General features: G+C 44.4%; 4 protein-coding genes across 9 annotated transcripts in view; 1 reads left to right on the top strand and 3 right to left on the bottom strand.

Moving 5' to 3' along the window:
* Positions 1 to 14,065, bottom strand: part of ncbp2 (nuclear cap binding protein subunit 2) — a 15,495-nt gene extending 1,430 nt beyond the window's left edge. The window contains exons 1-3 of one of the 4 annotated variants that reach the window (XM_085990024.1): positions 13,990 to 14,065; positions 6,168 to 6,349; positions 3,923 to 4,061 (exon numbers count right to left, since the gene is read on the bottom strand). In XM_085990024.1, the coding sequence (XP_085846150.1) occupies positions 3,923 to 4,061; positions 6,168 to 6,349; positions 13,990 to 14,028 (360 nt within the window). In that variant the 5' untranslated portion in view covers positions 14,029 to 14,065. Of the gene's footprint in view, positions 1 to 3,922; positions 4,062 to 6,167; positions 6,350 to 8,802; positions 8,954 to 13,588; positions 13,864 to 13,989 lie in introns of those variants that run through there. The other 3 variants (XM_085990023.1, XM_085990025.1, XM_085990026.1) reach the window with 3 other exon arrangements.
* Positions 13,929 to 14,953, top strand: LOC147115611 (protein NCBP2AS2-like). Its single transcript, XM_085990027.1, has one exon. It carries the CDS (start codon positions 13,929 to 13,931, stop codon positions 14,394 to 14,396), a length of 468 nt encoding a protein of 155 aa, XP_085846153.1. The 3' UTR covers positions 14,397 to 14,953.
* An 11,479-nt stretch (positions 14,954 to 26,432) lies between these two features.
* Positions 26,433 to 29,941, bottom strand: LOC147115610 (GPI alpha-1,2-mannosyltransferase 4-like). Its single transcript, XM_085990021.1, has 2 exons — positions 29,816 to 29,941; positions 26,433 to 28,448 (listed from the first exon to the last, which is right to left on the bottom strand). The coding sequence occupies exons 1-2, from the start codon at positions 29,931 to 29,933 to the stop codon at positions 26,818 to 26,820; spliced, it is 1,749 nt and encodes a 582-aa protein (XP_085846147.1). The 5' UTR covers positions 29,934 to 29,941; the 3' UTR covers positions 26,433 to 26,817.
* Positions 29,942 to 41,156: 11,215 nt separating this feature from the next.
* Positions 41,157 to 59,423, bottom strand: LOC147115609 (GPI alpha-1,2-mannosyltransferase 4-like). Of its 3 annotated transcripts, none has more exons than XM_085990018.1 (3): positions 49,665 to 49,752; positions 47,069 to 47,597; positions 41,157 to 46,964 (listed from the first exon to the last, which is right to left on the bottom strand). In XM_085990018.1, exons 2-3 carry the CDS (start codon positions 47,199 to 47,201, stop codon positions 45,331 to 45,333), a joined length of 1,767 nt encoding a protein of 588 aa, XP_085846144.1. In that variant the 5' UTR covers positions 47,202 to 47,597; positions 49,665 to 49,752; the 3' UTR covers positions 41,157 to 45,330. The 3 variants fall into 3 exon arrangements, with proteins under 3 accessions (XP_085846144.1, XP_085846145.1, XP_085846146.1); XM_085990019.1 differs by lacking the exon at positions 47,069 to 47,597 and adding an exon at positions 59,174 to 59,423 and having other exon boundaries at positions 41,158 to 46,964; positions 49,665 to 49,820; XM_085990020.1 differs by lacking the exon at positions 47,069 to 47,597 and adding an exon at positions 58,973 to 59,167 and having other exon boundaries at positions 41,158 to 46,964; positions 49,665 to 49,820.
* Positions 59,424 to 71,683: the final 12,260 nt, after the last annotated feature.

Raw genomic sequence — 71,683 nt, 5'->3', positions numbered from 1 at the left:
CAATTCTCCAGTCCTCTGGCACCAGCCCCGTATCCAAGGAGGATTGGAAGATTATGGCCAGTACCTCCACCTTTACTTCCCTCAGCATCCTAGGATGCATCCCATCCAGTCCTGGTGACTTATCTACTTTAAGTACAGCCAGCCTTTCTAGTAACTCATCATCAATTTTTATCCCATCCAGTATCTCAACTACCTCCTCTTTCACTATGATTTTGGCAACATCATCTTCCTTGGTACAGACAGATGCAAAGTATGTATTTAGTGTCCCAACTATGCCCTCTGCCTCCATGTGTAGGTCTCCATTTTGGTCCCTAATCAGCCCCACCCCTCCTCTTACTACCCATTTACTATTTATATGCCTATAGAAGTCTTTTGGATTTCCTTCTGTTAGCTGCCAATCTATTCTCATATACTCTCTCTTTGCCCCTCTTATTTCCTTTTTCACTTTCCCTCTGAACTTTCCATATTCAGCCTGGTTCTCACTTGTATTCTCAACCTGACATTTGTCATACACCCCCTTTTTCTGCTTCATCTCTTTCGTCATCCAGTAAGCTCTGGCTTTGGTTGCCCTACCTTTCCCCCCACGTGGGAATGTACCTCGACTGTACCCGAACCATCTCCTCTTTAAAAGGCAGCCCATTGTTTGGTTATAGTTTTGCCTGCCAATCTTTGATTTCAATTTACCCGGGCCAGATCCATTCTCAACCCACTGAAATTGGTTTTCCTCCAATTAAGTATTTTTACTCTAGATTGCTCCCTGTCCTTTTCTACAGCTATTCTAAACCTTAATGATACTATGATCACTGTTCCCTAAATGTTCCCCTACTGACACTTGCTCTACTTGACCCAACTCATTCCCCAGAACCAGATCCAGCAATGCCTCCTTCCTCGTTGGGCCGGAAACATACTGATCAAGAAAGTTCTCCTGATCACACTTCAGAAATTCTTCCCCCTCTCTGCCCTTTACAATATTACTATCCCAGTCTATATTAGGATCGTTGAGGTCCCCCATTCTCATTACTCTATAGTTCTTGCACCTCTCTGTAATTTCCCTGTAAATTTGCTCCTCTATATCCTTCCCACTAATAGGTGGCCTATAGAATACACCTAGTAGTGTAATGGCACCTCCATTGTTTCTCAACTCTAACCAAATAGATTCTGTCCTTGACCCCTCCAGGACATCCTCCCTCTCCAGCACTGTAATATTCTCCTTAATCAATACTGCCACCCACCTTCTTTCTTTACTTCCCTATCTTTCCTGAACACCTTATATCCAGGAATATTTAGTACCCAATCCTGCCCTTTTTTGAGCCAGGTCTCCGTTATCGCCACAACATCACAATCCCATGTATCTATTTGCGCCTGCAGCTCACCAACCTTATTTACCACACTTCGTGCATTCACACACATGCACTCTAAACCTATCTTAAACCTTCTTGTATTCTCTCTTAGTCTGACCCCACCTAATACCAATACTATTTCTTACTCTAGTGCTATCTGTCTCTTCCAATCCTTTGTGCACCTTGTTTCTCCTTTCTAATGCCAAATCATGGTGCCCATCCCCCAGCCAAATTAGTTTAAACCCTCCTCAACAGCACTAGCAAACCCCCCCACGAGGACATTGGTCCCAGCTCTGTTGAGGTTCTACCTGTCCGGCCTGTACAGGTCCCAACTTCCCCAGAACCGGTCCCAATGTCCCAGGAATCTAAAGCCCTCCCTCCTGCACCATCTCTCCAGCCACGCATTCATCTGCTCTATCCTCCTATTTCTATACTCACTAGTTCGTGGCACCGGGGGTAATCCGGAGATTACTACCTTTGAGGTCCTGCTTTTTCATCTCTTTCCTAGCTCCCTAAAATCTGCCTGCAGGACCTCATCCCTCTTTCTACCTATGACCTACAATAAAATACAGATTAGGACAGCACCAACATTATCCAGCACTTTCATCATTCACTGAGAACTGGTGCAATTGGACTCATTTTTGGTTAGGACACTGGTTGTACAGTTTTGTTTTTAAAAGTATACTATATGCATTTATGTCATGAGACCGATTGCAGAGAATGCCAAAAGCTGCAGATGCCTATGGGTAGCCATGTTTTTACAATTCAGCTATTCAGAGACACACTAGGGTCAACAGGATTAACCTGTTCAATAATTAAAACACAAACTGAATACACAACGCTATATACACTGGAACACTGAAGACTTCACCACCAAATCTCTCATTGTAACAGAAGCTAACTTGAATGAGTAATGTTTACAGAAACAGCTAATACTTGGATGAAAGCAAACGGTTGAAGTTCAGCAAACTTGGAATCAAAATCTTTTCACCATCCACTTCAGGGCAGGCTATCAATGTAACACTAACAGTTCATCAAAATGTAACAATTCAGAAACCAACTAAACAGGATTTGAAATTAACACCAGGCCATTAGACACAGGCCAATGCGTTAGTGCACCCCTTAACAGACCAGGCCTGGTTAAAAGTGTTACTGCCCCAGTGATCAATGAAATGAATTATGTCACCAATACATGCTCACTGCACTGTACTTCCCCACACAATAAACTTCTCATGCACTTTCTAAAACTATAAAATGGTCTCCAAATAGCCAATCACACATGGATTAGCAGTTAAGATTTTGAGTTCCTATTATGCTGGTGGGCTGGCATGTGAGTGCATTATTTAGATTTTTTCTTTTAAAAACTAGAGACCAATGACTTCCATTTGTCTCCATTATCTAGGGGTTCCATATCCCTCAAATCAAGGCCTGTGAAAAAGTCATATACCAGAGTAAGAATGAATAGCAATTGCCATTAAGAATCTCTCCTTAGGCATAGAGAGCAGTTTATATTTTTTGTACTCTTCCCTACTCAGTATCTATAGAGAGAGATAGCGGGAGCAAGCCAGAAGCCAAGCGCAGGCAGTGCAAGGAGCGCATGTCAACCCAAGCACCCCACCCACCCGCCCCTTCAACCACCGTCTGCCCCACCTGTGACAGAGGCTGTAGGTCCCGCATTGGACTCATCAGTCACCTGAGAACTCATTTTTAGTGTGGAAGCAAGTCATCCTCGGTTCCGAGGGACTGCCTAAGAAGAAGATCTATACAGACAAGACTCTGCAGCCAACCTGTTCAGAGTTATCTGTGTCACTTTGAAGTCAGCTACTAGGAAGTGCGCAAGAGCAGTGTGGGGGGGACTCAATTCCTCTGTGGGGAAGTATTTGGTCTCCGAATCAAACCCCTCCATGACAGCAGTTTAGAGATCACAAACTCAAGAAATAGTGGAAATATCAGGGACAAACCAAACTCCCACAAATCTGGTCTCAAGGCGTTATCCCCAGAGAGAGTTTTAGCTTTACAATTCAGTAATCTAGGAGATACTTCCACTGCTCTGTGTGTGCTAAACAAAGGACAATTAAAATTCACTTCAAATTAACGTTATGTATATAATAATTCCCTGTAATATATAGTTTGATCGCACTGCAGCTCAATTCTTACAGGATAACAGACAAGTTGAAATCATGATTCTGTTACAGGAACTTGCTACTGTATTTTTTTGAAACAATGGCAGTCAGTCTATAATGTCAGCGATACAGCACTTGTTATAAACACAAGTAAAACCGTGTTCTTGGGATTCACACAATGATGATGAACTTTGCTTTAGTGCATCACATACATCCGCAACATGTTACTGCCTTTTAACACATTCCTTTTATGACAGGACAGTTATTCCAGTTACATTGTAAGGAAACAGGAACACTGAAATTCTTTCACTATGGAAAAAAAGAGTTCAATTAAATAAAAAGTTTATGATTACATTTTCACTCCACTATTAAGAAAAGGTTGTGTTTGGATCTTTTGAGTTTTTATTTCGATTTCATTTTACAAGATTGTATGCACAATATCATATAGAAACCACGTACCTGGCCACCAGATTTTCCGCGACCAAACTGCCTGCCTTCTTTGAATCCAGTATCCCAATCTGTTCTGATGATGCGATCGTCCAAGCGTGTTCCGTTAATAAACCTCATGCATTGTTCAGCTTCTAAACGTGTGTAATATCTAATTAAATCATTAAGGGTAAGTCACCACTCAAACAAGTACTCATGCATAAAGTTAGGGATTCATCAGCAATTAACTTTTCCCCATGTTATTGGGTGAACTGTTCCATGTATCTAGATGATGCACATCAATACAGGAATGGAATAATTTCCTGCTTTTTGCACAAATCCCAGTATTACATACATAGGTCTGGGATAGTGCAGGCACACATGCACGGTAAAGATCCTTTTTTAGGTCCCTCCGATAAAGGGAAAACAGGCAACCTGCTTCCAGACTCATGCCAATGCTACTCTAAATACCCTCCGAGATGCTCAAGTGTGGGCGGGGCAGTATCCCCAGAAAATGTAGTCAAATATAGAAAACTGATTGGCACTCCCTAAAGTTAACTTAAGCAAGAAAACAGTATTAGAAAAAATAATGGCACTAAAGACTGACAAATCCCAGGACCTGATGGTTTCTACGCCAGGGTTTTAAAGGACGTAGGTGAGGAAATTGCAGAGGATTTAGCCATAATCTTCCAAAGCTCCCTCAATTCAGGAATTGTCCCTTTAAGATTGGAAATTACAAATGTAACTCCATTATTTAAGATAGGTGAGAGAGGGAAACCAGGAATAGTAGACCTGTTAGTCTAACATCTGTTGTGGGAAAGTTATTGGAATCTATAATTAATCACAGAGTGACTGAGCACTTAAAGAAATTTGAGCTGATTAGAGAGAGCCAACATGAATTGGTAATGGATAGGTCATGTCTAACAAACTTAATTGAATTTTTTGAGGAAATAACTAAAGTAGTAGACAGGGGGATGTTGATGGATGCAGTTTATATGGACTTCCAGAAGGCATTCAATAAGGTTCCACACAAGAGGCGGTTAGCTAAAATTAAAGCTCATGGAATTGAAGGGAAATTATTGACCTGGTTAAGAGATTGGTTAGGCGGTAGTAGAGAGAGTAGGGATAATGGGTATGTACTCTAATTGGAAGGAAGTGACTAGTGGTGTCCCACAAGGATCTGTGCTGGGGCCTCAACTAGTCACTATATTTATTAATGACTTAGATAACACAATAGAGAGCCATATATCCAAGTTTGCCAATGACACAAAGACTGGTGGCATAATAAGTAGCGTAGACAGAAGCATAAAATGACAAAGAGACATTGAAAGATTAAGTGAGTGGGCAAAACTGTGACAGATGGATTTCAACACAGGCAAGTGTGAGGTCACCCATTTTAGACCAAAAAAGGATAGATCTGTGTTTTTTAAAATGTTGATAAGCTAGCAACAGTGGAGGTCCAAAGAAATTTAGGGGTCCATGTGCACAGATCACTAAAATGTAGTGGTCAGGTACAAAAAAAAACAAAAAGGCTAATGGAATGCTAGCCTTTATAACAAGGCGGCTAGAATATAAAGGGGAGGAAATTTTGCTACAGCTATGCAAAGCCCTGGTTAGAACACATCTGGAGTACTGTGTACAATTCTGTGCACCACAACTTAGAAAGGATATAATGGTCTTGGATGGAGTGCTGCGCAGATTCACCAGAATGTCACCAGGGCTCCAAGAGTTAGATTATGAGGAGAGATTACATAAACTAGGCTTGCATTCCCTGGAATGTAGAAAGTTAAGGGGTGATTTGATTGCGGTTTTTATGATTTTGAAAGGAATTGATAGGGTAGATGGAGAGAAACTTTTTCCGCTAGTGGGGAAGTCTAGGACAAGGGGACACAACCTTAAAATCAGAGCCAGGCCATTCCGGAGAGAAGTTTGAAAACACTTCTTCACGCACAGGGTGGTAGAAGTGTGGAACTCTCTCCCACAAAAAGCAGTAGATGCGAGCTCAATTAATAATTTTATAAATCTGAGATCGATAGATTTTTGTTAGCCATGGGTATTAAGGAATATGGAGCCAGAGCAGGTGGATTGAGTTAGGATACAGAACAGCCACTGCCTCATTGAATGGCAGAACAGGCTTGAGGGGCTGAATGGCCTACCCTGTTCCTGTGCCAACAATACTTTATACCATTATGTACAACTGAACCAAATGCTATTTAAAAAACTCAATCTTAGCAGGGGAGGATATAAAAACTAGAACTTAGTCACACATAAAAGATACTCCACAAAACAGAATCCACATGAAGTTTTCTTGATTTTGTCCAAGCCCATGATAATTCTCTTAACATCTCCGCTTTTTGAGAAGAGTTCATAGATCTGTTCCTCGGTTGTGTAGAACGACAGATTCCCAACATAGAGTGTGTAGCTATATCTCAGCAGTTTGTCCTGCTCATATCGGCTTCCCTGACAAACAAACATTTAAATTTAAGTCAGCACATAAGGAACAAAATACATTCTGCACAGTAGCGTTACCCTACAATCTAATGAACGACACTGGGGGGAGAAATTCAACATTGCACCTATTTTTTTGGAGCGTTAAATCAACATGGGGGGCCGAATTTCAGGTCACAAACTCCCAAGCTCAATCTCCCCCGGAAGTGTGCCAGCTGCTAAGGTGGAAGCTGGTGGCTTCGAGGTGCGCAGGGTGTCCTCCTGAAACAGGAGTTAGGCACCTTGCATTCACAAGTTGAGGTCTAAATAAAGCCGACGTCTTCAAGCTCATGTTCAGGTCGCACTGCACATTTCGTGCCGGAAACCGGCATGCGTTGAATTTCTCTTCCATTACCTGCAAAGTGTGGGCAAAAAAAAAAACCCAATTTAAAATAAAATGTTCAAAAGAATACCAGGAATCCAATTCATGGCTGGTAACATGCAGTGGAGTGTAACAGCTAAGCTTAATGGTAGCAGTCTCACTTCCGAGTCTGACATTTGTGTGTTCAAGCTCCATACGAGGGATTTGAGCACATAATAGAAGCTGACTCTTTAGCCAGTAATGAGGGAGTGCTGCATTGTTGGAAGTGCTATCTTTCAGACGAGACATTAAACTGAGGCCCCACCTGTTCAGACGAACGTTAAAGCACTATTTGAAGAGGAAAAGCGGAGTTATCCTTCAATCAACATCTTCAAAAAAAAAAACTAGTCATTTATCTCATTGCTGTTTGTGGTACCTTGCTATGTATGTTTCTCTACAATAGCACACTTTCAAAAGTAATTCATTATCTGTGAAGCACTTTGGGACATAGTTTCAGAAGTAGGCCATTCAGCCCTTTGTGTCTGTTCCACCATTCTATTAGATCATGGCTGATCTGTTTCTCAACTCCATTCAGCTGCCTTTGATCCATATCCCTAGATACCCTTACATAATAAAAATCGGTCGCTTTCAGTCTTGAAAATTTCAACTGTTCCAACATTCACAGCCTTTTGGGGAGAGTTTTCCAGATTTCTCCCACCCTTTGTGAAAAAGTGCTTCCCGATTTCAGTCCTGAATGGCCGAGTTCTAACTAAGATTTTGCCCCTTGTTCTGGAGGGAATCGTTTCTCTCGCTCTACCCCATCCAATTGCTTTATCATTTTAAACACCCAAATTCAATCACCCCTCAACCTTCTGAATTCAAACGTAATACAAGCCAAGTTTATGCAACCTCGCCTCATAATTTAACCCTTTTAGTCCCAGTATCATTCTGGTGAATCTACACTATACCCCCTCCAAGGCCAATATATCCTTCCTGAGGTGCGGTAGCAAAAGCTAAATACAGTCTTCTTAGGCAGTCCCTCGGAACCGAGGATGACTTGCTTCCACATTAAAAATGAGTTCGCAGGTGACTGATGAGTCCAATGTGGGACCTACAGTCCCTGTCACAGGTGGGGCAGACGGTGGTTGAACGGGCGGGTGGGTGGGGTGCTTGAGTTGACGTGCGCTCCTTGCGCTGCCTGCCACTTGCTCCCGGCGAAGAGACTCGTGGTGTTCGGTGCCTTCCCGGATGCTTCTCCTCCACTTTGTGCGGTCTTGGGCCAGGGATTCCCAGGTGTCGATGGGGATGTTACACTTTTTCCAAGGAGGCTTTGAGGGTGTCCTTGAAGCGTTTCCTCTGCCCACCTGGGGCTCACTTGCCGTGCTGGAGCTCCGAATAGAGCACTTGTTTTGGGAGTCTCGTATTGGGCATGCGGACAATGTGACCCGTCCATCGGAGCTGATTGAGCGTGGTCAAAGCTTCGATGCTGGGGATGTTGGCCTGAGCAAGAACACTGACGTTGGTGCGCCTATCCTGCCAATGTATTTGCAGGATCTTGCGGAGGCAGCGTTGGTGGTACCTCTCCAGTGCTTTGAGGTGCCTGCTGTACATGGTCCATGTCTCTGAGGCATACAGCAGGGCGGGTATCACTGCTGCTCTGTAGACCATGAGCTTAGTGCCGGGTTTGAGGTCCTGGTCTTCAAACACTCTCTTCCTCAGGCGACCGAAGGCTGCACTGGCACACTGGAGATGGGGCCTGATGAAGGCTCTGTGCAACAGAAGCATAACTTCCACTCCTTCCAGCCCCGTTGAGATAAAGACCAACATTTCATTAGCCATTTTGATTACTTTTTGTATTTATGCACTAGCTTTTACAGTCATAGTCATAACGGCACAGAAGGAGGCCATTCAGCCCATGCCGGCTCCCTATAGAGCAATTCAGTCAGTCCCATTCCCCCGCTCTATCCCCGTAGCCCTGCAAGTTTGTTTCCCTCAAGTGCCTATCCAGTCTCCCCTTTAAAACATGGAGTGTCTCCACTTCCGTCAGCAGCGAGTTCCAGGTCCTCACCACTCGCTGCGTATAAAAGTTTTTCCTCACATCCCCCCTGTATCTCTTGCCCAAAACCTTAAATCTGTGTCCCCTAGTCCTTGTACCATCAACTAGTGGGAACAGCCTTTCCTCGTCTAGCCTATTCAAACCCGTCATAATCTTGTACACCTCTATCAAAATCACCCCTCAACCTCCTTTGCGCTAATGAAAACAAATCCAGCTTCTCCAACCTGTCCTTGTAGCTAAGATCCCCCATCCCCAGAACCATTCTGGTAAATCTCCTCTGCACCCTCTCAAGGGCCTTCACATCCTTCCTAAAGTGTGGTGACCAGAACTGGACACAATACTCCAGTTGTGGCCTAACCAGCGCTTTATAAAGGTTCAGCATAACTTCTCTACTTATGTACTCACTGCCTCTATTTATGAAGCCCAAGATCCCATATGCTTTGCTAACCACTCTCTCAATATGTCCTGCCACCTTCAGGGGCCTATGCACATTAGCTCCCAGGTCCCTCGGTCCCTGCACACTCTTTAAAACTGTGCCATTAAGTGTATATTGCCTCTCCCTGTTCCTTCTGCCAAAATGCATCAACTCACACTTCTCTGAATTAAATTCCATCTGCCACTTGTCTGCCCAGTGACTTGTGTACATGGCTACCCAAATCTCTTTGCTCTTCCACAGTTCCTAATCACTTGTCATTAAGAAAATATTCTGATTTGTCTTTCTCAGATCCAAAATGGATGACATCACATTTCCCCAGATTGAACTCCTTCCTCCAGTTTTGCCCACTCACTTAATCTGTCTGTGTCTCTTTGTAACTTCCTGCTCCCTCTTGCACAACTAACTGTGCCTCATAACGCAGCAGAATTGTCTCCCACCACAATCTGTAACCTCATGACCCGGCATATCCCTCACTCTATCATTACCATCAAGACAGGGGACCAACCCTGGTTCAATACGGAGTGTAGAAGTGCATGCCAGAAGCAGCATCAGGCGTACCTAAAAATGAGGTGCCAATCTGGGGAAGCAACAACAACACAGGACTACATGCATGCTAAAAATCAGAAGCAGCATGCTATAGACAGGGCTAAGCGATCCCACCATCAACGGATCAGATCAAAGCTCAGCAGTCCTGCCACATCCAGTCGTGAAGGGTGGTAGACCATTAAACAACTAACGGGAGGAGGAGGCTCCATCAATATTCCCATCCTCAATGACAGTGGAGCCCAGCACGTGAGTGCAAAAGACAAGGCTGAAGCGATTGCAACCATCTTCAGCCAGAAGTGCCGAGTGGACGATCCATATCGGCTGAAAGGGTTAAAAAGAGCTAAAATGAGGGGATTGAGGAACAGAGCATATCTCCAACCATATAAGGAATGGTTATGAACAATGTCCAGAAGGGAAGTCTGGTGTAACGTGGCCAAAGTGCACAAACCGTGAATCACTAACTGAGGAATGTATTGAGAGATAACGTATGGGGTCACAAGACCAATGCACACAGGTCACAAGAATTTGCACCCGAAGCCAACTGTACGATGAAAGAAATGTATACGTGTAATGCACCTAATTGCAAAACAGTAGCCACGACTCAGAACAAAACCTGTATACAAGGCAGGAGATTTTCAGTGATCGGGGAGCATTCGTCCCAGGATGAGTGCCTCCCGTGTCGACTTGTATAAAGTTGCTTTACTGAACGAACCTCCGGACTCCGAGTGATTGATTGGGAATAAGGCGGACGTTGACCCTTTATATCAGAGGGTCCGTCTCGGGGAGAAGCAGCTCCCCCGGTTTACCCTTACATCGGCCTACCCCTGAGGTCCCCACCATCACAAAAGCCAGTCTTCAGCCAATTCGATTCGCTCCATGTGATATCAAGAAATGGTTGAGCGCACTGGATACAGCAAAGGCTATGGGCCCCGACAACATCCTGGTTGTCGTGCTGAAGACTTGTGCTCCAGAACTAGCCGTGCCTCTAGCCAAGCTGTTTCAGTACAGCTACAACGCTGGCATCTATCCGACAATGTGGAAAACTGCCTAGGTATGTCCTGTCCACAAAAAGCAGGACAAATCTAATCTGGCCAATTACCACCCCATCAGTCTACTCTCAATCATCAGCAAAGTGATGGAAGGCGTCATCGACAGTGCTATCAAGCGGCACTTACTCACCAATAACCTGCTCACTGATGCCCAGTTTGGGTTCCGCCAAGACCACTCGGCTCCTGACCTCATTACAGCCTTCGTCCAAACATGGACAAAGGAGCTGAATTCCAGAGGTGAGGTGAGGTGAGGTGAGAGTGACTGCCCTAGACATCAAGGCAGCATTTGACCAAGTGTGGCATCAAGGGGCCCTAGTAAAACTGAAGTCAATGGGAATCGGAGGGGAAACTCTCCACTGGTTGGAGTCATACCTAGCAAAAAGGAAGATGGTTGTGGTGGTTGAAGGACAATCATCACAGCCCCAGGACATCGCTGCAGGAGTTCCTCAGGGCAGTGTCCTAGGCCCAACCTTCTTCAGCTGCTTCATCAATGACCTTCCCTCCAACATAAGGTCAGAAATGGTGATGTTCGCTGATGACTCAGTGTTCAGTGCCATTCACAACTCCTCAGACAATGAAGCAGTCCATGCCCACATGCAACAAGACCTGGATGACGTTCAGGCTTGGGCTGATAAAGTGGCAGATAACATTTGCACCACAGAAGTGCCAGGCAATGACCATCTCCAACAAGCAAGAGTCTAACCACCACCCCTTGATATTCAACTGCATTACCATCGCCGAATCCCCCACCATCAACATCATGGGGGTCATCATTGACCAGAAACTTAAATGGGCCAGCCACATAAATACTGTGGCAACAAGAGCAGGTCAGAGGCTAGGTATTCTGCGGTGAGTGTTTCACCTCCGGACTCCCCAAAGCCTTTCCATCATCTACAAGCCAGAAGTAAGGAATGTGATGGAATACTCTCCACTAGCCTGGATGAGTGCAGCTCCAACAACACTCAAGAAACTCGACACCATCCAGGACAAAGCAGCTCGTTTTGCACCCCATCCACCACCTTAAACATTTACTCCCTCCACTACCTGCGTACCGTGGCTGCAGCGTGTACCATCTACAAGATGCACTGCAGCAACTCGCCATGGCATCTTCGGCAGCACCTCCCAAAACCGCGACCTCTTCCACCTAGAAGGACAAGGGCAGCAGGCACATGGGAACACCACCACGTCCAAGTTCCCCTCAAAGTCACACACCATCCTGACTTAGATGTATATCGCCGATCCTTCATCGTCGCTTGGTAAAAATCTTGGAACTCTCTCCCTAACAGCACTGTGGGAGTACCTTCACCACACGGACTGCAGCGGTTCAAGCAGGCGGCTCACCACCACCTGCTCAAGGGCAATTAGGGATGGGCAATAAATGCTGGCCTTGCCAGCGACGCCCACATCCCATAAAACAAATTTTAAAAAAGTGTTAACTACAAACTTCAATATACTTGTACAACTCTCTATTCCTGCATCCAAATTATCTTGAGGATGTAAAAGACACTATATAAATGCCAGTTCTTTCTTAGTATAAGGGTTTAATTACATTTTTACACCACTCTTTGGTTTTGTGATTTATGCCATCATCTGAATTCCTTGAATACATTAATATTTTGTAATTGTCCCATAAAAACAGTATGTCATATAATCATTATAAGATGGAGGATGAAACATCAAACTTCAAGGATTGCAGAATCATTACTGCAACAAAAATCAAAATTATTGCAGTTTGCACAACAAAAAATGACACCACCAAGATCACATCGGATCCTCCAGGTGATAAAATCCACTCATCTCATCAGACAAAAGCGATGACCATAGACAGTTCTTCACGAAGGAGGAGAAACACTATGGAGGCCAAGTAGAATATATCAATGACAGCTAAAAGCTGTCTCTCCTCTCAGCACGAGGAGTGGGAAAGATTAAAATGAGATTAAAAACCATATTTTTATGGCATATAAATACAGCCAACAATCCACATATAGGTTTAATAGGAGAACACGAATACGATAGCAAAATACTGCGGATGCTGGAAATCTGAAATAACAACAGAAAACACTGGAAAAACTCAGCAGGCCAGGCAACATCCGTGGCGAGAAACAGAGTTAAAGTTTCAGGTCGAAGACCCTTCGTCAGAACTGAGAAAAAAGCAGGAAATGAAACGGATGAAAAAGCAAGTTTGGGGGCTGGGAAATGGGGGGAGGGGATGAAAGAACAAAAGGGAAAGTCTGTGAGAGGTGAAGAGACATTAAGAGATATTCAAGGCGAGACGAGATGGTAACAGGACAGGTTAAGAAACAAAGGATGGCTGTAGATGAAGTGTGAAATGCACTGGCAGAATAAAAGACAGCTGCCATGTGGGGGAAAAAAAAGGAAAAGGCACAAACCAAAAGTGTGGATAAAAATATATAAAAATGATAGGGGCCGGGGGTTATGATCTGAAATTGTTGAACTCGATATTGAGTCTGAAAGGCTGTAAAGTGCCTAATCGGAAGATGAGGTGCTGTTCCTCGAGCTTAAGCTGAGCTTCCGTGGAACAATGTAAGAGGCTGAGGATGGTGAGGTCCGAGTGGGAATGGAATGGTGAATTGAAATGAAGGGAGTCTGTGTTTGGTCTCCCCAAGAAACATTTGAGATTTCCAGCATCCGCAGTATTTTGCTTTTGTACAAGAATTATGATCTGCCTGATTGGACGGTTACCGCCCGATGGGACGGTTACTGGCCGGCTACCGCCCGGTGGGGCGGTTACTGGCGAATCACTGGTTTGCCATCGGTTACCGGTTATTTGATGGGGGAGGGGAGAACATCGTGGACACGTTACCCGAAAGTGTTGGTCTCGGTACTGGCTCAGCTCCACATGAGAGTCGCTGTTGAGGGCATTCAGCAGCGCCGACATGACTTCGGAGAGAAGGGAAACGGCGCGGCTGCCGAACGAGCTGAAAGGAATAAAATTGGAGCAGAAAAATAAAACAGCGAGTTCTGGCAGCTTACCGGAAGCCGGCCCCCAGACCGAAGCATCCGTGCGGCCAGCGGCTCCGTGCTGATAGTTCCGGACTTAGACCGGCTGGATGGGGAGAAATATGACCGACACAGAATCATAGATCATGTGTTTTGTATTCCTTTATACAGTTTTGTTGCAATAATAAAAATAGGGTCTCAAAATGACAGATATAATTTTTAAAAGTGATCTCTTCTCCCCGCGGGATTATAAAAGTGACGGACCGGTGCTGCCGATTGGCGAAGTGATCGAGCCGTTGCCATGGAGTTCTGGGGATCGAGCGCCGAGTCACTGTGTGAGCCGGCCGATGATGATCGCCGACATGGTTCTACGGAGGCTGCTGTTGACGCTGTTGAACAACGCGCAGCTGGTGGAGAAGCTGTCGGAGACGCGGCTCATTCGCAGGGCGGCTCAGCTCACCGCTTACGCCATCGCCCGGCTCCAGCTGGGCGGCCATGACGCGGCCGAGCGGCTGAGCCGCTCCGACACCCTCCGGCAGATCCGCCAGCAGGCCAAGATGCCCCGTAACCTCGGGGAGCTGAGCAAGAGAGCGGCCCGCCTGAAGGACACCTTCGTGAAGGAGGTGAAGGAAGGGATGAAGGAGGCTTCGGGGCCGAAGAAACCGAAATAAAGATCGCGCCGGGACACGGTCCGGAGCCTCCCAACGCGGTGCCCTTCTGAGATCTTCGTTAACATTAGAGCAGGCACAATGAGGAGGCATTGGAATTTTGGAAGGTTATCCCATTTAGGAAGCACAGGAGTAAAACTCTGTCCTGGGGAGACCCAAGCTGAGACTTGGATGAATTCCGTTCAAACGTCTTGGTGTTCGGCTTTGAATGCAGCGGCTCACTGAGTTTGGAATTCTTTTGAGAGATTTATGTTAATTTATTGACATGGGGACAGGATCAGGAGCGTGACTGCAATTGGGCAGATGCCAGGACAATCCACATCCACAACCTGACAGTTTTCCTATGGGATAATACGTTGGCCTCATAGCTGTTTTGCTGTAATTGTTCGAGATTCAATTTACAATGACAATTTAAGGCGATAATGGTGCGCACAGCTTGTCAACTAAGTCATATGGGTAAAATGGTTAAAGGAAAATTTGTGTCAATCGTTTCTTGCCTTATTCCATGGATGAATTGTTATTATGGCAAATACCTTTTCCTTTATAAAATGTAAGACATGCATGGTGCTTCTATTTGTGTTTAAATATATTTTGAAGTAAAAAAAGTAATACAATTCACCGGAAAGTAGCCTCCGAATAAGGTGCCACTGAACTGGTAAAGCCTTGAGTGATTTTTTTTTGGACCCATGACCCCCCCATAGGGCTATTTTTGACCTATGACCCGCTAATACAAGAGCACTCTTTTTAGTGAGAAATTGCGGTGAAGGAACAAGATCCATAGTTTTTGTTTTAACAACTTGCATTTATATACAGGAAACTCTCGTTTAAACGGCACCTCTATTAACCGGCAAAATTCATACTCCGAAAACAACACCTCAATAACCAGCAATGTTGCTGAGTCAGAGTCTCCCGCGGTGGCCGAGTTAGTCAGCGGGGGTAGTTCTCCAAACTGCCACTACTCAGCTTCTTGGCGTTGTTGGAAGTCCGAACACCTCAATAACAGGAGTCTGACTCTCCTGCGCTGCCGGTAGTCTCTTCCAATCGCCATTTTTCTGTGTGTCTCTCACGGTGCCGGTAGTGTTTCCCCGTGCATTTGTTGAAGTGCATGATCCTGATGACCCAGCTGGCATGGATATTCCTGATGAACCAGCTGACTTGGAATAAGTGTACAGTTAACTACAGTACTGTATACAGTCGTTTACAGTATAAGTTTTGTTTTACTGTTACGTAATTAGAGTTATGGATTACCCTCAACTGGCAGTACTGTACTTAATCACGCATCTTCCACCATCTATTTAACACAACATTCTGCAGGTGAGTACCCAATTACTCTATACAGCACATTTCTTGATTTTTAAAAAATGTTTGTTAAAAATAGCCTCGGTAGATAACCCTCTGTCATCCAGAATTTTTAATCAACTGGCACCATACCGGTCCCGTTGGTGCCGGATACCAAAGTTTCCTGTAGCACCTTTAACATAGTAAAAACGTTCCTAGACGTGACACAGGAGTGTTATTTGAGACCGAGCCATCTAAAGAGATATTAGAACAGGTGACCAAAAGCTTGGTTAGAGGTAGGTTTTGAAGAGTGACTTAAAGGTAGAGAGGTTTAGGGAGGGAATTCTAGGTTAGGGCCTAGGCAGCTGAAGGCACAGGCGACAATAGTGGAGCAGTAAAAATCAGGGATGTGCAAAACGCCAGAATTGGAGGAGTGCAGATATCGGGGGGGAGCGGTAGAGCTGGAGGAAATTTGGATGAGTTATCTATCTAGTGGTAGCCAGAGAATCACCTACAATGACTTCTCTTCCCCCTCCTGCACTGTTACCTCTAGGTAATAATAAGGACCCAACCTTTTATAAGGTAAATGACATTTGTAATAGTCATGTCATGTGATCATGCATCGCATGGTCGGATGATATGTGGTCTAGAGCGGGCCTGTGTGGGAACACAGCATCGGCGGCAGTTACACTGGCGGCAGTGAATCAGGAGCAGCATACCTGTTCAACAGCAGGGGAGAGAGGTAAAAAGTAATCAAAGTGTAACGTCACCAGGAAGCAGGTAAGTGATTGGTTGGTGAGTATTTGGTTGGTGAGTATTTCTCTTTTTTTAAACTTTAACTCTGGTTTATAGTTTCTAAGGCCTCTCTGGTGTAGCAGGGACTGTTGGTAAACCAGTTAACTGTAGTGTAATTAGTGGGATTGATTGATTTAATTTAAATTCAATTAATTAAAGGGTAAGTCATGGCAGGACAGCTGGGCCCTGTGATCTGCTCCTCCTGCGATATGTGGGAACTCAGGGACACTTCCTGTGTCCCTGACAACTACATGTGCAGGAAGTGCGTCCAGCTGCAGCTACTGACAGACTGCATTGCGGCGCTGGAGCTGCGATTGGACACATACTGGAGCGTTCACGATGCTCAGGACAACGTGAATAGCACATTTACGGAGTTGGACACACCGCAGGTAGAGGTTGGACAGGAAGAAAGGGAATGGGTGACCAACAGGCAGAGTACTAGGCGCAGGCAGGTAGTGCAGGGGTCCCCTGTGGCCATCCCCCTCTCCAACAGATACACCACTTTGAGTACTGTTGGGGGGGATGGCTTATCAGAGGAAGGCAGCAGCAGCCAACTTCCTGGCACCAGGGGTGGCTCTGCTGCACAGAATGGGAGGAAAAAGAGGGGTAGAGCTATAATAATAGGGGATTCAATTGTAAGGGGAATAGATAGGCGTTTCTGCGGCCGCAAATGAGATTCCAGGATGGTGTGTTGCCTCCCTGGTGCAAGGGTCAAGGATGTCTCCGAGCGACTCCAGAACATCTTGGAAGGGGAGGGTGAACAGCCAGTTGTCGTGGTGCATATAGGCACCAACGATATAGGTAAAAAGCGGGATGAGGTCCTAAAAGCGGAATATAGGGAGTTAGGAGATAAATTAAAAAAACAGGACCTCAAAGGTAGTAATCTCAGGATTGCTACCAGTGCCACGTGCTAGTCAGAGTAGAAATAGAAGGATACTTCAGATGAATACGTGGCTAGAGGAATGGTGCCAGGGGGAGGGATTCAAGTTCCTGGGACATTGGAACCGGTTCTGGGGGAGGTGGGACCAGTTCAAACCGGACGGTTTGCACCTGGGCAGGGCTGGAACCAATGTCCTAGGGGGAGTGTTTGCTAGTGCTGTGGGGGAGGGTTTAAACTAAAATGGCAGGGGGTTGGGAACCTGAGCAGGGAGACAGAGGAAAGGGAAACAAGGATAAAAGCAAAAGATAGGAAGGAGAAAAACAAAAGTGGCAGTCAGAGAAATCAACGGTTTAAATCAAACATGGCCACAGTAAATAATTCTAATAGGTCTAAGAGCATTAAAAAAACAAGCCTGTAGGCTTTGTGTCTTAATGCGAGGAGCATTTGTAATAAGGTGGATGAATTGGCTGTGCAAATAGAAGTAAACAAATACGATTTGGTTGGGATTACGGAAACGTGGCTCAAGGAAGGCCAGGACTGGGAACTCAACATCCAGGGGTATTTGATATTCAGGAAAGATAGGCAAAAAGGAAAGGGAGGTGGGGTAGCATTACTGGTTAAAGAAGGGATTAACACAATTGTAATGAAGGATATTGGCTCTGATGAGGTGGAATCTGTATGGGTAGAATTGAGAAATACTAAGGGGAAAAAAACGTTAGTGGGAGTGGTTTATAGATCTCCAAACAGTAAGGCGGAGGTTGGGGATGGCATTAAAAGAGAAATTAAAGAAGCGTGCAATAAGGGCACAGCAGTCATCATGGGTGACTTTAATCTACATATAGATTGGGCCAACCAAATGAGTAACAATACTGTGGAGGAGGAATTCCTGGAGTGTTTATGGGATGGTTTCCTGGACCAATATGTCGAGGAACCAACCAGAGATCAGGCCATCTTAGACTGGGTATTATGTAACGAGAAAGGATTAATTAGCAATCTTGTTGTAAGAGGCCCCTTGGGTCGGAGCGATCATAATATGATCGAATTCTTCATTAAGATGGAGAATGAAGTAGTTGACTCGGAGACTAGGGTCCTCAATTTAAATAAAGGAAACTATGATGGTCTGAGGAGCGAGTTGGGTAGGATTTGGGGAATGGCACTCAAAGGGTTGACGGTGGATAGGCAATGGCAAACATTCAAAGACCGAATGGATGAACTACAGAATTTGTTCATCCCAGTTTGGCATAAAAATAAAACAAAAAAGGTGACCCAACCGTGGCTAACAAGGGAAATTAGGGATAGCATAAGGTCCAAGGAGAGGGCATATAAATTGGCCAGAAAAAGCAATAATCCTGAGGATTGGGAGCAGTTTAGGATTCAACAAAGGAAGACAAAGGGATTAATTAAGAAAGGGAAAATAGAATATGAGAGTAAGCTTGCAGAGAACATAAAAACTGACTGTAAAAGCTTTTATAGATATGTGAAGAGAAAAAGATTGGTGAAGTCAAGCATAGGTCCCTTGCAGTCAGAATCAGGGGAATTTATAATGGAGAACAAAGAAATGGCAGACCAACTAAATACATATTTTGGTTCTGTCTTCACAAAGGAGGACACAAATAACCTCCCAGAGATGCCGGGGAACATAGGGTCTGATGAAAGGGTGGAACTGAAAGAAATCAGTATTTGTAGGGAAATGGTGTTAGGAAAATTGATGGGACTGAAGGCCGATAAATCCCCAGGGCCTGATAATCTACATCCTAGGGTACTTAAGGAAGTGGCCCTAGAAATAGTAGATGCATTGCTGGTCATCCTCCAGAACTCGATAGACTCTGGAACGGTGCCCATGTATTGGCGGGTAGCTAATGTTACCCCACTATTCAAAAAAGGTGGTAGACAAAAGGCGGGGAATTATAGACCGGTAAGCTTGACATCGGTAGTGGGGAAAATGCTAGAGTCCATTATAAAAGATGTAATAGCAGAGCACTTGGAAAGCAGTGACTGGATCGGACAAAGTCAACGTGGATTTACAAAAGGTAAATCATGCTTGACTAATCTACTGGAATTTTTTGAGGATGTAACTGGTAAAATAGATAAGGGAGAACCAGTGGATGTGGTGTATTTGGACTTTCAGAAGGCTTTCGATAAGGTCCCGCATAAGAGACTAGCATGCAAAATTAAGGCACATGGGATTGGGGGCAAGGTATTGACTTGGATAGAGAACTGGTTGGCGGACAGAAAGCAAAGAGTTGGAATAAACGGGTCATTTTCCGAGTGGCAGGCAGTGACTAGTGGGGTACCGCAAGGATCGGTCCTAGGACCCCAGCTGTTCACAATATATATTAATGATCTGGACAAGGGAATTGGATGTAATATCTCCAAATTTGCAGACGACACAAAGCTGGGGGGGAGGGTATGCTGTGAGGAGGATGTCGTGAAACTCCAGCACGATTTGGACAGGTTGGGTGATTGGGCAGAAACATGGCAAATGCACTATAATGTGGATGAATGTGAGGTTATCCACTTTGGTGGCAAAAACAGGAAGGCAGATTATTATTTGAATGGTAATAGATTGGGAGAAGGGGAAGTGCAAAGAGACCTGGGTGTTCTTGTACACCAGTCGCTGAAGGTAAGCATGCAGGTGCAGCAGGCGGTTAAGAAGGCAAATGGTATGTTGGCCTTCGTAGCAAGAGGGTTCGAGTACAAGAACAAGGCTGTCTTGCTGCAGTTGTACAGGGCCTTGGTGAGACCACACCTTGAGTATGGTGTGCAGTTTCGGTCGCCTTACCTGAGGAAGGACGTTCTTACCATGGAAGGAGTGCAGCGAAGATTCACCAGGCTGATACCTGGGATGGCAGGAATGACGTATGAGGAGAGATTGTGTCAATTGGGCTTATACTCACTGGAGTTTAGAAGATTGAGAGGGGATCTCATTGAAACCTATAAAATTCTGTCAGGCCTGGACAGACTAGATGCAGGAAGGATGTTTCTGATGGCCGGGGAGTCCAGAACCAGGGGTCATAGTCTAAGGATAAGGGGTAGGCCATTTAGGACTGAAATGAGGAGGAATTTCTTCACCCAGAGAGTGGTGAACCTGTGGAATTCTCTGCCACAGAGGGTGGTGGAGGCCAGTTCATTAAGTATATTCAAGAAAGAGTTGGATATATTTCTTAAGGCTAAAGGGATCAAGGGATATGGGGAGAAGGCAGGGACCGGGTACTGAATTTGGATGATCAGCCATGATCTCATTGAATGGCGGAGCAGGCTCGAAGGGCCGAATGGCCTACTCCTGCTCCTATCTTCTATGTTTCTATGGTCAAACGTCCAGGAGTGCCATCCGACTTCAGGTGGTGGAGTCCTTTTTTTTTTCCATTCCTGTCAGGTATTTCTAATTTAAAAAGGGATTCAGTGCAGAGCAGAGGAGCACGGGTGGAGAGTATGAAAGTGGCCGTGCAAGAGGAAAGTTCTGGTCAGACTGCAAGCAACGTGCAAGCTCAGTACTCCAAACCCAACCAAATGCGTACGAGCAGTTGAAGAGAGCGGGAAAAATTAAAGCTGCAATTGGAGGAACACGTCTCACACCACCAGTACGTCAGGCACCAATGAGCTGCTAAAAGCCCCCTGCCCAACCCACCAGCACTTCAAACATTAGCAGCTGCAGCATACGGAGGGAGGGGGGTCCCGGACAGGAGTCTGCAGGACATTAACCCCACCCCCCCAATTTGGCTGAGTTCTGCCAGGCACTCTGGCCCTACAGCGGCCACCTCTCCCTGTGCAAGCTACCAATGGAGCAGGTCCCAGGATCAGGACATCCCTCCCTCAATGGCAAAGGACCCCAGATGGTAATGAACTGGGAAACCCAACAAACAGATTTTTTTTCCCAGTTCTTACAAAAGGTCACCGACCTGAAACGTTAACTCTGTTTCTCGCTCCAGATGCTGCCTGACCTGCTGTGTATGTCCAGCATTTTCTGTTTTTATAAACAGAAAATAGCTCCAGAATTAGGCATAATTCCAGGTGAAAGTGAAAAAAAGGAATTCTGCAGAAGATACAGCCAATCCCAGGATATTTGGCTCATCTGGTTTACTGTACATATAATGATCATTTTGAAAATAATGACACCTGATGCAAGTCCCTTAGGTGTCCCTAATTTACAAGTTTCACTACTAACTTTTTTATTTCCAGAAAAAAAAAGTTTTTATTCATTCATGGGATGTGGGCGTCGCTGGCACGGTCAGCATTTATTTCCCATCCCTAATTGCCCTTGAAGGTGGTGGTGAGCCATCACCTTGAACCACTGCAGTCTGTGTGGTGAAGGTACTCCCACAGTGCTGTTAAGGCGGGAGTGCCAGGATTTCGACACATTCAAATTCTCAAACTGCCGTGGTGGGATTTGAATTCACGTTCTCCGGATTATTAGGCCAGTAACATTATGGGGTATGGTAGTGCAGTGTTAATTACCAGAGGAGAAAGACTTATATAACAGGCTGCAGACTTATATAACAGGCTGCAGTGTATCAAAGATGTCAAGACATCAATAATAGTACTAGAATTTTATGTAGCACCTTATAAGAACTCTGCAATGAATTACCTTTGCAGTACAGTGACTGTTGTTATGTAGGTAACAATGGCCAGTTTTTTTTATATTTGAGTACCAATGAATTGTAAGAACTTGCTACTCTTCTTTGAAAAGTGCCATGGGATCTTTAGCATCCATCTGAACAGGCAGATAGGACCATTAACATCTCCTCTGAAGGATGGTATCTTTGCCAATGCAGAAACCAGTCACCCTGGTATGCAGCAACACTGATGGTAGTTTGGGGTTGGCTGCTTGACCAGGGCCAGTGTGGGCTGACACTTAAGAGGAATAAAATAAGCTAGAAGACTGAAGGGGAAAAAATTGCAGAAATTTGACTTGTGCTCTTTGACCGCTGAACTAAGCCTAAAATGATAGCATAGTGAGAGCATGTAACCACATTAGTTGGATGAGTAGATCCCTGAACCCACAGCTAAATTTAGTATACATAGATTAATAAAGGTTGGGTAAAATAGAAGCAACTCTAACTTTGGCTTTATCAAATCAATAATGTATTTTTCATGACAGTAAATTAAGAGTTTTTCTGTACAATAAAATGTTGATCAGCTGCTGCCCTATGTTGAGGTGGAATACTAAGCCTGCTCCAATATTGCATCTTATACACACATGACCCAAGAGCTTTGGAAGTGACAAAACAGACAACTGCGGTGTCAATATACACGGAACACTAAATATTTCTTGCATTACCACCAAACATCCTACTGGATGCCCACTGTGTGAAATTCAAACTCAACTTCAACTAATTGAAGTAGCTTCCCAATCAGCAAGACCCTTGTTAGCTGCAAGTAAGTCTGATACAACTTGTGTCAGTTTCTTTGATGCAGGTGCACCCAGGAAATCTCCCCAAACTATTTAAATCCAGAGCATAAGACATACCCCAACCTGTAATGGTCACAAGCAAAACACAGATGTTTTCTTTCCATCCACTTCAGTTTTCTTTAGGTTCTCATCCTTCCTGTGCCACAAAATAGCTGAAAAAGTAGATCGAAAATTATTTGCTAGTCGTCTTTTCTGCCAGTGTCACTTTAACTGCTCACTGGTTAGTGGGATCTTCCTAGCTTCTTGCTTAGCACTTATCCCTGATGGCAAAGCCTAGATCAGGAATTTGAGATAGTAACTGGAAATCAGCATTCTTCTATTCCTGCCTGCCTCTCTTCCGTGGTCTTGCCTTGCCTTGGTGGCTCTGGAGAGGGAACGTGTGGTGTCCACCGATACGCTTGGGGTCTTCCTTGACCAGACAGGGTATAGAGTGTCTAAATGATGTGGGAAATAATATTTGCATTTAGCATTTATTAGTTACTTTTAGTTTGATTAGACCTTACAGTTAGAAAGTTGGTAAGTCACCTGGTCCAGATGAAATGCATCCTAGGTTGCTGAAAGAAGCAAAGGTAGAAATAGCCGAGGCATTGGTCACAATCTTTTGATCCTCATTGGATACAGGAGTAGTGCCAGAGGGTTGCTAATGTTATACCACTATTCAAGAAATGGGAGAGGGATAAGCCAGGAAACTACAGGCCAGTCAGCCTAACATTGGTGGTGGGGAAGTTATTGGAAACCATTACTGGGGACAAAATAAACATTCATTTGGAAAGGCATGGGTTAATCAAGGAGAGCCGACAATGATTTGATAAAGGTAAATCGCGTCTGACTAACTTGATTGAATTCTTTAAGGCAACAGAGAAGGTTGATCAAGGTAGTGCTGTAGATGTTGCGTATATATGGACTTTTGGAAGGCATTTGACAAAGTGTCACAAAGGAAGCTTTAGAAGAAGATCGAAGCCCATGGCATTAAGGGGAAAGTGGTGGTATGGATACAAAATTGACTCAGCGACAGGAAGCAAAGGATGGTGGTGGATGGATGTTATTTCAGACTGGGAGGTGGGTTGCAGTGGTGTTCTGCAAGGGTCAGTTTTGGGTCCATTACTCTTTTCAGTTTTTATAAACAACCTAGGCTTGGGTGTAGGGAGCAGCTATAATGTTTGCAGATTTGATACGAAACTTGGGTATAGTAGATGATCATAATGAGGATCGTTATAGGCTTTAGGGTGACAAAGTGAAATAGGCAGAAGCATGGCAGATGGAGTTCAATGGGGAGATGTGTGGAGTGATGCACTTTGGGAGGATTAATATGGAAAGACAGTATGGCCGGAATTTTCCCATCAAGAAACGGGTGGGTTTGGAACGTGGGGACAGTTGAATTGCTAAAAATGTAAATCCCGACCTGATCCCGCCTCCAACCTGCCCACTTCCGGTTTTGGTGGAGGTGGGACGGGGGCGAGCAGCCAACCCGCTGCCAGGGGAGTTACAACAATTTAAATATTGCAATAAGGCTGGAAGCCTTTATTCTCCCCTCCATTTTGTTTTTAAATGCCTGTGGATAGGTTTCACACAATTCATGAAACCCAGCAGTTAAACAGAGGTGGATTTATACCTACCTCCTGGATCCAGGGTCGCTAGAATAACCCCCCCCCCCCCCACGATTGGAGACCTCCCCATGAGGCATCCGATCACCTTCCCAGGCCTCCCACCCCACCCAATGATGATGGAGGAGGCTGGCCCCGATCCACCAGCCCCCCCTGTTGTTCCTTCGAACCACCCCCCCCCCCGCAATCCCTGATCACCCCCCATCGCTTGCCGCTCCTTCACCACCCCCCCAATCCTCTCTTTCCCCCCCCCTCCTGATTGCTCTCCCCTGCTTCAACCCCTTGCAACTGAGGCCTACTCGCCCGCAGCCAGCCGGCCTTTCAAGCTGGCTGGCTGCGGGCGGGAATCCAAGGCCTTGCATTCAAATTAGGCCCTGCCAGTAAAATCGCAGGGCCTGCGGGAAACCCGGCCTCCCCGAATAAAATTCCGGCCTATATTATAAATTGCACAATTTTGAAAAGTGTAGATGAGCAGAGGAACCTTGGTGTCCACATACATAAATCCTTACGGGTGGCAGGGCAAGTTGATAACGTGGTTAAAAAAGCTTATGGGTTACTTGGGTTTATAAAGAGAGGAATAGAATATAAAAGCAAAGAGATCATGCTAGAACTTTATAAACCAGTGGTTAGGCCTCAGCTGGAGTATTGTGGACAATTCTGGGCACCACATTTCAGGAAAGATGTAAAGGCCTTAGAAAGGGTACAGAGGAGGTTTACCAGGATGTTACCAGGGATGAGGGATTCAGTTATGAGGAGAGATTGGAAAAGTTAGGACTGTTCTCCTTGGAACAGAGAAGGTTAAGAGGTCACCTGATTGTGGTTTTCAAGATGATGAGAGGTTTTGATAGAGTAAATAGGGAAAAAAAATTCCCTCTGGTGAGTGGGTCAATAACTAGAGGTCATTGATTGAAAATCATTGGGAAAAAGATCTAGAGGGGAAAGGAAAATGTTTTTCTCTGAGTTGTCAGGATCTGGAACTCTCTACCTGAAAAGGTGGTGGAAGCCGATTCCATAAGTAATTTTAAAAGGGAGTTGAACAGGTACTTGAGAATTAGGAACTTATAGGGTTACCGACAAAAAGCAGGGATGTGGGACTGAGCACGACTGCTCTTTCAAAGAGCCAGCACAGGCACGACGGGCCGAATAGCCGCCTCCTGTGCTGTAAGTTTCTATGATTATTATGTTAGTGGCAATCCAGCGTCACCCTTATTGGTCTATCAAAAATAGGCATTCTGCCATTCCCTACATGACACTTGGGAATGCTGTTTGAGTTCCAGATGCGAGCAGTACTGTTAATTGTCTACTTATCCAGACGGTCCGACCTAATCCAGACAATTAGTTTGGTTACTGTTATCCTTATGATGATTTGATCCAAACTGACATGTATCATACCACAAGTTAGTGAGGCAGTCCAACAGAAACTGTGACACAAGCTATATCAAGATTACATTACAACTAACAGGGGTCTTATCTACAGTACGGGTACAATGTAAAGAAAAGCAGCACTTGGTTATTTAAAGTCTTGGGAGTTTGTTACACTTGGATAAACAGACATTAGAAAGGTGGAACACAGATGTAAGGTAAATGCATAAGGATAAGGGGCAACACTGCTACTAGATGTTTTACTAAATGCTCTACATTACAATAATAGTGTACCTTTCTGCTAGAGGTCTAATAGAGGTCTTCTCCACAAAGAGACATAGCTCAAAATTCTTAATAGGAACATAGTAGTATAGAAATCTAGACTCTTTTTGGGCTCGCTTTTTTCTCAGGATCTGCTAAAATTAACAGGGACCTGTGAAGGAGAAGTAAACTCTTTCGTATCCGGCACCAACAGGACTGGGATGGTGCCGGTTGATTAAAAATTCCGGCGGATAACAGAGAGGTAGGCAATTTTTAACACTTTTTTTAAACCAGTGACTAACTCAGCCACCGCGGGAAACTCGGATTCTGAAAAATGAATGGATTCGGCAAGATTACCGGTTATCTATTTTGCCGGTTATTAAAGAATTCCGGTTGATCCGGTGCCGTTTAAACAAGAGTTTACTGTAAATTGATAAACTAGTCCCCACTTCCTACAACTAGTAGCGCTCTACTCTTTGAATCGGTTCCATAGTGAAGTCATGTGAAAGCCATTTGGAGTTGAGGCAGCTGTGATCAGAACATAGAACCTAGCTTAGCAATTGCTTTAAATTTAGAAACGTTCCATACTATTAGAATGTCCGGTTCAAAAATGATAAATGAGTGTACTGCTGTTACCTAACGTTCATTTTTATTAAGCCCGATTGATATTGCTCACCAACAAAAAGCAACAGATGGTACTTTTGTAAACTGTCTGAAGGATCCAAATAATATGACAGTCAGCCACGGACCAGCATATCTGCAAAAGTAAGTACACTCACAAATACACCACAGAAGTAGCTAGTATAAAGTCTTCAAAAACTAAACAGAGTCCCATTAAGATTCTGAATTCTTTGACTTTATGTGCACTTTGAAAATGTAAAGACTCAGCTGGCCCAATCCATCCTTAGAAAAAAGAAAAGGAATATCAGGAGGATCTTCCATAGATAAATGAGGGAAGAAGGATGCAACAGTTGTCCATTGAAAACCACAGTATTTAATGATGTATTCAACAGTACCAGGTGCAATGATGTAGATATTCATGGCTTGATTACTCCCAATGTGTTTGGAAGAAAAATGGTCAAGTAGCCCATTCACTGTGTTATTGAGCACAGACACGTCAGACCCCCCCAGGTCAATGATTCTGATAGACTCTTGGTCTGATTTGACATTCAGGAGATACCTAGGAGGCATGTAGGTGTGGTAAAATACCAAACTGTGCTCATACTGGTTAGCCACAGGATCCTCTGAATGCAGAGCTTTCTCTAAATAGGACAGACAAGGAATTAGCCCACCCTGGTGCAGACAGCCAAAAAGTACTGAACACAAAATGTTAAACACAACAGTTACAGTTTTCCATCTCAGCACCTCATATTTTAAAGCACTGTGTATAACAACTGGTACAATGAGTGGACTAAGAAACCGTGCTTCCTGATGACGAAACAAAGACAGAATGATCACAGGTGCAAAATAAACCCAAATTAAATACTCAGTAATTGGAGGAGTAGCAGGAAACTGCGTTAGTAATCTCTTTTCAAACTGCTGTTTCCTCGGGACATGACAGTCAGCTTTGCAGGTAAATTTGCTGGTTATAATTCTGATACCAGCTACAACAGCTGACAGATGAAGAACACCAAACATCAGAAGACCATTCACAGTCAGGTGTGTGAACCAGGGATGACTCCCATGTGCAGAAAGGTTTTCTGGATCCAAGTTATACAGAATGAAATTGACAGGAGTTAAAGCTAGATGTTGGCTCAGATTAACAATGTGTTTGTGTACAGCATCGCCACCTTTCAAAAACCAGTCAATTTCAGAAAAGTATAAATCAAAATATAATGTATCTGTCATAATAAAAATAAAAGTGGTTACAATTACAGGTGAAAAAATGCCAAAGGAGTTCTTCAATATTGTTCTTAAACTGAATTGAAATGTGCCTTTCTGATCACGAGAAAGCCACAGGAGCATCGGCACTAAAGCGTAACCAATGAATGTGGGTCTGTTAAAAAAACCGGAGACTAAAACAACCCCAATAAGATATTTATTGTTCCTTTCCTTTTTCCCTATATTTGGTGTCACATGTGCTTGCTTTGTGTCCACGGCCACTAACAGCAGCAGCAATGCAAACAGAGCTCCTTCTATAACATTTGAAAATGTCCTGGTGTAAAAAACCAACATCACGTGTGACCCGCTCAGCAGTGTTAAAGCATTCCAGGGATCTGCTCCCCAGAGACGGGCTAAACGGTATACAGAGTAGTCCAGTACAAAGGACAGGCATGTCAGGTAGAATCTGGGGAATACCAACAAACTGTAGCTGTTTATGATACTGCCAAAAAGACCAGAATTGTGTAAAGCTTCAAGGACCACGAAGGAAAAGCCAGTTGTGACCAATGGGAACAGGACCGATCTGATGGGGTAGTTATTACTGAATTCCCAAGTACGGAAGATTTTCAAGTTCAAAATGTCACCTGTAAAGAAAATTTGAAATGAGAAAAAAAATGCAATTTTAAACAACATTTTCAATACTGTAATAAATAAAAATGCAATATAAAGTCTTGTTCTAGCCTGTTTACAAACACCAGAAAGTGTAAAGAGAGCAGCAACCAATACTTGAAGCACTTGACATTCTGGACCGTTGCATTTGTAGAAATGCTGACATAATGACGTGTTCTTTCCCCTTCCCTGGATCCAAAGAAGGAACGACCGAACACCAAATAGCCAACTTAAGTGTGGAGAGTTGCACAAAAACAGAAAGAAGGCACTTTGTTCTGATGTGTAACTAATGTTGTAACAGGAGAACACCTGTCTGTAAACAGTCACTCACTGGGTCAAAATTGGTTTAATTCCTTCAACAATGTTGCAATTTCCAACTGTGATAACCAGAATAAACCATTATCTTAATGGCTACCTCACCAGAGAGTATATCACTGGGAAGACTCATACCTATTGTGGCAGGTTTGTTTATCAGGTATCTGAAAGACAGCCTGCGTCTTTGAAATCTAGCTTGATTAACAACTCTCTGACTGCTGCTGGCAATTGCTTTACTTTGCCTCATTCACTGGGTCAAGTTGCATAGCTAAATCACTCTGGTGAGGCAGAACTCTATGGAGGCCGAGGTGTTGATGAAATTATCCAAGGCCACCAAGAATCTCAAAATAATGTATTATGCTGAACTCATTAAACAGTTAAATGTGAGAAATTAAGGACCATATTGATAATTTTAATCTGCTGATTTATCATTACTTCTGTAAAAATTTACATCTTGTAATAAATTTAAATTAGTAATTTTAGCCTAAGCTAGATGGTCCATCATTGTTGCTTTTTTCTGTCCTTTTCAAGAGATCCAGCATATCTGGTGGCATCCTATACTTTTCCAGATGTATAAATTGTTCACCCTGCAACACAAATTATCCAATATACTTTATGCATTAGGTTTTGATTAAGTCTACAGAGGCTGACATTTGTATTGAACATGAGTAAAGAATATTGGGAAGAAGGCTGAAACAGACATTTTACTAAGACACTTGATTTTGAATCCCACCCTCAACTGAGATTTGCACTGGGTTTCCCTAGGAGTAGTGATGAATATTTCAATCTCAGCTGCTTAGGGTGGAGGAGTGGGGACAGAGGCAGAGTCCCATATTGCACAGGTGTATCTCCTATCAAGTAGACCTGGGTACAGTTCAGACAGGATCCAAGGCATGTTAAGCTACATCTTCTGAACCTCGGCGATGCAAAGGACTAACTTCTAAGAGGAAACAAAATGAATAACTACAACAAAGAAAACATTTTATTTGTAGAAAACAGATTTTAAAGAAGCTATTAGATATTTTACCTGCCATAACCTCTGGAGACTGAAAAAATTCATCGGGATGTATGTAGCCTGTTTGTGGAGCCAGGCACCACAGTATCCTGAGCAACCCAAGTGCCAACCACACTATTTTGAGCACCATTGAAAACACTCACTAGAACAATAAAAATTATATTTTAATGATAGTTCTTTTAACATAGAACAGATGTGTTGTAAAAAATGATGAAAAATTAAATTAAAATATTCCTAGCAGAGAAACTTGATATATGCTGTAAAATCTATGGCAGTTATTTCATTCACATATCTGGGCAGATACTTCTAGTCAATGCCAACTGTGATAGTGATTTGTGATTGTGTCCCCCTAGAAGCATTAACAATCTGACACAGTGCAAATTAATGTGGTAATCAACAACTGATTATGGAAAATAAAAGTCAATATAATCATTATATGCACTCAGTGTTATCAAGTAAGTCATAATGTAATGTCTTGAGGTTTTTCTCATGTTTAGAAACAGTATGACATATCTGCTTTCAGAGTTCTGGAGGTTGAATGAAATGATCAATGTTGAACCCATTAAATTTGCCCACATTATGGTATTGCTCGAGTCTGGCAAAGGTACATGATATTAAAGTAAATAAGGCAGCATGAATACAAGGTTGCCTAAAGGGCAGCAAACTGAGAGTAAAGGTTAGTGGATGCTTTTTGGGCTGGAAGGATGTAAACAGTGCTAGCCCACAGGTATCAGTGTTTGGACCATTGTTCTTCACAATCTATATATAAATGAACTTGAGTATATCAAAGTTTGCAGGTGACACAAAAATAGAGAGTATAGTTAACTGAAGAGCACTTTATTGGTTTCAGGAGGATACCAACAGATTAGTAGATTGGGCAGATAGATGTCAGATGAAATTTATTGCAGACAAATGTGAGTTGATATACATTGGGAGGAAAAATAAGAAATTGAATTATACACTAAATGGTAAAAATGTAAAAGGAGTAGAAGAGCAGAGAGCCTTAGGAGTTCAGATAGACAAATCTTTAAAAGTGGGAGAACAAGTTGATGAAGGTGTTAAAAAGAATATACAGAATCCTGGGTTTTATCATTTGAACGTGGAGAACAAAAGCAAAGAGATAATGCGAAACCAATATGGATCATTGTTTAGGCCGCAGTTTTGGGCACACTAACTCTACGTTAACTCTGCTTCTCTCTCCACAGATGCTGCCTGGACTGCTGAGTATTTCCAGCATTTTCTGTTTATATTTCAGCATTCCTTTAATGCTGCACTGAAGTGTTGCAATAGATTACATGCTCAAGTTCTGGAGTAGGGCTCAAACCCACATCCTTCTGATTCAGAGGCAAGAGTGCTACCAAAGAAAACTTGATAGCCATTAACATAACTTTGGTGGGAGACCATATGAAAGCAACTTCATTGCAAGTGAATGCCAGTTGTTGTTAAAGGTTTTGGAGGTGGTCAATAAGATGATAATTGATTCACCAAAGAATTCAAGAGCAGAGTTTCAAAAGGTGTGTAACAGACAACAGATTGCCAATTTAACAACCATGTGGAAAAATATACTGGTGATCAGGGACAGGATGTTCATGTTGTTTGATAATAGGACAGTTAATAGGAGTTATCATAACATCAGAATTTTTTTTTTTTAATTCATTGATGGGATGTGGGCATCGCTGGCTGGGCCTGCATTTAGTGCCCATCCCTAATTGCCCTTCTTGAACCGCTGCAGTCCATATGGTGTAGGTACACCCACAATGCTGTTAGGAAGGGAGTTCCAGGATTTTGGCCCAGCGACAGTGGAGGAGCGGCGATACAGGTCCAAGTCAGGATGGTGTGTGGCTTGGAGGGGAACTTGTAAGTGGTGATGTTCCCATGCAAGGACAATAGGATGGTAATTCAAAAGGTAAAAGGGATCACACTTTCCTAAGAGGCAAGATGAATATAAGCAATTTTGCAGTAAGAATATATGGCTTCTCAAGCATTCTACTGGGCCTTCAGGATTCCATTTACACAAGTTGGTGCGAAGTGGCCCTGGTCTTGGCACATTCAACTCAGTGGTTTCACTTCAGTGTAAATTTAGGCAACAGGTAGTAGGAATGAGGGTGATATGCAGCTGGGCCTAACATGTAGATTTTTCAGAATAATTTAAACCATAGAAAAACTTGGTCAGTCTTTTCTGGGTGGTGAGGGAAAGAGGGAGAGAGCAAGGAGGTGGCCCTGGCCTGGCAGAGCTAGGGATATGAGGCCATCTACTTCTGCATCTCATCACCCCTATCTCTTTCTTTCCCCACTTCTGTAAAGGTCAGATTACTGCTTTAACTTAAAATTCTACAGCAAACTCATCCCAGCAATGCCCTACCACCCCACCCCCATAGGATGATGCCCAATGCAAACTAACTTGGGCAACCCTATAAGCTTTGCTAACCAAGACGTATAACATCTCATATTATGTCATATTGGGCTTTATGTGAAGTTCCTGACCATTGTGCAAAAATACATATTTCCCTCAAAATGACCTTTTAAGTGATTGTAGGTTGACTGGTATGACAGATACACCTGCTGTCATATGGAAGCATCTGTGAAAGCATCCTTATAAATACCAATGTGCGTCCCCCTGTAGAACCCATTTCTCTACTTGTAGGAGCAAAGTGGTAAGGGGGTATTTGTTGAGTATCCAGCTGTCACTATGGGTCCATTGTGCTGGATTCCATGCAGAGTAGATGCCATGGGGTTGCAGTCCTATCACTGGATTCTTCATGGAACCCTGGAGAGACTGGGGCTGGATATCGTGTAAGGTTGATGTTGCAGCCATTGTTTCAGTTTGTGGCCTTGGAAATGCTCCTATTGTGATGCAAACCTATTGGGGTTATCTGGTATTTCTTCTGCTTGCAACTAGTCAGTTACCACTGTGGTTGGGTTAAGAGACTGATACATGATGCCTTTACCATGGAGAAAATGTTTAGCACTCTGGTGTGATGTGAAGGATTCTACAGTGCCCTTTATGTGGTTGCATCCCCACACTTACATTTTGATCCTTGAACATTGGGCTTCTCCTGGTCTTTTGCTTCCTTTATCCCACCATTAGTGGTCGCTCATTAAGCTTTTGCCTTCTTGTCCAACATCCAGTCCTGGATGAGCCGAGATGTCCTCCAATTAAACATTGAGAAAACCAAAGCCATTGTTCAGCCCTCGCCACAAATCCATTTCCTTAGCCACCAATTCCATCGCAACCTCGGCATCCTATTGACCCTGAGCTGAGCTTCCGACTCCATAGATTCTCCATCACAAAGACCCCCTACTTCCATCCCTGTAATAATGCCTGTCTCCATCCCTGTATCAGCCTATCTGCTGCTGAAACCCTCATCCATGCTTTTGTTACATCCAGACTCGACTATTCCAATGCTCTCCTGGGCAGTCTTCCACCTTCCATCCTACATAAACTTGAGATTCAAAACTCTGCAACCCATATCCTAACTTGTACCAAGATCCATTCACCCATCACCCATGCTTGATGACCTACATTGACTCCCGGTCCACAAATGCCTCAATTTAAAAAATCTCATCCTTGTGTTCAAATCCCTCCAAGGCCTCTCCCGTCGCTATCTCTGTAACCTCCTCCAGCCTTACATCCCTCCAAGGAGTTCTGCGTTCCTCTAAATCTGGCCTCTTCTGCAAACACTTCCTTCACCCCACCATAGGCGGCCGAGCCTTCAGCCATAGAAACATAGAAGATAGGAGCAGGAGTAGGCCATTTGGCCCGTCGAGCCCGCTCCGCCATTTAATGAGACCATGGCTGATCATCCAAATTCAGTACCTGGTCCCTGCTTTCTCCCCATATCCCTTGATCCCTTTAGCCTCAAGAAATATATCCAACTTCTTCTTGAATATATTTAATGAATTGGCCTCAACTGCCCTGTGTGGCAGAGAATTCCACAGGTTCACCACTCTCTGGGTGAAGAAATTCCTCCTCATCTCTCTCCTAAATGGCTTACCCCTTATCCTTAGACCGTGACCCCTAGTTCTGGACTGCCCCGCCATCAGGAACATCCTTCCTGCATCTAGTCTGTCTAGTCCTGTTAGAATTTTATAAGTTTCAATGAGATCCCCTCTTATTCTTCTAAACTCTAGCGAATACAAGCCCAATTGACCCAATCTCTCCTCATACGTCATTCCTGCCATCCCAGGTATCAGTCTGGTGAATCTTCGCTGCACTCTCTCCATGGCAAGAACCTCCTTCCTCAGATAAGGTGACCAAAACTGCACACAATACTCAAGGTGTGGTCTCGCCAAGGTCCTGTACAACTGCAGCAAGACTTCCTTGCTCCTGTACTCAAATCCTCTCGCTATGAAGGACAACATATCATTTGCCTTCTTAACCGCCATCTAGGCCATAAGCTCTGGAATTCCCTCCATATACCTCTCTCTTTTTTCTTTAAGTTGCTCTTTAAAATCTACCTTATTTACCAAGTTTTTGCTCACCTGTCCCCTAATGTTTGCTCCGTTGGCATGGATGATCCATCTGGGCCTCCGACTGGGGTCCCCACCTTCACAGAAGCAAGCCTTCAGCCAATTCAATTCACTCCACATGATATCAAGAAACGGCTGAGCGCACTGGATACAGCAAAATCTTTCGGCCCCAACAACATCCCGGCTGTCGTACTGAAGACTTGTGCTCCAGAACTAGCCGCGCCTCTAGCCAAACTGTTCCAATACAGCTACAACACTGGCATCTACCCGACTGTGGAAAACTGCCCAGGCGTGTCCTGTCCACAAAAAGCAAGACAAATCCAATCCGGCCAATTACTGCCCCATCCGTCTATGAATCATCAGCAAATTGATAGCACTGTCGATGACACCTTCCATCAAGCGGCACTTACCAATAACCTGCTCACATAAGAAATAGGAGCAGCAGTAGGTCATCTGGCACATCGAGCCTGCTCCGCCATTCAATAAGATCATGGTTGATCTTCTACCTTATCTCCACTTTCTTGCACTATCCCCATATCCCTTAATATTCAAAAATCTATCGATCTCTGTCTTGAATATATTCAACGACTGAGCCTCCACAGCCCTCTGGGGTAGAGAATTCCAAAGATTCACCACCCTCTGAGTGAAGAAATTTCTCATCTCAGTCCTAAATAGCCGACCCCTTATTCTGAGATGGTGACCCCTGGTTCTAGACTCCCCAGCCAGGGGAAATATCCTCCCTGCATCTACCCTGTCAAGCCCTGTAAGAATTTTGTATGTTTCAATGAGATCACCTCTCATTCTTCTAAACTCGAGAGAATATAGGCCGGGTCTACTCAATCTCTCCTCATAGGACAATTCCCCATCCCAGGAAGTCTGGTGAATCTTCGTTGCACTCGATCTATGGCAAGTATATCCTTCCTTAGGTAAGGAGACAAAAACTGTACACAATACTCCAGGTGTGGTCTCACCAGGACCCTATATAATTGCAGTAAGACGTCTTTACTCTTACACTCAAATCCTCTTGTAATAAAAGGTCAACATGCCATTTGCTTTCCTAATTGCTTGCTGTACCTGCATGTTAACTTTCAGTGATTTGTGTACAAGGACACCCAGGTCCCTCTGAACACCAACATGTCCCAATCTTTCACCATTTAAAAAATACCCTGCTTTTCTATTTTTCCTACCAAAGTAGATAACTTCACATTTCTCCACATTATATTCCATTTGCCATGTTCTTGCCCACTCACTTAACCTGTCTATATCCCCTTGAAGCCTCCTTGCATCCTCCTCACAATTTACATTCCCACCCAGCTTTGTCATTTATATAGATTGTGAATAGTGGAGGCCCAAGCACTGATCGTTGCAGTATCCCACCAGTTACAGCCTGCCAACCTGAAAATAACCAGTTTATTCCTACTCTCTGTTTTCTGTCCGTTAACCAATCCTCAATCCCATGAGCCCTAATTTTGTTTAATAACCTCTCGTATGGCACCTTATCGAATGCCTTCTGAAAATTCAAATACACCACATCCACTGTTCTTCCCCCTTACCTATTCTGCTAGTTACAAACTCAAAAAACTCCAACAGATTTGTCACACGTGATTTCCCTTTCATAGATCCATGTTGACTCTGCCCAATCCTATTTTTATTTTCTAAGTGCCCTGTTACCACATCCTTAATAATAGATTCTAGCATTTTCCCTACTTCTGATGTCAGGCTAACTGGTCTATAGTTCCCTGTTTTCTCTCCGTCCTTTCTTAAATAGTGGGGTTACGTTTGCTACCTTCCAATCTGCAGGAACCGTTCTAGAATCTATGGAATTTTGGAAAATGACAACCAATGCATCCACATTTACTTTCACTAATCTTTTCCTTTTTACATACCTATAGAAGCTTTTACTGTCTGTTTTTCTGTCTCTTGCTAGTTTACTCTCATATTCTATTTTCCCCTTCTTTATCAATTTCTTGGTCCTCCTTTCCTGAATTCTAAAATCCTCCCAATCCTCAGGCTTACTACTCTTTTTGGCAACATTATAAGCCTCTTCCTTTGATCTAATACTATCTTTAACTTCTCGTTAGTCACGGTTGGATCACTTTTCATGTGGGGTTTTTGTGCCTTAAAGGAATGTATATTTGTTGTAAATTATGTATTAATTCTTTAAATGCTAGCCATTGCTTGTCTACCATCATACCTTTTAATGTAGCTTCCCAATCTATCTTAGCCAACTCGCCCCTCATACCTACGTAGTTTGCTTTGTTTACATTTAAGACCCTAGTTTCAGATTTAACTAAATCACTTTCAAACTCAATATAAAATTCTATCATATTATGGTCACTCTTCCCTAAAGGCCCATTTACTACAAGGTTATTAATTAACCCGTTTTCTACCGATGTTCAGTTTGGATTCTGCCAGGACCACTCAGCTCCAGACCTTACATTACAGCCTTGGTCAAAAGAGCTGATTTCCAGAGGTGAGGCCAGAGTGGCTGCCCTTGACATCAAGCTAACATTTGACTAAGTGTGGCATCAAGGAGCCCGTAAAATTGAAGTCAATGGGAATCAGCGGGAAAACTCTCCACTGGCTGGAGCCATACCTAGCACAAAGGATGATGGTGAGGTTGTTGGAGGCCAATCATCACAGCCCCAGGACATCACTGCAGGAGTTCCTCAGGGCAGTGTCCGAGGCACAACCATCTTCAGCTGCTTCATCAATGACCTTCCCTCCATCATAAGGTCAGAAGTGGGGATGTTCGCTGATGATTGCACAGTGTTCAATTCCATTCACAACTCCTCAGATAATGAAGCAGTCCATGTCCGCATGCAGCAAAACCTGGACAACATTCAGGCTTGGGATGATAAGTGGCAAGTAAAATTCACACCTCATAAATGCCAGGCAATGACCATCTCCAACAAGAGAAAGTCTAACCACCTCCCCATGACATTCAATGACATTACCATCATCGAATCCCCCACCATCAACATTCTGGGGGGTCACCATTGACCTGGACCAGCCACATAAATACTGTGGCTACAAGAGTAGGTCAGAGGCTGGGTATCCTGTGGCGAGTGACTCGCCTCCGGACTCCCAAAAACCTTTCCACCATCTACAAGGCAGTGTGATGGAATACTCTCCAATTGCCCTGATGAGTGCCGCTCCAACAACACAGAAGAAGCTCGACACCATCCAGGACAAAGCAACCCACTTGATTGGTGCCCCATCCACCACCTTAAACATTCACACCCTCCACTACCAGCGTACCATGGCTGCAGTGTGTACCATCTACAAGATGCACTGCAGCAACTCGCCAAGGCATCTTCAGCAGCACCTCCCAAACCCGCGACTTCTTCCACCTAGAAGGACAAGGGCAGCAGGCGCATGGGAACACCACCACCTCCAAGTTCCCTTCCAAGTCACGCACAGCACAATCTGGACTTAGAAATATATCGCCGATCCTTCATCGTCGCTGGGTTAAAATCCTGGAACTCCCTACCTAACAGCACTGTGGGAGTACCTTCACCACACGGACTGCAGCGATTCAATCTCAAGGGCAATTAGGGAACAATCCAGAGATTATTACCGGTGAGGTTCTGTGTTTTAATTTCTACCCTAGCTCCTCAAACTCGCTCAGCAGAACCTCATTCCTAGTTCTACCTATGTCGTTGGTTCCTACGTGGACCACAACAACTGGATCCTATCCCTCCCACTCCAAGTTCTTCTCCAGCCACAAAGAGATGTCTTTAACCCTGGCACCAGGCAGGCAACATAACCTTCGGAATTCCCGGTCGCGGCTGCAGAGAACAGTATCTATCCCCCTGACTATACTGTCCCCTACCACTACACTTCTTTTAGCTCTCCCCACTTGAATGGCCTCCTGTATCCCCAGTGCCATGGTCAGTTTACTTATCCACCCTGCAGATTTTGCTCTCATCCACACAGGCAGCAAGAACCTCATACCTGTTGGATAAGGGCAAAGGCCGAGGCTCCTCCAGCAATGCACCTGGGGTTCCTTTACCTGTGTAACTCGCAGTCACACCCTTCTGTCCCTGACCACTAACCAGACCTGTACCACTACCTAATCTAAGGGGTGTGACTGCATCCTGGATTGAAGTGACCAGGTAACTCTCCCCCTCCCTGATGCCCCGCAATGTCTGCACTTCAGACTCCAGCTCATGGACTCTGAGCTGAAGTTCCTCGACATGCAGACACTTACTGCAGACGTGGTTGTCCAGGATTGTGTTGCTCTTCACAAAATCCCACACGGTGCAGTTGCGGCACACCATCGCTAACCTTGTTTTATATATTTAATTACTTAAAGTTCATGCATTTAATCAACTTAGCTTACATTTACCTGTAACTTACCCACGCCACTCCTCCTTGTGCTGTGAAGTCACTGCAACTTTTTTTCTCCTGTGCTGCTCAGACTCACATCTGCTCAGTGTCTCCGCTCCCTTTTTAAACTGTTGCTGCTCAGGGTTCCTACTCTTTTTGTCCAGCTATGTGAGCCATAGCCAGCTAGGTAATTGTTTGGAGTTAAAAATGATCCAAATTCCCACAATAAACATACTCTTCTAGCTATGGCTGACCAATATGCCAATCTAGGCAGTAAATAATGTTCATGTGTATCATTAATGTTGTCAACTCACACAGCCCTTGCAGCAGGTAATAGGTATTTAAGGCCTGTAATGTCAGCAAAAATATTTTAACCTGACCGTACATCAGATGGTTGCAAAGGGCTACACTGATGGCCTATAACTGATCCTCTTGACAGGGTCCACTTCACATGGCTCGTATCAATTAAAACAGGTGTGGAGATGCCGGAGTTGGACTGGGGTGGACAAATGTAAGAAATCACACAACACCAGGTTATAGTCCAACAGCTTTATTTGAAATCACAAGCTTTCGGAGCGCTGCTCCTTCTTCCTCCTCCTGCATCTGCAATATTTGACCCCTTGTGACCCCACCTCATTGTTCTTTGATGTAATGTTTCCCTGACTGACCTGTTTGGACACCATTCACACCTTTGACTGCTGTGATTATCTCTCTGCCGAGGTGTGATAAATGGCAGTTGGAAAGGTTACCTGTAAACATCCGACATGATTCTCTGACTATATAAGCTGTGTCTTTATGCATTTCTCCACTTCACCTGAAGAAGGAGCAGCGCTCCGAAAGCTTGTGATTTCAAATAAAGCTGTTGGACTATAACCTGGTGTTGTGTGATTTCTTACAATTAAAACAGAATAGAATAAGACCAGCTTATCCTCGACAGCAAGGTTTGGAAATCCTCATGTATCATCAGCTGTGTGGTATGTGCCAGTGTCTTAACTCCAGCCACAGTGACCCAGCTTTAGTTACTGAAAGTCACCACTGTTGAGAGAAACTTACCATATATAAATGCAAGTCCTTTCCTATATTCCTTGTTCATTTTAAATGAAAGCAAAAGTCGTCCATGGTTTAATAACAGACTTTATTTTTAGCAGCTTTCCAGAATATTATTAGGCAGCGGGGCGATTCCACAATTCTGTGCTCCTAGCAAGAGTTACAATGGGCCGAATTGCCTCCTTCTGTGCTGTATCATTGCATGATTCTACGTGACAAGGTTACCAAGGCAAGGTCACACGGTACACAAGAATGCAGTTAATTATCTTGAGATTGTATATGTATTCATTATTTTTTTACATATATGTGAGAACTGCTGAGATTTTAACACCAAAACGATCATCACCCGTAAAGATTGCAAGTTTAGCTTAAATGCGATGACCGCCAATGCCTCTGAAAATCCAGGTGGGCTGTGACCGCCGTGCACTCTGGGAATTGTAGGCCAGGCCCGGTCCTTTCCCGTTACGTCAGAAGCCCCCCCCGGGGGACTTCACCTCCCAGCATCCTGCGCGCCTCAGCCCCCGCCGGAACAACCGCGAGATCTCGGTTCGGTTGCGGCGTGCGCCGGGAGTTGGCCGACATCAGGTACCTCAGGGCAGGCGGTGTTGTTCAACTCGATGAGAAGGGCTCAGGAGAGGGAAGAGAATGGGTGAGTGAGAGAGCAGGTTCGAGCGGGAGAGAATGGGTGAGTGACAGAGCAGGTTCGAGCGGGAAGACACTGCCCACTCTTTGACCCACCAACGATAATTGTTGGCAAAATACCAATCTCATTACCAGTTATGATCATCGATTATTACCTGCACCGAGGCCGCGCTCCAGCTGCCAATTCAAATGACAACTGCCGCGCGCTCAACGGTATTTGGCAACCAGGTCGATTTGATTGGCTGTCTGACTAACCAATGACGGCAGGTCAACACACAATGTTAAAGGTGAAAAGTGCTTTAAAGGCGCATGGTCTCCCATAGTAAATGTGAGCACTTTCACACCATATAGAGTTAAGACACATCTGCAAACCATTGTCAATTGGGCACAAAATATGTCAAGCTATTTTAATTTGTTTAAACGACATTTCCAAAATGCAAGAATTCTAGGTAGAGGGTCTGAATTTGTCACACTCACATCTCTAACTCTATTCAACGTTTCCAAGGATTCTCATCGTTAGTGAGGTCATTATTCCCGTCCTTATTAAAGGTGTCAGGCCTGGCTCACTCTTACTTCTGAATCAGAAGATTGTAACTTCAACTCCCACTCCAGGGACTTGAGCACATAATCTAGGCTGACACTCCAGTGCAGTACTGAGGGAGTGCTGCACTGAGGGAGGTGCTCTCTTTCAGAGGAGACTTTCAGCTGAGAAGGCTCAATGAAGCCTCAGTTTGAGGTAAAAGATCCCATGGCACTATTTTGAAGAAGAGCAGTGGAATTCTCCCCACTGTCCTAGAAAATATTTATCCCTCAACCAACATCTTCCAATTTTTTTTTTTACAATTTTTACAATTTAAATCGCTTTATTGGCATGATAAGTTACATCTTATGTTGCCAAAGCATCAAAATACATTTATGGTTCAGCACATAAACGCAGTTCTATTCATACAGTGTATAAACAGGTATATCCCTGAGTGTATAAATATACATTCGCATTGTTTATATATATTTTTTTTCTTAGCTTACTGGTTGTCCCTCTGTTCATGGCAAGCTGCAACATAGTGCGCCGCCAGCGTTACACAGCTTCTCTCCTCTCCCAGTAGGAATGGGAGTTTTTGGTTGTCATTCAGATTTCTGAAATCATGGCTTAGTGCTACCCCAAGCAGTGCCTTTACCCACTAGGGCATGAGGGGAGCCTAAAGAATTACTATCAATTCTCAACTTACTTGGAAGACCTGAAAGAGACAACACATTATGTGATATTGATAACTACTTTATTTAACTACATTTACCATACACTAAGCCAATACATTTATAGATTTATTTAGCATAAGGATTAGCCATAAGGCTTGGTCTTCAAAAGATTGTAGTGGTATATTTCCAGAAGTAACTGATAATCAACACAAATCAATATAATCTAAACCAGTAGCATAAAGGAGTTGATTTTTCAGGATTACAGCAGTACAGTTCTAACTGTGATCAACTGAATATAACATGGTATAATTCACTCATATTACAAGACTAACTGTTGTAGTCAGTATAACAAGATGACAACCATGACCATCAGTATTAATTCCACAACCTAGATTAAAGATATATGATGCATTTAGTCAGGTGATAGGTCAATTGCTTTATTAACAGAATTAAGGAAGGTTCAGCTGCTCCAATGATGATCTGCCCTCTGATTCAACAAACTGATTGAAGTATCGATATGGATGGCTGGAAACTGAGACTATTAATGCTTCCGCTCTTTCATGGCAAAAATGTACAAATGAACAGTTATTACAGTTTAACCTGTCAGTCTACTATTCTTCACTTGTTCATAGGTTGTTCTTTCACATTTACTGTTTGTACTCCGTTATACATTTCTTCATTTCAAATGCCTTCCTATCACTACCTATTTCACAAATGGTTCTACTTCAAAGTTCATCTCTGCTTTTTATATGTCTTCCGCCCCATAGAACCTTATATCTGTTCATCTAATATAGCAGTTAATATGAAATGTTCAAAGGTGAAGGAAAGTCTAGGGAGAGTACTTCTTATTCAAAATACTCCCTTTTTAAATAGAAAAAAAATTGCAAATTTGCCTGAAATTTATTTGATCAGTTACAAAAATGTCAATTTTCTACCAACATGGAAACCTGTGCATTGTGCCTTTCTTCTTGCTCGGCTACCCTAGTGATGTCAATTACTGGAAGTCAGCTAGAGTGGCTATGTTGCAAACAGCAAAGAGGTGGGGGTGGGATTGGGGGAGGGGGTAGTGTGGTTAAGAAAGAGGGTGCAGAACTCCAGACCACTCAGAAGCAATTTGAAACCACTCAGCTCTGGGAAACTATGCTACAGGCTGCAAAAGTAGCCATCGGGCAAGAAAAGCAGACATGTTACAAAAGTACAACAAACTCAATTACAACCAGGATATAACGGCTACAATTATCAAATTATAATCCTAAATTTGACGATCAGTGATCCAACATTAAATTCAAAATAATATGTATGTCAAAATAAATAAGACTGCTTCACAGATTATCAGTAGGGTAATTGCTCTGTGGCAGCGCAACAGCCATGAAAATTTTTCGCTCTACATTGAACTTCATATATTCCAATTGCCACACTCTGTCTTGACATACTGGCTCTTTACTTTTAATCACCAGTATATTTTAGTGATAAGTGTTTTATGTCTCTCAATCCACACACGAATGAATGATGTAAATTTAAAACACACCTTAGAAAAAATTTCTTGACTCAAAAAGTGATGCACAAAGAATAATCTACCATTAAGATGGTGGATTCAAAGACGCTAGGGAAGTTCAAGATGCAGTTGAATGCTAGGCTGGGCGAGTAGAAACACTAAAGTGAAGAGCTTAATGGCCTTTTCTCATCCTTGACTTTTTCTTTTTAAATTTCTAGCTGGGCATTTGTGATTAAGAAATTAGAGTCTGAAGTAAAGTGCTAGTGAACAAACCAGAGCTGAGCATGCCACGACTGTAAATGCAGCCGTTACAGTACGCAGCTGGTCAAACAGACTCCGCTTGCAATCCGCTCCACTCAGTTTGCCAGCACTTTAATGCAAACTCTAAAATTTTAAACCAGTGCTAGTGAGATAAATGCTTACCAACTGGAAATTTCTTTCATTCTTTGGCATCAGTCCCTTAAATAAATCACTGACCACTTTTTCTTTCCAGAACAAACCTTAATGTAGTACTTTTTACTATTTATTCAATTTTCTTTCATCCAACATGAGCCCACAATGGTTTCCTGAACTACTCCCATATACTGGTAGACTGCTAGCTATCTGTGGGTATTTAAGTTGTGCATATGCCCAGTTTTCCTGTAGTCAAAGGAATTAATTACCAAAACATTTCTAAAATTTGTCATCTCCATCCCTTTCCAGCATGCTGGGTTACTAATTTTTCCCCTCAAATGTTATCATATAAAACTGCATTCTTCACTTGTAATTCTTTCTATAAAAGGCCTCCTAACTGAATAAGAGTGTTCCAATAGGATTTTATCATCAGGATACTACCTGTCCTGGAGTTGTGTGAAGCTTTGCAAATTACAGGCTCTAGAATATTACACTAATATGTGGTCTTTTTGACTGTTCTTTATCACAGATTTGCCTAAATGGAATTTAACACTTGTCATATGTCAGTCACAACTACTAAGGCGGTCCACTCATTTAATTCTTCTTTCAACTTTGTCAGTGTCATTTTTTCTTTCCCCAGTGTCATTTCTTTTTTGTTTTCCATCAAGTTGCATCTTCCAGTTATTTTGGATATAATGTATCACTTCCAATGCACAAAACATCTGTTTTGTAAATGTCAGCTACTTTCCTGACAAGAGAAATGATTGGTTCTTTCTTTGTGGGAATAACACTATTGGTCTCAATTCGTCTCGTCAAGTATAATGGAATAACTGTCCATTATTAGACCAGTAGGAAGGGAAGTGTCTCCCTTCACCCTTTAAGCCTCTACAGGTGATCATTATCTACCTCATGGAAGAAAAAACAACCTCTCCCAAATCGCACACCATCTACATCCATAACATTAGGAGCATAACCCTACCTGTAAAGGTCACATGCACCTTGTGTTTAGTTTGACAGCTTCTCTTCAGTCTAGCTACCATTCCTTAAGTACTGCAAAATTAATATAAAACTTCCATCAACACATGTAGGTCGAATAAAGTGCTCCACATTGGGTAATAATTATGCTTATTAGTTAGCAAAGAAGAAAATGGATCATATTCATCTTACCAAAAAATATATAATTAAAAAATGATCTTACCTGGTGTGCATATCTTATTTGAATACTTCAGTAAATATCAGTGACAAAAAACATCCTAAGGTTGGAGGGTGGGGTGGAAATAGACTGTGCAATTGGTATAAAACGTCAGTCTTCCCTGTACTGTGACTGTCGTGATTTGATCGCAAGAACTATAATAATTATGATGCACTCAGTATCACAAGGAGGCTTCGTAATGTAACAGTTTATTTCCCAAAACATTACTACAATTCGTTCACATAAATGTCCTGAGCAGAAGATAAAGTTCCCTTGATCTTTTCCACCAATGTCACAAATTAACAGACTATTAGTGTGGGCAAGATATTTTCCCTTCCATGAGGGATCTGTCTCGACTTCTGCTCGATAATCACCAAAATCAGCAACTCACAGAAGGGGAACTGTAAACATAAACCCATTACAATACTACCCAGGAGCACCATATAATACTTGTAATTTTATTTCAGTATTCTGAAGACTTTGGTTCCATATTTGTTCTGCAGAGAAATTAAACTATAATATTTAGATACACGATTCCTGAATGTTTCTTTGACTGAAATCCCATGATTATTTGTTAAAACCACAAACTTTTTAAAAATACCTCTGCCATTGCGTTCAGGCTTCAGCTGCTGTAAATACGGTTACAGGGGAAGCTCTGTAAAAGGATCTGAATGCTTTAACAATCAGGCCCTGGACCAGCAGACCCACAAATATGCTGCAGAAATAGACAGCAGGAAGACGCCAAAACCAAATCGAGTCCCATTAGGTTTCTGAATTCTTTGACTTTATGTGCACCTTGAAAATGTAAAGACTCAGCTGGTTCAATCCGTCCTCAGAAAGAAGAGAAGGAATGTCAGGAGGATCTTCCATAGTTAAATGAGGGAAGAAGGATGCAACAGTTTTCCACTGAAAACCACAGTTATTAATATCATCTTGAACAGTACCAGGTGCAATGATGTAGATATTCATGGCTTGATTACCCCCAATGTGTTTGGAAGAGAAACTGTCAAGTAGCCCATTCACTGTGTTATTGAGCACAGACACGTCAGACCCCCCCAGGTCAATGATTCTGATAGACTCTTGGTCTGATTTGACATTCAGGAGATACCTAGGAGGCATGTAGGTGTGGTAAAATACCAAACTGTGCTCATACTGGTTAGCCACAGGATCCTTCGATTGCAGAGCTTTCTCTAAATAGGACAGACAAGGAATTAGTCCGCCCTGGTGCAGACAGCCAAAAAGCACGGACCCCAAGACATTAAATAGGACTATTATAACTTTCCACCTGAGCATCTCACATTTTGGAGCACTGAGAATAACGAGTGGCACAATGAGTGGGCTAATATACCGTGGTTCCTGATGACTAAACAATGATAGAACGACGATAGGGATAAAATAAACCAACAATAAATACTCAGTAATTGGAGTAGTAACAGGAAGATGTGCTGGCAATTTCTTTTCCAAATGGTCTTCGTGAGAGATACGACAGCTGGCTTTGCAGGCAAACTTGCTGACCATCATTTTGACACCAGTTACAACAGCAGCCAAATGAAGACCACCAAACAGCAGAAGACCGTTCAGAGTCAAATGTGTAAACCAGGGATGACTACCATGTGCAATGAGGCTTTTTCGGTCCAAGTTATACAAAATGAGATTGACAGGGGTTAAAACTAGATGTTGACTCATATTGACAACAAATTTGTACACAGTATTCCCATCTTTCAAAAGCCAATCACTTTTAGACAACAATGAACCAAAATACAATGCATCGGTCACAATGAAAAGAAAACTGGTTGCAATCATAGAAGACAAAATGCCAAAGGAGCTCGTCACAATTCGTCTTAAACTGAATTGAAATGTGCCTTTCTGATCACGAGAAAGCCACAGGAGCATCGGCACTAAAGCGTAACCAATGAATGTGGGTCTGTTAAAAAAGCCGGAGATTAAAACAATCCCAAGAAGATGTTTATTGTTCCTTCTTTCCTTTTTCCCAGGATGCGGTGCCACATTTTCTTGCTTTGTGTCCACGGCCACTAACAGCAGCAGCAATGCAAACAGAGCTCCTTCTATAACATTTGAAAATGTCCTGGTGTAAAAAACCAACATCACGTGTGACCCGCTCAGCAGTGTTAAAGCATTCCAGGGATCTGCTCCCCAGAGACGGGCTAAACGGTATACAGAGTAGTCCAGTACAAAGGACAGGCATGTCAGGTAGAATCTGGGGAATACCAACAAACTGTAGCTGTTTATGATGCTGCCAAAAAGGCCAGAATTGTGTATAGCTTTAAGTATTGTGAATGAAAAGCCAGTTGTGACCAATGGGAACAGGACCGATCTGCTGGGGTAGCTAGTATTGAATTCCCAAGTACGGAATGTTTTGAGGTTCAAAATGTCACCTATAAAGAAAACAAAGGTGCATTCAAAATGAGAAAAGCAAATTATTTTGAAGTTATATATCCTCTATAATGTAAAGTCCAGCCAACAAATTACCACCTCTTACCTTTGATGATTTCATCGGAGTCTCCTCCAATGCTTGATCTCACTATCTCCTCTGATCTCTCATGGAACTGCATCTCCTCTATTGCTAAAGCTGGCTCAAAGAAACTATTTTTTTCCCTCTCTCTTTCACTCATTGATGAGATACAGGAAAATGCTAGTCATTTGATCGATGATCCTTCTCTCACCTCTCCATCTCTGGACTCCAAGCTCCCTCATGTGCAACCTTAGTCACTATGTTATCGAAACTAATATGGTCATTACTCTTCAGTTTTCCTCTCAAGCTCCAATTACACTGTCTTCCTTGCATCCTCTGTGATGAGATCAAGACTCATTGCTCCATCTCCTGCTCAAAATCATTCTTTTCCAGAACTTCAAATCTGTAGCAATCCTTACCCCTTCAGTCTTCAATTCCTCCTACAATGAGCTTTTAAAACACACACTTGGCATCGCCTAATCATTACTTCCTGATTTATCTCCTCTTCTTTCCTATCCTTTTTGATCGTGGCAGAATCCTTCACTGAGGTTTCATCCTAACAAGAAAAAATCATATTCCAGCTGGTTTACAAGCATCAGGAAAAGAAAGCAACAAACATCTGAAGCATTTTAATCAAAACTGTAAGGGTTACTGGATCACCCAATTTATGGAAATAGCTACTTATCTTTTTCTCCATTATTACCCCTTGCCCCACCAAGAAGATGGAGTCAAAAACAGAACTAACGGGTGGGCGTGAAACACGGGACACTGAGAAAAGAAATGGTACTTTGCTATAAGGTGTCTTTGTGAAAGCTTATATTGTAAGTGGAGAGCACCTACAAAATACAAACTTAAATATAATATACATACCTACACCTACCCTGGCTCCCATAATGTGTTTTTTAAGCAACTTCTGGCCATGAAGATTGATTTTGCATAAATGCCATTCCACTATTTTAGTTAGATTAGGTGTGCTTTGCTGACATAAATGTCAGGTTGCATCATGGAGTGTATCTAACTTCTATGCGATGTCACAGTGATTCTCTTCATAAGCTTGTACTTGCCTCCAGTTTAAGAGACTGGTTGCTTCCAGACATATAGAAATTTTAAAAATGCTGAACTCTGTAGTTCCCTGTGAATGTTGCTTGATTAAGTGAGGAACGGCGCCCATCATTAAAATGTCAGATTGCTTTTAACTAATTCTCATCTACGTGCTGCCCCTCTGCAACATCATTGAAATCACACATACGCTGACGACACCCAGCTCTACCCCACCACCACCTCTCTCGACCCCTCCACTGTCTCTAATTTGTCACGCTGCTTGTCCGACATCCAGTCCTGGATGAGCAGAAATTTCCTCCAACTAAATATTGGGAATACCGAAGCCATTGTCTTCGGTCCCCGCCACAAACTCCATTGCCTAGCCAACAACTTCATCCCTCTCCCTGGTCACTGTCGGAGGCTGAACCAGATCGTTCACATCCTTGGCATCCAATTTGACCCCGAGGTGAGCTTCCGACCACATATCCGCTCTATCACCAAGACCGCCTACTTCCACCTCCGTAACATTGCCTGTTTCTGCCCCTGCCTCAGCTCATCTGCTGCTGAAACCCTTATCCATGCCTTTGTTACCGCTAGACTTGACTATTCCAATGCACTCCTGGCCGGCCTCCCATCTTCCACCCTCCATAAACTTGAACTCATTCAAAACTCTGCTGCCTGGATCCTAACTCGCACCAAGTCCTGTTTACCCATCACCCCTGTGCTTGCTGACCTACACTGGCTCCCAGTCTGGCAATGCCTAGATTTTAACATTCAAATCCTTGTTTTCAAATCCCTCCATGGCCTCGCCCCTCCCTATCTCTGTAACCTCCTCCAGCCCTACAACCATCTGAGATCTCTGCACTCCTTCAATTCTGGCCTCTTGCGCATCCCTGATTTTAATTGCTCCACCGTGGTCAGCCATGCCTTCAGCTGCCTGGGCCCTCGGCTCTGGAATTTCCCTCCCTTAATCTCTCCGCCTCTCTTTCCTCCTTTATATGTACCTCTTTGGCCAGGTTTTTGATCGCCTGTCCTAATATCCACTTATGTGGCTTGGTGTCAAATTTTGTTTGAGAATACTCCTGTGAAGCACCTTGGGACATTTTACGACGTTAATGGCACTATATAAATGCAAGTTGTTGTTGTGCGGCAGTACTTCAGAACAAGATTATTATTTAGTCAAGAGGTGTTTTAACTGGAAAGGAATTCTACAGAGAAATATTATTATTGATAACTGCTTAACTAAAAAGTTCATTCATTGTGATTTTTTTTGAAGTTTTAGGCTTATCTTGGTTGTACGATCTTTCATGAACCTCTGGCAATCAGTGTCTCATTCACTTTTCATGTGGCCAGTGAGGCTCCGTGGATTGCAGTCAAGTAGCACACTAAAGCTAAAAGTTTGGGCACTCCCAAGTTTTTGCAGACGTCTGCAGGCTGGGCGGAGTCATGTCACCCTCTAAGCTTTGTGGATACAAGGGGTTAACTTAAGCGCATAGGATTAAGGGCTTTAATTTAAAAGAGAACAAAGGAAAACAAATTATTTGTAGAAAAAGTTTTTTAAAAAACATATCAAATGCTTTACCTGCCATGACCTCTGGAGACTGAAAAAATTCATCAGGATGTATGTAGCCAGTTTGTGGCGCCAGGCACCACAGTACCCTGACTACTCCAAGTACCAACCACATTAACTTGAGCGCCATCTGAGCACAGCACTGTAGAACACCAAAACTTCACCCAACTGTTTTTAAAAAAAAAAATGCATCTCTGATTAGATTTTTTATAACATAGAAATAACAAATGAAGCAATTTTGTAAACAAAATGATTAAAAGTTGCAGAAAAATATTTTAACAATGGGACAAGAACACATAGTTAAAACAGATATAGCAGGTCTATCATGATCTCTACAGAGAAAAAAAACAGGTGTAACCAAGGGAACCACCTTGAAACATTAGCCTGTTTTTTGCAGATTCTGATGGACTTGTGTACTTGCAGTGTTTTCTGTTTTATTTTAAGCACATGGAACTGTCTTTATCTTTAATATATACATGTGAAAATAGGTAAGATCTTAACATCAAAATAACTGAATGCCATTTCTAAACAATGGCACATTAGAATGCCCTTCACAACCTCAGGACATCTCAAAGCACTTTACAGCCAATGAAGTACTTTTTGAAGCGTAGTCACAGTTGTAATGTAGGAAATGTGGCAGTCAATTTGCGTACAGCAGGATCCCACAAACAGCCATGAGATAATGACTAGATACTGTACTATGTTGCAGTAATGTTGGTTTGAGGTATAAATATTGGCAAGGACACCAGGAATTTAAGTACAAGTTAAATTCAGTGACAACTAATTTTTCTGGAAGTCCTGGAGGTCAGCAATCTTGATAAACTCTGGGAAATGTAGTCCGCACCTAGTTATTTTGCCCTACATCAGTGGCGCCAGTCTCTTGCCTGCAGAATCCTGCACGTCTCACACACTATACATCACTCTCCTGTAATGGGGCAATGGGGGGTGGGGGGAGGGGGCTGTTCCCAGGTTCTCACTTTTCTACATTATGCCACTCCAACAACAACAATTACCTACTTCTATCTCCGTATCATTGCCCTGACGCTGCCTCCGCATCAGCTCATCTGCTGCTGAAACGCTCATCCATGCCTGTGCCACCTTGAGACTTGACTATTCCAACGCTTACCTGGCCAGCCTCCCACCTTCCATGAACTTGAGCTCATTCAAAACTCTACTGCCTGTACCCTAACTCGCACCAAGTCCAGTTCACCCATCAAGCTGTGCTTACATAAGAAATAGGAGCTGGAGTAGGCCATTTGGCCCTTCGAGCCTTCTCCGCCATTCAACAAGATGATGAATGCCTAAGAGAGGCTGATCTTCTACCTCAACTCCACCTTCCCGCACTATCCCCATATCCCTTAGTTCCCCAAAATGTATCGACCTCTGTCTTGAATATACTCAATGACTGAGCATCCACAGCTCCCTGGGGTAGAGAATTCCAAAAGATTCACAACCCTTTAAGTGAAGAAAATTCTCCTCATCACAGTCCTAAATGGCCTACCCCTTATTCTGTGACTGTGACTCCGTGTTCTAGATTCCCCAGCCAGGGGAAACATTTTCCCTGCATTAACCCAGTCAAGCCCCTTAAGAATTTAATGTTTGAATTAGATCACCTCTCATTCTTCTAAACTCTAGGGAATATAGCCCTAGTCTACTCAATCTCTCCTCATAGGGCAATCCCCTCATCCCAGGAACCAGTCTAGTGAACCTTTGCTGCACTCCCTCTAAGGCAAGTATGTCTTTCCTTAGGTAAGGAGACCAGAACTGTACACAGTACTCCAGTTGTGGCCTCACCAATGCCCTGTATAACTAACAAGACTTCTTTACTCTTATACTCTAATCCCTTTGTAACAAAAACTAACATACCATTTGCTTTCCTAATTGCTTGCTGTACCTGCATGTTAACTTTCGGTGATTCATGTACAAGGACACCCAGGTCCCTCTGAATGCCAACATTTCCCAGTCTCTCTCCATTCAAAAATATTCTGCTTTTTTGTTTTTCCTACCAAAATGGATAACTTCACACTTCCCCACATTGTATTCCATTTGCTATGTTCTTACCCACTCAGTCAACCTGCCCATATCTCACTGCAGCCTTTTTGCATCCTCCTCACAGCTTACTTTCCCACCTAACTTTGTACCGTATCCAGGTTTGCTGATGATACAATCTATATTAATGGCTTAGATGAAGGGACTGAGTGTAAGAAGCTGAGGCCCAAGCACTGATCCTTGCGGCAGGAAACTCGAGCAGCAGAGCGGGGCTATAAAAGGCCCCAGAGACCAGGTAAGGCCTCACAGTGTCGGCGGGAAACTCGAGCGGCAGAGCGGGGCTATAAAAGGTCCCAGAGACCAGATAAGGCCTACCAGTCTCCGAACTCGGAGGGAAGGAGAGGGGTAAAAAGTAATCCAAGTGTGACGTCGCCAGAAAGCGGGTAAGTGATTGGTTGGTAAGTATTTCTCTCTTTTTTAAGCTTAAACTCTGTGGTTTATAGTTTCTAAGGTGCGATATTCATCATCTAGAATCGGGGCAGAGGGTATTTAAAAATAATATTAATAAATTTAATTAATTACATAGAATGGGAGATCAGGTGATGTGTTGCTGCTGCAATATGTGGGAGCTGGTGGACACCATTGATGCTCACGGTGATCACATTTGCAGTAAGTGTTGGCTGCTCGAGGAATTCCGGCTCCGTGTTGAAGAGCTGGAGTCCGAGCTTCAAACACTGAGACACATCAGGGAGGGGGAGAGTTACCTGGACTCTGTATCAGGAGGTAGTCACACCAATTAGATTAATTAATTCAGATGTAGTCCGTGGCCAGGGTCAGGATGGTGTGACTAGAAGTGAGGCAGGTACGGGGATCCAGGAGGTAGTGTTGGAGGAGCCGCAGCCCTTGCTCTTGTCCAACAGGTTTGAGGCTCTTACTCCCTGTGAGGATGGGAACAGGGACTGCGGGGAGGATGAGCAACCTGGCCACAGCACCGTGGAGCGGGGGGCCATTCAAGTGGGGGGAGTTAAAAGAAATGTTGTAGTGGTAGGGGATAGTTTCGTTAGGGGGATAGATAGAGTTCTTTGCAGCCGAGAGCGAGAGTCCCGAAGGCTGTGTTGCCTGCCCGGTGCCAGGGTTAAGGACATCTCCTCTGGGCTGGGGAGAAACTTGGAGTGGGAGGGGGAGGATCCAGTTGTCGTGGTCCATGTTGGTACCAACGACATAGATAGGACAAGGAAGGAGGTTCTGCTGAGGGAGTTTGAGCAGCTAGGGGCCAAATTAAAAAGCAGAACCACAAGGGTAATAATCTCTGGATTACTACCTGAGCCACGTGCAAATTTGGCTAGGGTAAATAAAATGAGAGAGTTAAATGCGTGGCTCAAAGACTGGTGTGGAAGAAATGGGTTTTGCTTCCTGGGACACTGGCATCAGTACTGGGACAGGAGAGAGCTGTTCCGTTGGGACGGACTTCACTTGGCCAGTGCTGGGACTAGAATCCTGGCGAATCGAATAACTAGGGCTGTAGAGAGGGCTTTAAACTAATTAGTGGGGGGGAGGTTTTAAGAGAGCGAAAAATAAAAATGACAGCGGAGAAGGCAATAGAGCAAGGTAGCAGTGGGGGAATTAAAAACCAGAGCGTGTCAGGAAGGGACAGAATGTATAATGATAAAGGTAAAGTAGTAAAAGGGGTAAAAGCAGGAATAAATTGTCAGAAAACATGTAAGTTCTTTATCTGAATGCACGCAGCATTCGTAACAAAATTGACGAGTTGACGGTGCAAATAACTACACATGGGTATGATCTGGTGGCCATTACGGAAGCATGGCTGCAAGATAATCATGACTGGGAACTAAACATACAAGGGTATTGTGGTGTATGTGCCTTTAAGAGCAATTGTGATGTATGTGCCTTTAAGAGCCCCAGGTGTGCGTAATGCCGGTAATTGCCACTTGGGCTATATAAGCCTGTGTATTGTGTATATCCTTTAGAACCCCCCCCCCAGACTTGCTTAGTAAATACCTATGAACCAACTCCTGTCTTCAGTGTCTTTATCTACACACGGACACTACAGGTATTTGACAATTAGGAAGGACAGACAGGAAGGAAAGGAAGGTGGGGTTGCTATGTTAATCAAGGATGGAATCACTGCAATAGTCAGAAATGATATTGGGTCAAAGGATCAGGATAGTGAAACAGTTTGGGTGGAGATAAGGAATAATAAGGGGAAAAAGTCACTAGTGGGTATAGTCTATAGGCCTCCTAACAGTTGCAACTCTGTTGGTCGGAGTATAAATCAGGAAATAGTTGGGGCTTGTAATAAGGGAACAGCTATAATCATGGGGGATTTTAACTTTCATATTGACTGGACTAATCAAATTGGGCATGGCAGCATTGAGGAAGAGTTCATAGAGTGTATGAGGGACGGGTTCCTTGAGCAGTATGTAACTGAACCAACCAGGGGGCAGGCAATCTTAGATCTGGTCCTGTGTAATGAGACAGGATTAATAAAAAATGTCCTAGTAAAGGATCCCCTTGGAATGAGTGACCATAATATGGTTGAATTCCAAATTCAGTTTGAGGGTGAGAGAGTTGGATCTCAAACCAGCGTACTAAGCTTAAATAAAGGAGACTATGAAGGTATGAGAGTAGAATTGACTAAAGTGGACTGGGAAAACAGATTAAAGTGTAAGACGGTACAAGAGCAGTGGTCTACATTCAAGGAGATATTTCACATCTTTCAAGATAAATATATTCCACTGAGGAAAAAGGGGAGTAAAAGAAAAGACAGCCATCCGTGGCTTAGTAAAGTAATAAAGGATAGTATTCGACTGAAAACAAGGGCATATAAAGTAGCCAAATCTAGTGGGAGGATAGAAGATTGGGAAGCATTTAAAAGCCAGCAAACGATAACTAAAAGATTAATTAAGAAAGGGAAGATAGATTATGAAAGTAAACTAGCAAAAAATATAAAAACAGATAGCAAGAGTTTCTACAGCTATATAAAAAGAAAAAGGGTGGCTAAAGTGAACGTTGGTCCCTTAGAGGATGGGACCGGGAAACTAGTGGTGGGGAACATGGAGATGGCAAAGACGCTGAACAAATATTTTGTATCAGTCTTTACAGTAGAGGACACTAAAAATATCCCAACACTGGACAAACAGGGGGCAATGGGGAGGGGGGAGGGGGGGGTGGTGGGAGAAGCTAAACACGATTAAAATCACTAAGGAGATGGTACTCAGTAAAATAATGGGACTTAAGGCGGATAAATCCCCCGGACCTGATGGCCTACATCCTAGGGTCGAGAGAAGTGGTGGTAGGGATTGTGGATGCATTGGTGATCATTTTCCAGAACTCCTTGGACTCAGGAAAGGTCCCGGCAGATTGGAAAACTGCTAATGTAACACCCTTATTTAAGAAGGGAAGTAGACAAAAAGCTGGAAACTATAGACCAGTTAGCCTAACATCTGTGGTTGGCAAAATGTTGGAGTCCATTATTAAGGAAACAGTAACAGAGCATTTGGATAAACATAATTTAATAGGACAGAGTCAGCATGGTTTTACGAAGGGGAAGTCATGTTTGACAAATTTGCTCAAATTCTTTGAGGATGTAACATACAGGGTGGATAAAGGGGAACCAGTGGATGTAGTGTATTTGGACTTCCAAAAGGCATTTGACAAGGTTCCACACAAAAGATTACTGATCAAGATAAAAAATCACAGGATTGGGGGTAATATACTGGCATGGGTGGAAGATTGGCTATCTAACAGAAAACAAAGAGTTGGGATAAATGGTTTGTTCTCGAGCTGGCAATCAGTAACTAGTGGTGTTCCACAGGGGTCAGTGCTGGGACCCCAACTCTTTACAGTGTATATTAACGATTTGGAGGAAGGGACCGAGTGCAACATATCCAAGTTTGCCGACGATACAAAGATGGGAGGGAAAGCAGTGAGTGAGGAGGACATAAAAAACCTGCAAAAGGACATAGACAGGCTAAGTGAGTGGGCAGAGATTTGGCAGATGCAATATAATGTTGGAAAGTGTGAGGTTATGCACTTTGGCAGAAAAAAATCAAAGAGCAAGTTATTATCTAAATGGAGAGAAACTGCAAAGTGCTACAGTACAAAGGGATCTGGGGGTCCTGGTGCATGAAACACAAAAAGTTAGTATGCAGGTGCAGCAGGTGATCAGGAAGGCCAATGGAATCTTGGCTTTTATTGCAAGGGGGATGGAGTATAAAAACAGGGAAGTCTTGCTGCAGTTATACAGGGTATTGGTGAGGTCACACCTGGAATACTGCGTGCAGTTTTGGTTTCCATATTTAAGAAAAGATATACTTGCTCTCGAGGCGGTTCAGAGAAGGTTCACTCGGTTGATTCCGGAGATGAGGGGGTTGACGTATGAGGAAAGGTTGAGTAGGTTGGGACTCTACTCATTGGAGTTCAGAAGAATGAGAGGCGATCTTATCGAAACATACAAGATTGTGAGGGGGCTTGATCGGGTGGATGCGGTGAAGATGTTTCCACTGATGGGTGAGACTAGAACTAGGGGGCATAATCTTAGAATAAGGGGCTGCCCTTTCAAAACTGAGATGAGGAGAAACTTCTTCACTCAGAGGGTAGTAAATCTATGGAATTTGCTACCCCAGAGAGCTGTGGAAGCTGCAACATTAAATAAATTTAAAATGGAGATAGACATTTTCCTAGCAGATAAGGGAATTAGGGGTTACGGGGAGAGGGCAGGGAAGTGGACGTGAGTCTAGATTCAGATCAGCCATGATCCTATTGAATGGCGGAGCAGGCCCGAGGGGCTGTGTGGCCTACTCCTGCTCCTAGTTCTTATGTACCCCACTACTTACAGCCTGCCAACCTGAAAAAGTCCCATTTAATTCTACTCTTTGTTTTCTGTCCATTAACCAATCCTTGATCCATGCGAATATATTACCCCCAATACCATGAGTCCTAATTTTGTGTAATAACCTCTTGTGTGGCACCTTATCGAATGCATTTTGAAAATCCAAATACACTACATTCACTGGTTCCCCCTTATCCATCTACTAGTTACATCTTAAAAAGCTTTAACAGATTTGTCAAACATGATTTCCCTTTCATCAGGTTAGGCAGAGTAAACATGGTTTTATGATTTTCTAAGTGCCCTGTTACCACATCCCTAATAATAGATTCTAACATTTTCCCTACTGGTGTCAGGCTAACTGGCGTATAGTTCCACGTTTTTTCTCTTCCTCCTTTCTTAAATAGCAGGGTTATGTTTGCTACCTTCCAATCCTTGGGGACTGTTCTAGAATCTAGGGAATTATGGAAGATTAATACCAGTGCATCTACTATCTCTGCAGCTACCTCTTTTAGAACCCCAGGATGTAGGCCATCAGGTCCAGGACATTTGTCAGCTTTTAGTCCCATTAATTTCACCAGTACTATTTCTTTAATAATACTAATTTCTTTAAAGCTCCTCAATCTCTCTAAACCCTTGGTTCCCTATTATTTTTGGAATGTTTTTTGTGTCTTATACTTTGTGTCTGTCTTCACGGTAGTTGTTTAATGTCTCTGCCATTTCCTTATTGACCATTATATCTCCTGTCTCTGCCTCTAATGTGCCCACATTTACTTTCACTAATCTCTTCCTATTTACATACCTATAGAAACATTTACAATCTGTTTTTATGTCTCTTGCTAATTTACTCTCTTATTAATTTCTTGGTCCTCCTTTGCTGAATTCTAAAATCTTCCCAATCCTCAGGCTTACTACTCTCTTTGGCAACATTATAAGTTTCTTCCTTTGATCTAATACTATCTTTAACTTCATTAGCCACGGTTGAAGCACTTTTCCTGTGGGGTTTTTGTGCCTTAAAAGGAATGTATATTTGTTGTATATTATGTATTAATTCTTTAAATGCTAGCTATTGCTTGTCTACTGTCATACCTTTTAATGTAGTTTCCCAAACTACCTTAGCCAACTCGTCCCTCATACCTACGTAGTTTGCTTTGTTTAGATTTAAGACCCCAGTTTAGTTAAATCCGAAATCACTTTCAAACTCAATATAAAATTCTATCATATTATGGTTACTCTTCCCTAAAGGCCCCTTTACTACAAGGTTATTAATTAACCCTTTCTCAATGCACAATAATAGATCTAAAATAGCCTGTTCCCTAGTTGGTTCCGCAACATACTGATCTAGAAAACAATCCTTTATACATTCCATGAATTCGTCCTCCACACTATTACTGCAAATTTGGTTTGCCTAGTCTATATGTAGATTAAAGTCCCCCATGATTACTGTATTACCCTTGTTACATGCGCCTCTAATTTCCTGCTTGCTGACCTATATTGGCTCCCGGACCGGCATTGCCTCAAATTTAAAATTCTCATTCTTGTTTTCCAATCCCTCCATGGCCTCGCCCCCTCCATCTCTGTAACCTCCTTCAGCCCTACAACCCTCCGAGATCTCCGCCCTCTTGCACATCCCCAATTTTAATCACTCCACCATTGACGGCTGCGCTTTCAGCTGCTTAGGCCCTAAATCCTGGACTTCACTCCCTAAATCTCTCCGCCTCTCTCTCTCCTCCTTTAAGACACACACTCCTTAAAACCTACCACTTTGACCAAGCTTTTAGTCATCTGTCCTACCATCTCATTACATGGCTCCTTATTTGTTTGATAACACTCCTGTAAAGCACCTTGGGACATTAAAGGCACTATATAAATGCAATTTGTTGTTGAGTGACACATTTAATTATCGTGACACATTTAATTATCGTGTTCCGGCAAGACTGGTTTGATTGGCTGCTTGCATTATAATATAGTTCTCAGCAGAAGCATTTTTTTTTTTTTTTTTTTTTTGCACACACTGATGAAAAATGGTATCCGGCAAAAACAATGCCACCAGAATGACACTCATGCCCATAAAAAGTGAGCATCATAATAAAATGAAATAGGCTGTCACAGACGCCTCTAGTGATGCAGCGGACACCGCCGTGATTATATTCTATGGTTACCCAGGACTGTACTAGAGCTCTAAATATATAGTCAGAGAGACGCTGCTCTACAACCCTTCACAACTTGGGAATTGAATATGCATGAATCAGCCAAGCTCAAGAGTAGATTTACCAAGAAGTGCTCCAACCAGCTCACCAAAGATGAATCTTGTGTGTGGCAATAGTGCAACCAGAAGTTAAGGAAATGAAACAGGGCTACAACCTTTGCCACAGCGAAAACAATTTCACAATAACTGCAAAATGGTGCAAGCGCTCATTGCATGCAGTACTATCCACCCCAACTGAGATCCCTGGATCCCCCAGTGCGGACCTTCACCCACCGCAGATGCTGAAACCTCCTGCAGGGGGCACCCGAGCACCAAACCAAGGCGAGAATAGCAGAGATGGCGGCAAACATGGTCAGTGTTGGCCGGGGGAGATGCGTTGGAGGGATCGCCCACATTAGCATTAGCGCTCCCCCCGCTGATTCTTCGCCAAACCACCACCTCCTTTGCCGTATAACCATGGTTCCCAGTTGTTACCTGTATTGAGGTCGCACTCGGAACAGCGGCACAAACGTACCCGGAACTGATGCGCGCTAATATATTCAAATACGGTAGCTTTGATTGGCTGCTTGTTCGCGGCGTCATGGTGTAGGTCCAGCGTCGTTGTCACGGTGACGGCGAAAGGGTTTTTAAATTTAAAGGTGCAGGGTCGCGGGCGTTCCACAGGAAATATTTTGTTCTCGGCGGACAATAAATAATTATGGCTGCAGTTTTCACTGTGGTTGATTTTTCTATTGATCCGCACAATAGCGAGAGTTGGATTCACACTTTCAAGGCAGAAGAACAGCAAGCGAAATTAAAGGGTAAAGAATATTGCAATTAACTAGATTTATTAACAGTGTGTAATGAGAGGATCAGCGACATCATTCTATCCCAAATACTAGGGACAACTGGTATTTGATCAAGACAAATTGATCAATGATCGAAGAAAGGGAAAAGAATCAAACATGATACAAAAATCATCCTGACTTTTTGTTCTGGATACAAATGTTAATGGATGTTTAAAAAAAATAAAGTGTTGTAGGAATTGACAAATTCCTAACCAATAACTGAGGTCGACTCAGGAGATCAATCAAACAGGTCTTTAATGTAAGACTAAACGAGTTCAAACAGTTTGATGAGATCGATACAGGAGAACCACGAAAACAGGTCTTAACAAGATGGAGATTCCACGAGGACTGCCTGGGCAGTCACGTGGTTTGCAACGTGACGTCATCGCGTTTGCCCACGTTTTCCCGCGCTCTTAAAGGGGCCACGCCCCGTGCATACAAACACTATATGCAAAACAAAGTAATGTCTAACACAATGGTACAGGCTTAGGCTGGTGTTAGAACATCGTTAAAGGGAATTATGTACAGTTGCCCAGAGTCATTCAGTGGCTCCGCCACATGCGCCCCCCCAGAATTCGCTTTAACGGACAAAGTCAAACGGTGAGGGGGTCTGATGAGCCTGTCGGAATGACTCCTGTACTCCTGAGGTGGAGGCTGCTGGGTGGCTGGCAGTCTGACGGGCGGTTGCGCTTGGTCTGCCGTAACAGCGATGGGTGGCCAACCTCGTCTCGGCGGTTGTGCTGTCTCGACGGGGCGGTCGAGGTCCAGATGTGCCGGCTTTAATCGATCGACTGAAATGTGGTCCGGTTTACCACCGACATCTACCTTGAAGGTTTTGTCCCCTGCCTCCAACACGTGGAAGGGACCAGTATATGGGGCCTTGAGTGGATCCCTATGAGCATCGTGGCGAATAAAGATGTATTCTGCCTTGTCAAGCTCCGTTGGAACGTGCGAACTCTGCAGCCCGTGGTGCGAAGTGGGCACCGGCGCGAAACATCTGGCTGCCTCTTGGTGACTAGTAAGCTGGTCAGAAGTGGACCAAGGCTTCGTCGATTCTGGTAGGAAATCCCCTGGGACTCGCAGCGGTTGACCGTACACCAGCTCCGCGGATGAAGAGTGAAGGTCTTCTTTGGGGGCCGTGCGAAGGCCCAATAGGACCCACGGTAGCTTGTTTGCCCATCCAGCGTCCTGGAGGCTGGCCCTCAGGGCGGCTTTCAGTGACCGGTGGAAACGTTCACAGAGACCATTCGCCTGTGGGTGGTAGGCTGTGGTGCAGTGTAATTTGACACCGAGTCCTTGGGCCACTGCATTCCAGAGTTCAGAGGAAAACTGTGGTCCCGTCTGAAGAAATATCAGCGGGCACTCCGAAACGGGCGACCCAGATGGAAATGAACGCCCTGGCCACGTCCGCCGAAGTAGTGGATGATAGGGGAACCGCCTCTGGCCATCTGGTGGTGCGGTCAACCATGGTCAGGATGTGTGAAAAACCATGGGAGGGTGGGAGTGGACCCACCAGGTCCACATTGACATGGTCAAACCATCGCTCCGAAGGTGGCCAACGGAGCTTTGATGTGACGCTGTACTTTGGCTTTTTGGCAGACCACGCAGGTGTTGGTCCAGTCGCGGACATCCTTGTGCATGCTGTGCCATACGAATTTCGCTGACATCAGCTTCTGAGAGGCCTTCAACCCATGTATGGCGTCGAACACTTTGCGGCGCCAGACGGCCGGTACGACAGGGCTGTAGGAATTAACACACGCTAGCGGGGTTATTGTCTCTGGCCAGTCAGAAGCCTCTGAGCTGCTCCAGGGACCCTTGTGCAGTTTCGAAGCGCTCCCCTATTCCTGGTTCTGACCGCCGGACTTATTTGGTAGCGATGTGGACAGAAAAAAAAACGTGACTCGTGGTTTGGGTGCAAAACAGACCAGTATTTATTGAAACAAAAAGAAAGAAACAACTTAAAAATCGATACAGCACAGCTATGCCTGGTACAGCACTTTTGCTTAACGCAGTACACTCAGTGTCCACTAGAGCGCTCTTTGCTCAGTGCAACACTCCTTTATATACAGCACTTTAAAAACAGTTACACAGTGTTTACCACAGCACTTCTCTGCTAGGTGCAACACTCCTTTATTAAAATACAGCACTTTTAAATACAGCCGCTCAGTGTCCACTGGAGCACTTCTCTGCTCAGTGCAACACTCCTTTATTAAAATATACAGCACTTTAAAAACAGCTACACGGTGTTTACCACAGCACTTCTCTGCTAGGTACAACACCCCTTTTTAATACAGTTTTAAATATAGTACTTTAAAAACAGCTACACAGTGTTTACCACGGCACTTCTCTGCTAGGTACAACACCCCTTTTTAATACAGTTTTAAATACAGTACTTTAAAAACAGCTACACAGTGTTCACCACAGCACTTATCTGCTTGGTGCAACACCCCTTTTTAATACCGTTTTAATATAGAAACACCTTGCTCACTACAGCACCTTTTCTTAGTGGCTTTTACTTAAAAACAGCACTTTAATACAGCTACTTTCAGTGTTCACTGAAGCACTTCTCGGCTTAGTGCAACACTGTTACTTAAATAGAGGAGGAGAGAATGGACACAACGAGGAAAGATCGACTAAAATCACAGTTCTAACAAAATTCCCACTTAATTCCCACCCCTATACCTATTCTAAGTTGCCTTGTAAAAGGTCAGAAAAATATATGCTCACCAATGAAAACGCCTTCTCCGTGCCTTGCGATCTTTGATCTTCACTGCCCCGAAGTAAGAACACCCCAGTATTTTAAAAGTAAACTGCTGGTGTTCCACTCCTTCAGGCAGGCTCCCACGTTGTAGAGAGCACAGAGGCGAGGCCACAGAGAGAGAGATGGCTTCTGAGAAGCTATCTTTTACACCTCAATTTGGGGCCGAAATGTTCCCGCCCAGATCCGGATGTATCTGGGCTAAAACAAAAGGGATCCAAGCTGCCCCATTGTCTAGAATGGGTTTAGATGAATTACCAATTCGTTTAAACTGTTACTTTTCTCAGTTTAAATGTGTCAATCGTCTGTGAATGGGCTTTCGAATAAAGCTGCAGTGGTTTGGAATGTGTCCATTTCCTTGATTTCTTGAGTAAATAGCCTTGAAGATATTGTAAACAGAAAGTCATTGTCCTTGTGGTCAGACTGAAACCAGTCTCAAGTGGTTAATCCTTTGTGTAGCAGTTTCTGTAAACACATCGATTGTCTCTGCAGGGAGGGGGGGAACTCCCCTTTGATTGGCAGTTTTGACTGCTCCATTGAACCCTTTTCCACAGACACATACAAGCTGCCTTTTCAAGTCCTTTGTCTTTTGCCATGCGGTCTGGTGGCCATTTTGATCCCCTGGATGTTTAAAGGTATATTGCCCAGGTATTCTTTAATCAAAATTAATCTTCAGAACTGTAGGAAATTTTGAAATTATTGCGAAATCCTACAGGCGAGGGTCCCGTACGGAGACGTCACACAAGAGCGTGGTACCTGCCGCATGGAACTTGACATCAGCCAACTGGAGGCCAGTGACGGTGGTTCTGTAGGCCTGGACTTCTGGGTCCGAGGCTTGATCCGCTGCCATGAGGGCGTAATCGATGCCTAAATGAACCGTATTGACGGTCGCGTGGGAGAGGCAGTTGGCCACCAGGTTGTCCTTAACGGCCACGTGCTGTATATCTGTGGTGAACTCGGATATGTAGGTCAGTTGACGTTGCTGTCGGGATGACCATGGTTTGGCGGTCTTGGCCATGGCGAAGGTGAGCGGCTTATGGTCCACGAAGGCGGTGAAGGGACGTCCTTCCAGGAGGAAGCGAAAATGGCGGTTGGCCAGAAAAAGAGCGAGCAACTCCCGGTCAAACGTGCTATACGCTCTCTCGTTCCGCCGTAGTTGACGGCTGAAGAATGCCAACGGCTGCCACATCCCGTTCGCCCACTGCTCTTGCACGGCTCCGATTGCGTAGTCTGACACGTCGGTGGTGAGGGCGATGGTGGCTCCTGGCAGCAGGTGCACCAGCATAGCCGCATTGGCCAAGGCGCTTTTGGTGTCGGCGAACGCCCGGGCCATGTCAACCGTCCAGTCTACCATATCTTTGCCAGTCTTGCCCTTGAGGGCCTCATACAGGGGCTGCATGGGTAGTGCTGCCTTAGGCACGAAACGGTGGTAAAAGTTTACCATGCCTAGGAATTCCTGCAGGGCCTTAATGGTTTGCGGGCGTGGAAAGGACGTCACCGCCTCTACCTTCACTTGTAAAGGAACTGCTCCCTCTGAAGTGATGCGATGCCCCAGGAAATCAATTTGTTGCAGGCCAAACTGACACTTGGCCGGGTTGATAATCAGGCCGTGTTGGCTGAGACGTCGAAAAAGGGTGCGAAGGTGACAGATGTGTTCTTCTTTAGTGGGACTGGCAATGAGAATATCGTCCAGGTAGACGAAGAGGAACTTGAGGTCCCACAGCACAGAGTCCATCAGGTGTTGGAAAGCCTGGGCGGCGTTCTTTAACCCAAACGGCATTCGTAGAAACTCGAAAAGACCGAATGGGGTGATGACTGCAGTCTTCTGGACGTCTTGGGGATGAACGGGGACCTGGTGGTAGCCCCGGACGAGGTCAACTTTCGAGAAGACAGTGTTCCCTGCCAAATGGGCGGAGAAATCCTGGATGTGGGGGATCGGGTACCGATCAGGAGTGGTGGCGTCGTTTAGGCGTCGATAGTCGCCGCATGGCCGCCATCCGCCGCCAGGCTTCGGGACGATGTGGAGGGGTGAAGACAGGGACTATTTGACTGGCGAATAATCCCTAACCGTTCCATGGTCGCGAACTCCACTTTTGCGACCGCCAGCTTGCCAGGTTCCAGGCGCCGGGCCCGCGCGTAGACCGGGGGGCCATTGGTGGTGATGTGGTGTTCCACACCATGTTTCGTGGCTGTGGAGGAGAACGTGGGTCTTGTCAGGTCGGGGAATTCGCTGAGCAGGCGAGTGAACTCATCCGGAGCCGGAAAAGCACAGGCGACGGTGCGCGACGTAGTGTTACTGCGGTAACAAGAGATAGAATGAAAAGTTGCCGCGTTGATCAACAGCCGGCTCCTCACATCAACCAGGAGGCTGTTGGCGCACAAGAAATCCGCGCCGAGAATGGGTTGCGAAACCTTGGCCGTCACAAACTCCCAGTAAAAACGTTGGCCCCCAAAACACAACTGCACCCGCCATCTGCCGAAGGTCCGAATTGCTCCGCCATTGGCCGCTTCAAGGGCGAGGCCGTGAATCCTGGTCTGCACATCGAGGGCAGACGCGGGTAATATGCTGCACTGCACCCCGGTGTCGCACAGAAAATGACGACCGGAGAGAGTATCGGTGATAAACAGCAACTTGCCCACATTGCCGATCGCCATCGCGGCCGCGGGGCGCCCGTTAGACCCATTCCTCGGTGGTTGTAGTTGTTTTTTTGGGGGGGAAGTTGCAGGGAGGGCGGCAACATCTTGCTTTCACGCCGAACTGCGCGTGGTAGAAACACAGCCCAGCAGGCTGACGAGCTGGGGCGGTGTCTGTGGGGGATGGGCGCCTCGTGGCGGCGCAGTTCTGCTGAGTAACCGCGAAAATTTTGTCCGCCTCTGCCGTGAGTGCTGCGCAGTCCTCAACTTCGGATCTGGCCAGGGCGGCTTGCACCTGTTCCGGTAGCTGGCTGAGGAATATTTCCCGGAATAGGAAGCATTCTGGTTCGGAGCCAAGGAGTGTGAGCGTTTGGCTCATTAACTCCGAAGGCTTGGAGTCCCCGAGCCCGGGCATAGCGAGCAATCGACGGGCGCGCTCCGCTTTAGTGAGCCCGAAAACTTGCAGCAACCGCGCCTTGAGGGTTTCATACTTGCGCTCCGTTGGAGGGTTCTCGAGGAGGCTGACGATCCGCGAGGCGGTAGAGCTGTCGAGTGCAGAGACCACATAGAGATATTTGGTCTGATCCGCAGCGATGTCCCGCAGGGCGAATTGAGCCTCGACCTGAATGAACCACGAGGTCGCTTGCTGCTCCCAGAACTGCGGTAGCTTCAGCGAAACGGCGTTGGCCTCCATGCTGTGTCCTTTTTGTGAAAAACGTTCACAAAAAACGGGGTCACCAATGTAGGAATTGACGAATTCCTAACTAATAACTGAGGTCGACTCAGGAGATCAATCAAACAGGTCTTTAATGTAAGACTAAACGAGTTCAAACAGTTTGATGAGATCAACACAGGAGACCCACGAAAACAGGTCTTAACAAGATGGAGATTCCACGAGGACTGCCTGGGCAGTCACGTGGTTTGCGACGTGATGTCATCGCGTTTGCCCGCGCTCTTAAAGGGGCCATGCCCCGTGCATACAAACACTATATACAAAACAAAGTAATGTCTAACACAATGGTACAGGCTTAGGCTGGTGTTAGAACATCGTTAAAGGGAATTATGTACAGTTGCCCAGAGTCATTCAGTGGCTCCGCCACAGTGTATTCATTCACATAAATAAATAAAAACATCAAGATAAATAGTAGTTAGAATGTTAGTGAGTCAAGGAATTAAAGTTGTTTCCTCAAAGACCAAAAATAATAAGCAATTCAATGGCATGTCTCAGTAATCCATAAAGACTTCACACCCATTGTTTTGGAAAGTCCTTGGTCCCAGATAGTCTGTGGGGATTGTCTGGCATAAGCCCTCCCCCTTGGTTGTGGACACAGGGAGATAAAAATCAGGACAGACACACTGACAATTTTGTTTTTAAATACAAAGCTGCTAGGCAAGATGACCCACTGATGTGAGGACGCATAGTTCACTCATTATTTTGTATTTTTACACAAAGACAAATTGTACTGATTGAATTAACTGAGTCCCATCATAACTGTTACTCTGTATGTTCACTTCTGTCTGACAAATAAAACAGTTTAACAATTTGTAGCTGGCCTCATCCAACCAAATGTTTTCTCAGCATTTCACCAATGGTGTATGAATAAACATGGTAGGAAAGTAGTGATAAATTTGCTTTTGTAGATTTAGCAATGATGTGTGAGATAAAAAAGTATTAGTAGCAATCATAGTGCTGAAGATTGCTGCTGCAGTAAATGTATGCTGCAGTGGATGACACATTAACTGGCTTCCATGATATCACCTGTGGGTGCTTAAAAGGACCCTGTGGCATAACCATTACTGCCGCTGGTAATGCAGTGAAATTAAAATGCTGAACATTATTTTTTGATCAGTACAATGTACTGACATGGCTAATACAACATGTAATGAAATCTGTTTGTCTTGCCTGTATTCGTTTTGCACTCACGTATATTACCCTCCCCCACACGGTGTATAGTTTCACTTCCTCTTTCCTGACTAACCTGGAAGGTTCCAGGTCTTGGCTCTTGGCTCCGCCCCGACTTCTCTTACTTAAAGATCTCAGGATCTGTATGACTCATTCCTGTGAGCCAGTCGGTGTGTTGAGATGTAAGCTCTGATCTTAGTGATTAAAAGCCAACTTGTTTAAGTTTATAACTTCTAGTTTTGTGGTTATTGAAGGCACATCAATTTTAATCACTAAATACTAGGATGGATCGACTCCTAAAACCAGAGCGTCTGGACTTGGATCCACATTCTGCTGAAGCATCAAATCAATTTGGACACTGGCTCAAATGCTTCGAACTCTTCGCGGGGGCCTCATCCGCTAGCGAGGTAGATAAACTGAGTCTACTGACTACTCGCGTTAGTCATCGGATTTATTTGTTCATCCGGGACGCCACCTCTTACACGGAGGCCATCACTATCCTGAAGACCCAATACCAGAGGCCGGTAAATGAAGTGTACGCCAGACATCTGCTGGCTACACGCAGGCAGCGACCTGAGGAATCAATGGACGATTTCTTACAGGGCCTAAAGGACTTGGTCCGGGACTGTAACTGCAAGGCCGTGACGGCCAACGTGTACTCTGACGAATTGGTCCGCGATTCCTTCATCACGGGCCTCAAATCGAATTATATCCGGCAGAGACTGCTGGAGAAGGAGGTCCTGGACTTAAAAAAGACAGTGGCCACTGCGCGATCGCTGGACGTGGCCCAGAAAAACTCTGACTCTTATTCTTCCGGCCATGCGGCCCTCACCGCCTCGTGCGCGCCGAGCGGGCCGCCATCTTGGAATCAGACCAGCTCTACACCGCCGGAGTCCTCACACAGAAGTTCACCCAGGAGTCCTATACAGCGGCAATGTCTCGAGGCCCGAAATGCTACTTCTGCGGCCAGGCCAAGCACCCCAGACAACGATGCCCAGCGAAGGACGCTACATGTTTCAAATGTAAGAAAAAGGGGCATTTTAGCAAAGTCTGCAGGGGGAATCCGATTTCCAACTCCGTCACCGCCTCGTGCGTGCCGTGCGGGCCGCCATCTTGGGATCCGCCATCTTTTCCCGACTCAACGGCCGCCCAGGGCCCAACAGTGGCTTCGATCACGGTGGATCAATCCAGGCCACACCCGTTGACAAAACCCATGATGGACATACAGGTAAACGGGAATTTAACGAAATGTTTAATTGACTGTGGGAGTACCGAGAGTTTTATCCACCCTAGCCTGGTACGGCGGCACTCATTAACGGTAACCCCTACACGGAGCAGAATTGCTATGGCTGCTAAGCCCCACACTTCGGACATTTTGGGCTACTGTGTGGTAACACTGACTGTAAAAGGCACGGACTACAAGGATTTTAAACTCCTCGTGATGCCAGAACTCTGTGTTAATGTAATCTTGGGCCTGGACTTCCAGTGCCACCACGAAAGTGTCATGCTAGCATATGGCGGGTCCCAGCCGCCACTCACAGTCTGTGGCCTATCAACCTTAAAAATCAGCCCGCCCTCTTTATTCGCTAATCTCGCTCCGAACTGTAGGCCCATAGCGACCAAAAGTAGACGGTACAGTCTGGAAGACAGACACTTTATCAAAGCGGAAGTGGACAGACTCCTGCGGGAAGGCATTATTGAATGCAGTACCAGTCCGTGGCGTGCCCAAGTAGTCATAGTTAAAAATAGCGAAAAGAAACAGATGGTAATTGACTACAGCCAGACTGTTAATATTTATACCCAGCTGGACGCCTACCCTTTACCCCGCATATCAGAAATGGTCAACCAGATCGCGCAATACCGAGTCTTCTCGACTATCGACCTCAAATCCGCGTATCACCAGCTCCCCATTAGAACGGAGGACCGCCCATCCACCGCCTTTGAGGCAAACGGACGCCTCTACCATTTTCTCAGAGTGCCCTTCGGGGTAACAAATGGGGTCTCGGTCTTCCAACGTGAGATGGACCGCATGGTTGACGAGAATAAACTACAAGCTACCTACCCCTATCTGGACAATGTCACTATCTGCGGGCACAACCAGCAAGACCACGATCTAAATCTTGCGAGATTTTTAAAAACTGCCCTAAAGCTGAATCTAACCTACAACGAAGACAAATGTGTCTTCAACACAACCCGTCTCTGTATCCTCGGCTGTGTGGTGGAAGATGGGGTAATTGGACCGGACCCTGACCAATTACGCCCCCTAAAGGAACTGCCCCTGCCACACAATCCCAAAGCTTTAAAAAGGTGCCTGGGATTTTTTTCGTATTATGCCCAATGGGTGCCCAATTACTCTGATAAGGCCCGACCCCTCATTAAATCGACGTCCTTCCCACTATCAGCTGAAGCTCGGGAGGCTTTCACCAGTATCAAACAGGACATTGAAAGGGCTGCACTGTGTGCAGTGGACGAAAGCATTCCCTTTCAAGTCGAAAGCAATGCGTCAGACTTTGCCTTAGCTGCGACCCTCAATCAGGCTGGGAGACCTGTGGCCTTCTTCTCCCGAACCCTTCAGGGACCTGAAATCAGGCACTCTTCTGTCGAGAAGGAGGCACAGGCTATAGTGGAGGCAGTGCGGCACTGGAGACACTACCTAGTCGGCAAACATTTCACCCTGCTCACCGACCAGCGGTCGGTGGCTTTCATGTTTAATAACAAACAAAGGGGGAAAATCAAGAATGACAAAATACTCAGGTGGAGGATCGAACTATCCACGTTCGACTATGATATTATGTACAGGCCGGGAGCCCTTAATGAACCCCCAGACGCCCTATCGCGGGTAATGTGTGCCAGCATTCATACGGACAAATTACAGGGTCTCCACAACGACCTCTGTCACCCAGGGGTCACCCGACTATACCATTTTATAAAGTCCCGCAATCTGCCCCACTCCATCGAGGAGGTCAGGGCAATGACTAGAGCCTGCCGCATCTGTGCGGAATGCAAGCCTCGTTTCTACAGGCCTGACCGTGCACGCCTTATCAAAGCCACATGGCCATTCGAGCGCCTAAGTCTGGACTTCAAGGGACCCCTTCCCTCTGCCGGCCGTAACATATACTTCCTCAATATCATCGATGAATATTCCCGCTTCCCCTTCGCCATTCCCTGCCCAGACATGACCAGTGCCACGGTCATCAAGTGTCTCTGTAATCTATTCTGCATGTTTGGCATGCCGAACTACATACACAGCGATAGGGGGACGTCATTTATGAGTGACGAACTGTGCCAGTTCTTGCTCTCAAAGGGGATAGCCACTAGCAGAACCACTAGCTACAACCCCCGGGGTAATGGGCAAGTGGAAAGGGAGAATGCTACTGTTTGGAAGGCTGTCACGTTAGCCTTAAAGTCAAAAGGCCTTCCGACCTCCCGCTGGCAGGAAGTCCTCCCAGACGTGCTCCACTCCATAAGGTCTCTGTTATGTATAGCCACTAACGCTACCCCTCACGAAAAGATGTTCGTTTTCCCCCGGAAATCCACCTCGGGCATATCTCTACCCGCGTGGCTGACCTCTCCGGGGACAGTACTATTGCGGAAGCACGTGAGAGGCCATAAAACGGACCCCCTTGTGGAAAAGGTACAGCTCCTCCATGCAAACCCTCAGTACGCCTATATCGAATACTCTGACGGGCGAGAGGACACTGTTTCCATAAAAGACCTCACTCCCTCGGGGAGCGGAGAGAACGATGAGAGACTACCCGAGGAAGACCTACACCAAAAAGAGACAGGACGCCCAGAGGTATCAATACCCAACTTTAACCTGGAGGACACTGCAGATAACCTGGAAGACACTGCGGAGGCCCGGACAGCGGAGGAACCAGAATCCACTCCCCTAGAGGCACCCCAACCGGCTTTGCGCCGATCACTGAGAACCGCAAAACCTCCTGACAGACTCACTTATACCAACTTTTAAGAAACATCACCCCGATGGACTAAATCTAAAGAAGGGGTGAATGTAATGAAATCTGTTTGTCTTGCCTGTATTCGTTTTGCACTCATGTATATTACCCTCCCCCACACGGTGTATAGTTTCACTTCCTCTTTCCTGACTAACCTGGAAGATTCCAGGTCTTGGCTCTTGGCTCCGCCCCTGACTTCTCTTACTTAAAGATCTCAGGATCTGTATGACTCATTCCTGTGAGCCAGTTGGTGTGTTGAGATGTAAGCTCTGATCTTAGTGATTAAAAGCCAACTTGTTTAAGTTTATAACTTCTAGTTTTGTGGTTATTGAAGGCACATCACAACAATTTTAATCACTCTGTGGGGGCTAGATAGCTCCAACTCCTTATAACTTTATTTTTTTTTCTCTTGAAGGAGAACTGAATCCTATTACCAGAAACGGAGTGAAGGCACAAGAGGGTGAGCCCATAAATAGACCTACGACACAGAAAGTGAGCTGGGCAGAATTAAAAGGGGAGGGGAAAACAGGACACAGATTTATGGGAGTGGGTGAGATTGGGCTATTTGTGCTGATGATAGGCCCTGCACCTGGGCCCCTAAATCTTATGGTAGCTTTGGTCTTCATATATCAAGCAACAGTTGCACAGTACAACAACAACAAGTTGCATTTATATAGCGTGTTTAATGTAGTAAAATGTCCCAATCGCTTCACAGGAGAGTTAATTAAACAAAATTTGATTCCGAGCCACATAGGAGAATTTTTTTAATTTTCAATCATGTGGGATGTGGGCATCGCTGGCAAGGCCAGCATTTATTGTGCATCCCTAATTGCCCTTGAGTGGCTTGCTATGCCATTTCAGTTAAGAGTCAACCACATTATGGGTCAGGAGTCACATATAGGCTAG

Source organism: Somniosus microcephalus, chromosome 6 (assembly GCF_052327205.1).
Source record: "Somniosus microcephalus isolate GS21.2 chromosome 6, FLI_Smic_1.0, whole genome shotgun sequence".
Taxonomy (NCBI): domain Eukaryota; kingdom Metazoa; phylum Chordata; class Chondrichthyes; order Squaliformes; family Somniosidae; genus Somniosus; species Somniosus microcephalus.
This window is presented reverse-complemented; position numbering and strand designations above follow the sequence as displayed.

Bases quoted from the DNA above. Each gene is read 5' to 3' on its own strand.
- LOC147115611 (XM_085990027.1), top strand. From the start codon at position 13,929: ATGACAGATATAATTTTTAAAAGTGATCTCTTCTCCCCGCGGGATTAT.
- LOC147115610 (XM_085990021.1), bottom strand. From the start codon at position 29,933: ATGGTGCTCAAAATAGTGTGGTTGGCACTTGGGTTGCTCAGGATACTG. The intron at 28,449-29,815 runs GTAAAATATCTA...TTTTCTTTACAG, and splicing joins GTCTCCAGAGGTTATGGCAG to GTGACATTTTGAACTTGAAA.
- LOC147115609 (XM_085990018.1), bottom strand. From the start codon at position 47,201: ATGAGTGAAAGAGAGAGGGAAAAAAATAGTTTCTTTGAGCCAGCTTTA. The intron at 46,965-47,068 runs GTAAGAGGTGGT...TTTTCTTTATAG, and splicing joins CTCCGATGAAATCATCAAAG to GTGACATTTTGAACCTCAAA.